The 72,089-nt window shown below is 46.7% G+C and overlaps 5 protein-coding genes across 5 annotated transcripts; 3 read left to right on the top strand and 2 right to left on the bottom strand.

The window, feature by feature from the left end:
* Positions 1-23,612: 23,612 nt before the first annotated feature.
* Positions 23,613-24,467, top strand: LOC142475353 (histone H3). Its single transcript, XM_075581269.1, has one exon. The coding sequence runs from the start codon at positions 23,641-23,643 to the stop codon at positions 24,049-24,051; it is 411 nt and encodes a 136-aa protein (XP_075437384.1). The 5' UTR covers positions 23,613-23,640; the 3' UTR covers positions 24,052-24,467.
* Positions 24,468-24,593: 126 nt separating this feature from the next.
* Positions 24,594-25,478, bottom strand: LOC142475352 (histone H1-like). Its single transcript, XM_075581268.1, has one exon. The coding sequence runs from the start codon at positions 25,442-25,444 to the stop codon at positions 24,788-24,790; it is 657 nt and encodes a 218-aa protein (XP_075437383.1). The 5' UTR covers positions 25,445-25,478; the 3' UTR covers positions 24,594-24,787.
* A 14,251-nt stretch (positions 25,479-39,729) lies between these two features.
* LOC142475351 (histone H4) lies at positions 39,730-40,121 on the top strand. The gene has a single exon (XM_075581267.1). It carries the CDS (start codon positions 39,738-39,740, stop codon positions 40,047-40,049), a length of 312 nt encoding a protein of 103 aa, XP_075437382.1. The 5' UTR covers positions 39,730-39,737; the 3' UTR covers positions 40,050-40,121.
* Positions 40,122-57,884: 17,763 nt separating this feature from the next.
* Positions 57,885-58,390, bottom strand: LOC142475350 (histone H2A type 1-like). The gene has a single exon (XM_075581266.1). It carries the CDS (start codon positions 58,358-58,360, stop codon positions 57,965-57,967), a length of 396 nt encoding a protein of 131 aa, XP_075437381.1. The 5' UTR covers positions 58,361-58,390; the 3' UTR covers positions 57,885-57,964.
* A 5,597-nt stretch (positions 58,391-63,987) lies between these two features.
* LOC142475349 (histone H2B 1.1-like) lies at positions 63,988-64,525 on the top strand. The gene has a single exon (XM_075581265.1). It carries the CDS (start codon positions 64,025-64,027, stop codon positions 64,403-64,405), a length of 381 nt encoding a protein of 126 aa, XP_075437380.1. The 5' UTR covers positions 63,988-64,024; the 3' UTR covers positions 64,406-64,525.
* The last annotated feature ends 7,564 nt before the right edge of the window (positions 64,526-72,089 follow it).

Here is a 72,089-nt window from a genome sequence, read left to right as displayed (position 1 = left end):
AGATCAGTGCCTTCACCTACCTGTTCCAGTTGATGTTTCGTCGTTGCGAGCCTATTTAAAGACTTGTTAAGGTCAGTTGACGCTCCCGTCCCTCAGCCCCGACAGCGCTCCTCTGAGAATGGCAGCCATCTTGGATCGGCTTTCGCTCCACACTGGAGAGGGGGCGGAGCAAGATGGCGACGTAGGAGGAAGTGCCACTTCTCGCGAGAGGCCGGATCGCTAAGAGACTTGCCACACACAAAATAGCGCCGGAACCGGATGGAGAGGATGACTATACGATTACCTTCCGGAAGTCTCCTAAAGGGTACTGGCCGGGACCAGAGGCAGCAGTAAAGCTCGGAAGTAACACCACAAGGCGAAGGCACAGTGGGCTATGCACGACACGGGATGAGGGGGAGTGGGGGAATGGGCAGCAGCAACATGAATATAGGACCTACTGTCTCTATTAGTAAATTAAAAAGCTGGAATGTAAAAGGAAAAGGGAAAGGAGTATGGGAGGAAGGGAACGCTAAGGGGGCTCTCAAAAAATAAAAAATATTTCATAAAAAAAAAAAAATGAGAATCCAATCACGCAGCAATATATCATAGCACCCCTAGCAAGAGAGAGTAGCAGTTGGCTAGACATATACATGAGACATAGTAGGCACACCAGGGCTCCCTGCTCATAGAACCCCCACATTACTATCTCCCATTTACTGGGGCTCACTTCCGAGCTACTCACGCTGAGGGTAGCAGAGAAGGAGGGAGTATATAATTCAGGACACAGGCCCCCCGAGCTTTACATTAGGGCGAAGTTACTAGAGTAGCAGGTAGGGTTTAAATAAGTTTGAGGTTAAAGTTGGTAGTTAATGTTTGAAGTTAAACAAACAGAGTTCAATAGAGTCTCAAGGAACAACTAAAGCGAGGAATAGAGAGTAACACTACATGCAAATTCAGAGGTAGTTGCAAATCTGAAGGGACCGTGACGGATGTGGATCAAGAAGAGTTTAAGATTGGATTATGAGATGAGAACTAGATTTAACCGAAAGTTAGGGGATAGGTTAGACATCACACAGGACCTATTCAGCCACTATCTAACAGCTACAGTAAATATTGTATATTAGGAAATATAGATGAAGAGGGATCCATCGAGGAGCATAGAGAGGGTAGCTTGCATGTAGCAGGTCATGATCATAAGAACAACAGTTGCTAAGATAATTCCAGACGCAGTCGCCGGCTGGAGCTGCAGTCTGGTCGGTTCCGTGGGCCTACAACCTCGACTCGGGGCTTTCACCCCGAAGTCTGAGAAAGTCATTGGAAGGAGTGGGATCGGAGCCACCAGGTCGGAGGGAGGTGTACTGGAAGAGGCTTCAAGGGATCCCCACATCCCAAAGGCATGGGAAGGACAATGGTCATGGGCCATTGATTTCTTTCCCATTTTGTGTATCTTTCCTTATGTGTCCTTTGTCCCTTGTGTGTCCTCCCCCTCCCCCCCTATCTTCTGCCTAGGTGGAGCAACGTTGTGGCCCGAGGCACTGCAGGACATCACAGGACGGCAGGGGCTCCCGGGGGTCGACGCGTCACCTAGCATGGGATCTCGACGGACGAGAGGTGAGAAAAGACACACACCATGACGCTGACGGTTATATCACAACGCTAAAGGGTTAAACTGCCCCCGTAAGAGAAAGGTGGCCCTCACGGATTACAGGAGAAAGGGAGCGGATGTGGTCTTAATACAAGAGACTCATTTTAGCTCCACCAGTTTTCCAAAATACTTCGACAAAAATTTCACGCAGGTATTTCTATCCTCTGCAAAGGAGAAGAAACAGAGAGTTGCAATACTCATACATAATAGAGTAGATATGGTTGTAGACACAATCAAAAAAGACAGAGAAGGGTGGTTCCTCCTGTTGACAGGATCTATACATCAGCAACCCATCACACTAGTGACGATATATGCTCCAAACGGTCATGATACTGATTTTTACGCAGCAGCTTTTAAAGCAATCCTGAAGCACGCCAAGGGCACCCTAATAGTAGGCGGAGACTTTAATGCAGTGCTGAACACAGACCTAGATAGATCAGGGCCCCCCAGGACTGGATCGCAGACAAGCCCAAAAGCTCTAGAAAAGGGTCTACGAGATTTAGAATTGGTAGACATATGGAGGGAATCTCACCCCCTGGACAAAAACTATACATTTTATTCACATCCACATAACTCCTTCAGCAGAATCGATTACTTCTTTGTCATTAGTAGACTGGTCCTGCAGATCTCCCATACTGGGATCCACAATATTTCATGGTCAGATCATGCACCCATTGAGCTAAGGTGCGCACAAATAGGGCTGGACAGGCCGGGAGCAAATTGGAAACTGAATGAATCCCTAATTAAAATACCGGAATTACAAGAGAAGATAGGAAGGGAAATTACACATTTCTTTAGAGAAAATACAGGAAGCATCAGATCTCATATCACCCTTTGGGAGGCACATAAAGCAACACTAAGAGGGGTCCTCACCAGTATAGCGGTCAAAAGAAAGAGAGAGAGAGAAACACTGAAAAACCTGTGGGATCAGCATAAGTGGATCCTGATTCACTTCGGATCCCTTCTTGATTAGGAGCGGAATGAGGCAAGGCTGCCCGCTCTCCCCACTTCTCTTTTATTATGCATGGAACCCTTAGCTGCTCAGATATGAGACAGCAAAGACATCTCAGGTATTGCCACCGGAAGCCAGTCGCATAAGGTGGCACTGTATGCAGATGATGTTTTCCTGACAATAACTAGGCCCCTTACCTCTCTACCAAACTTATTCAAATTACTGGGGAAATTTAACAGGATCTCCGGATTCAAAATTAATCAATCTAAATCTGAGGCCATGAATATAAACTTACCAAAACCGTTGGAGAAGCTGATCACCCTCAACTTCAACTTTAAATGGCAGCAAACGCAAATTAAGTATTTCGGAATAAACGTAACTAAGACAACCAAACTGCTGTATCAGGCCAATTATCCCAAATTGATACACGCCCTGAAAGGGGACGTGAGGCGATGGGCCACTTACTGTATAACATTTCTTGGATAGGGAAGATCCACTGCATTAAGATGAATCTGCTACCTCGCCTCCTATATCTCTACCAAACAATACCGGTGCCACTTCGATTGAGGGACACCCTCGTGCTGCAATCAGAGATAGATAAATGTATCAGGGGAGGGAAGAGAGCGAGGGTGGGCAAGCAGATAATGCGGAAACAATCAGGGGCAGGAGGGCTAGCGGTACCTTGCTTGTTTTCCTATTACAAGGCGGCACAATTATGCCAAATTGTGCAATGGCACACCGACCCGGACTCAAAAAGATGGGTCGAGATAGAAAGGGAGATTTGCTCCCCAATTGAACTGAAAAGTCTAATTTGGCTCCCCAAAAAGGTGCGATCAAACACCAAAATGCCGCTTTCCTCAATGAACAACTCACTCTCGGTGTGAGAGAGCATGAGGATCAAATGCAACTTGGCCCACTAAACATCGGGTATGACCCCCTTATGGGATAATCCTCTATTTGCTCCGGGACTGATCAGTACCGATTTCACAATCTGGAAAGCTAAACACCTTAATAGATTAGTAGGCCTGGAGGGTAGAAGAGGCTTACAAACATTCGATATCCTTAAAACCAATAAAAACATCCCAAATGCTGAATTCTTTAGATAACTCCAGGTCAGAGCATTCTACCAGGCTCAACAACCTATAAACCAATTAACAAACTTTGAAAAGCTCTGTCGACAAGGGACGACTACCAAGGGACTCATATCGCAGTTGTACAAAGAAGTAACGGGTTCGGGCGCTGCAGTGACAGAAAAACTAGGTGATGTGACCAAATGGGAGATGGACTTAGGGGAAGTCTTGGAACTGGAGGAGTGGACGAAAATTTCAGCGGCAGTTTCCAAAAGCTCCATGTGCACGACCCTAAGGGAGAAAGCATATAAAGTTATGTTGAGATGGTACTAGACCCCCACAAAATTGGCTACATTTCTGCCTAGTTACTCCCCATTGTGCCGGTAGACAATGTGGACAGCAAGCAGACTTGTTACACATGCTGTGGTCTTGCCCCAAAATAGCTGTGATCTGGGACTCAATCAAAGATTGGCTGAACTGAATCCTAGACGTAGAGGTCCCTTTAGACCTGGGGCTGTTCCTCCTTAATAGACCGTTAAAAGGCGTACCCAAACATGCTCATAAATTGATAACACATTTCGCAACGGCAGTACGGGGGGAGATCACAGCACGTTGGAAACAAAATGAGATTCCATTGATAGCTAAAATTCAGAACAGAATTTGGACAGTCTGTCAGATGGAGAAGCTGACAACAGGCGAAAACTACCTAAAAGTCTGGATGCCGTGGCTGGCCCAGACGGATATACTGAGGGTGGAAAGGTCCATGATTTGGCAGTGATAGAGAGAAATGCGTTCTCCCCTGGGGTGGTAGCGCAAAAATAGATGGACATGATGATTCAGAGTTATCAGGACTGATCTGAAAGGAGTCCCGCGAGGGAGGTGCAGACCGGGGAGACTCCAATCCCCCCAGTAAGCGATGAGACGGAAGTAATAGAGCTCACAGTGGAACCACGGCAGAAGATACCACCCCCCCCAACCCCCTCCAGACATCCCTACCCCCCTTCTATTAGATTAGCGTTGTATGTCTGTTTGTTTGTCTCCCCAGTACGTCTTGTGATGATATGTGGTTAGTTAGAATGCATGGACACTGGATAATGTTCTGACATTGATGTGGATATTAATGTATTAACAAATCTACGTAAGTACCAGCACTCACTGTCTAATAGCTAAATGATGAAAACAGTTGTAATGCAGAATAAACATTTAATAATAAAATGAACCAGAAATAAATCAAATGTGTTTGCAGAAACCAGTATCACAAATGGGTATGTCACAAAGTGAGGGGTGGGGTGGGGAAAGAAGGAAAAGGGGGAAAAAAAATGAAACACAAGGAATATACACAAAAAAAAACAAAAAAAAAACAACAGAGAACGGAAAGTATGCTAGGGGGGCGACGTTTCGAGGGACTACCTCTTCATTTGGCCCATTCCCCCTGGTCCAAAAGGACCGAGAGGTACTTCCCTAAGCCTCCCTTCCCCTATACCTGGTCAAATCAGACACCACTGAAAATAGCTAGTAAACATATAGTGTAAGCTAAATACAGCTAAACAGCTAATAGCAGGGCAGCAAGAATCCACCATTTTTTTTTTTTTTTTTTTTGTGTATATTCCTTGTGTTTCATTTTTTTTCCCCTTTTCCTTCTTTCCCCCCCCCCACCCCTCACTTTGTGACATACCCATTTGTGATACTGGTTTCTGCAAACACATTTGATTTATTTCTGGTTCATTTTATTATTAAATGTTTATTCTGCATTACAACTGTTTTCATCATTTAGCTATTAGACAGTGAGTGCTGGTACTTACGTAGATTTGTTAGTACTATACAGGGGAATAAGGGTCCCCTTTTGTTCCGTGCACCCTGCAATTGCATATATTTAACACCATCAGAGTGCTGTCTATCGTCCCCTTTTACCCTTGGATATTAATGTATGCACTGCCTGATGTACATGTGAATTACCAATAAAATTCAAGTTGAAAAAAAAAAAATGTAAAATCAATGAATGTATTGATAAATTCCGGGTTAAGCCCATCTGGTTACCCCTGAAACTGTTGGTCCCTGGCAGCTACATAGCACCATAAGCCATTTCCATGGGTTATAACATGTAAAATTTAAAGTGTCCCCTGCTTTTCCACTTTTCATGTTCACTTTATCCCAGACTCATGACACTTTCTGTGTGCAACTCTTATGTGGGAATTTTTGGTAGAAATGCAGTGGTTTTGTTTGCAGGAGTTTGGGGGACAAATATACCTGTAGTCAACTAATTCTCCCCGGTATGCAGGCATGATTTGCCGGTATGCGGGTTGAATTACACCGTGGCTGCCCTGTATCCCCCAGACTCCAGGTTTTCAAGCTCAGATATCCCAACTCTATTTCCCTCATATATATGGGTTTTCCCAAAGTATATCATGTATTTAAATATGGTTTATCATGGTTGTGCATTTTCTGTAAATGTCTATTCAGTCAGTACAGGCTCCATACAAGTTCCGGGAAGTCTGGATAGATATCGGAGTTCAAAGAGGAGACAGGATGTGGAGAGGTGTTGGGGTGTGAAGTGGCTAGAGCATGGTGAAGTACTGTATCCGGAGAACAGAGACCCCCTGTGGGGAGGGCACTCTGATCTGCCAGAGTCAGTTGAGCCGCAGTAGGTGGCAATGGGTTGACTGGGGGAATCCAGAGAATATCAGTGCATTTCCCATTGGTCAAATCATATGCCCCACCCATTGGGCAAGCTCAGCCGGCTTAACTTGCCCCCTCCTCTGACGTCAGCCAAAGAATGAGCCCCTATTCCTAATAGGTAGTGGGAATAAATTCCCACACTCTGATTGGTTGTTCCTCCATGCTGAACATAGAACAGTGGAGGGTATGTAAGGAGGTAGCCGACTGAGATAGCCATACCATCAAGTAGCTTGTGTCGATGAAGCTAGGTCACGCTTTTCAAAGTTGCTCTGTTTAAAATTGCTGAGCAACTGGCTTTGTTTTGAAGCTAGGACAGTCTGCCCTGCAGGGACTAAGTCAGACGTGAAGTCAAAGTTCTGAGAATTGAACATAGCGGTCACGGCTAGGATCTTTAGCCAAAAAGAGGACCAGGAAGCCCGGGTGTATATCTTGGTCAGGGTAAGCCTTCCGAAGCAGGCACCTATTTGAGCCTAGATTTCACTACCCAGACCCCCAGTAAGTGTGTATGTTGTCTGTATTTTGTGTATTCATTGTGTGCATGCGGGTTTACCCGAATAAACTTCATTTTGTTTTATTACCTTGTTTTGCCTAGTGATTGATCCCGGTATAAATATGTGACAAATCCTGGTCTCCCGTGACAAGATGTAAGAAAATAACGTTCCAAAGGGATCTTTAGGGCTACCAGTCGAGCAGAGTGTATCGTTGGACATACAGGTATCAATGCTTTGTAGCACAATGTGGTTCATGGCCCTTCCCGAGAATATTCCACACTAGAAGTGATTATCAACAATCCTCAGACTCTAATTACTCTGATTTTTTAGAACGAGGATACTCACAACATCCCTCACCGATCATGACCAGTATCACGGGAGACCAGCAGTATTATCACACTACCACTGGGATCACTATCACCAGACAGGGCACAATAGTTGAATAAACAAAAAATTATTCTGGCAAGCCAGCAAACACACAAATCACACAATCACAGTATGACACTCACCAAGTGGGGCAATAATCTAGCCTCAGGCAGGTGCAGGAGCCTGCTTCGGAAGGCTTGGCATTAACGGCTTCTTCCCCGGCTTCTCTGTGCTCTTCTGCAAGCAACACTTTTAAAATAGCCCACCAGCCGTGACATCACTGTCTCCGATCCACTCTGCAAAATTGTATGGTACTGTGATCGGCTGTGCTCCTTACATAGGCCTAAGTCTCCTATCTTTTTTGCTGGAGCAGAGACCGCCGGCCAATCAGAGCACAGATTGTGACGGTGCAGCCAATCATAGGATGAGTTCTTGTCCGGTTGCATCAATTAGGGCAGGTGTCCGGCTTATTGACTCTGGACTGCTTCTCGGGGTGTGAGCTGCTGGCGGGTGGGAAATTAGATCTGGCCAATGGAAATCATGCCTACAGGGCTGAGACCCAGTAAAGGATCCCCTGGCCAGCCCAATTTCTCAGTGTCTCGGGGAACAAAGGCTCTGAACTGTCGATTACCAGTTCCTGGACCTGAATTACAGCCCTTACCCACTCACCATTGTCCAGGTACTCAGCTGCTCCCAAGCTCTGTCACGGACAGACATTGCTCTGTATGCAGCCCAGCTAAGTGAATTACTGTGTCTGCATACAGATAAATGCTAGCAACACAAAGGACAATGCTGGATTACTAACTGTGTGGGGAAAACATAAACACAGGGAAAGACAGTGATTTTTTACAATCCCGGCTCCCCAAGACACATAGTTTTCCCCCCTTCTAGATATCACACAGTGATTATCTCTTTTCTGGAAGAGATTTACACAAAACACATTGCACAAAGGCCAAAATGACCCTGACAGAAGTGGCAATTAAACATGGATTTGGGGTAGCCTGCCTGGCTTAACTTTTATTATGTTATGCTGGCTACCCCTACAGTCACAACCGGTCCAACGTGGAAAGAAATTATACCGGATAAGGACACAAATGCAGGTCAGCTAAGAGTCGGATTGTCACAAGATCACAAAGCCTCAGGTTTTACCAATGCTGAATATTTCTGATTTATATTCTCACGGACATAGAGACTAATAAGATGCAAAAATAACTGATTTGTGCCCACAAATCGGGTTATTTTTTTTTAACTTGATTTGGATTTGATGAAGTTATTTCGGAACTTGCTTTGGAAAGCATTATTTGTGCCTACCGGAGTACGCTCTTCTTCGGACATGGTAGGTACACAGGTTAACATACTTACCAACAGTATGACTACAAGCATTGATAATTATGTTATTAGTCAATGAACGTCTACCAGGGGTGCTCGGCAACGGCTTCCCCAGCTGACAGGATATCTCCCCCTGGGCTGGCACCGCTCTGGCTGGGGAGGCAGCAAATGTGCATGGCCCAATCTCCGCCCCTGCATGCTGTTGCCTTTGTACTCTGCCCCTCTCCTCCCCCTCCAGACCCTGCAGTTACTATTTTATTTTGAAATGCTGGCTGAACAAAGGGTTTCTCAGCCCTGCATGCCCAGAGATGTTAAATGCATTTATTTATTCCCTGGGCATGCAAGCTGGAAAAATACAATTACCCAGTCTCCACGACCATGAACCCTGGTTAGGCTGGTTCCACAGGGAGTTTGTAGACAATAGAGGATGGGGATGGGCAGGCCTCCAATCTCACAGGCGTCGGTCCGAAGAGCAAAGTCATTGTCTGCCCAGACAGAGGCCAGAGGGAACACAGAAGAATTCTGCTGCCGGTGCTCAAGGGCCAAAGCGTAGAATGTCTTATTCTTAGAACATAATGGCACACATCTGCAGCATATAACTATCACTCTAAACAAGCGTATTAAGCGGACCCAGTGGAGAAGGCTGGGGCAAGGGGTAAGGTGAGGTGACGCTAAGAGGCGCCAACCATCCAGAGAACAGCCAGGCTGACGCTAAGTCACCCACCGTCTCCTCTGCCAATGATAATATCTGCTGTCACGCTGCTTGATCCGGTGTAGCCAAAGAGATAAAGTTGAAGAACCGTTGAGTGAATGCCTGCAGTGATGTGTGTCCTGGAATCCACGTGCAACCAGCAAAGGTACCGGAACAGCCAAACAAAGAAGCGGTGCACTGAGGTAAGAAGAGAACCACACGCAGTTTTAACAAAAAAACGACTAATTTATTGAAAAAAAGGGAACAAACATCATGAAGCTAGGAACCTCTTACGCGTTTCATCCCGTAAGGGACTTTGTCAAAGAGTGAGTGGTGAACTATCTCATACACCTCTATATACCACCAGCTTGACTGTGATAGGTCAATAATAAATTGATTTAGAACGGCAACTCCTATATGCAGCTGCAGGTTAATTAATGAGACTGCCGTTCCATCTATACAAGCATAGTGGTGTGTAGAAGGGGAGAGAAGGATAACAACATACAAGTGTATACATAGTACATATATAACAACAAATAAACAACTTATTGCAAAACTACTGTAAAATAGTATAAACAGTAGTAGCAAAAGATCATTTAAAACCAACATTCAAGCAACATAGATGAAAACAAGGAATGGATTAGAATATAAAGAAATGATATAATAAAGAAAGATAAAAGACAGGTACAAAATATATATTATATTACAATAAGCAATATTGAAAAGTATATTATAATCACTCAACATAATAAAACAATTATAATAATCATAAATAATAACCTGTCTTATATCAATATAAATGAAAGAAATAAAAATAAGAAATTGTCAAAAATGAAAACCATAATAAAGAAGATAAATATAAAAATAAATATATTAATAATAGAAATATAGCATATCATAAATATACTGATAATACAGTATACATAATATCCCATATGGTGAGCAACAACATATATCTAAATGACATTATAACAATACCAGAGAAGCAAAAAGCAGAAGCAAGCAAAAACTTAAACATATTTCTTTAGTTAGATTAGGAAATGTTTAAGCTCCCAATCGGTATTAATACCGTAGGGATGCAATGTATTCATGATATAGATCCAGTGCCCAGACACAGGCACCTATCTCACCAAGAGATAGTGAGCTGGCACTGAGAACAGGAGGGAGGTAGGCGCTGTTCTCATTGTCTGGTTCATAATTCCCACCTTCCTTGCCTCAGCCTCCCTGTCACAAGCTCAGACCGGATTGGCCAACACAGATGAGCCCTCATTCTGTGATTGGCTCCCCATTCAGCATCAATGCTGGGATTGGTCGTTGCCCCGTTCTCCATGATTTTCCATTGAGAACTGCAACCTAGAAAAGCAGCGAACAATTTGAGTTCCACAAGCCTCTCCTGGGTTGGCGTGAAGATAGACTAAGCGGGGGGCTCTGAGGATGTGCCAGAGACACCTGAAGTCGAGGCTGCTTGTACGCCAAGCTGGAGATTTGAAGTTACCTTTCCACAACTTGCATCCAGCGGTGCTTGGAAACTCATGACCTACGGCAAAAGTGGAATCTGCTCCGTTAAAGTCATGTTGGTGGCGTCGGCCGAAATTAATACCCGTTTATTTGTTTATCTCTGTGTCCTCTCTGGTGCTTGATCCCACAAAAGAGTCCCGGTCTCTTGACAGAACACATTAGAAATAAAGCATTCCATTTACATGGGATGCAAGGTGCAACCAGGCATGCAAAAAAAACCTGTATCTCAGGGGCCTTGGAGCCAGATGAACCCAAGTGACAGGGCGTAACCTTTATTAACCGGTCCCTGGGCCTCATTCCATCACAAGCATAGCTAAGGTCTCTGTACATGCAGGGCTGAGAAACCCTTTGTGCAGCTCGCATGTCGAGAGAACTGGCAAATTCTGCGACTGGAGGTGAAGAGCGGTGCAGGAATACAAGGGGGAGTGACCGTGGGAGAAGATCAGACCAGGGGGCAATCAACCCAAAAAGCAGAACATTTTGTCATCCATCCAAATATCCGGATGCCGAGCCCAGCATGGGACATCTTGTCAGCCATGGAAGCCATTGTTGGGCCCCGTTGGTGGATGCTGCTCCCATTGACCGATTTATATTTCTATCCGCTGCCCTTTAATTTGCAATCACCCACTTCAAGCCCTGATTGGCCATTTCAGACAAGACCATGTGTCCTGAATGGCTCCTGTGCATCATTAATGCTGTGATTGGCCACAGCCCTGTTTGCATGATTTGCTAGGGAAGCGTGAAATCTATGAAATGGGAACCCAATCAGTTTCAGATCTTATTCTGATCCTAACGTGGTGATAGATTAAGATGTGCCCCCTGAGACTGTGCAACAGACACTCGAAAATTAGATTGTAAGCTCCTTGGAGCAGGGACTCCTCTTCCTAAATGTTACATTTGTCTGAAGCACTTATTCCCTTCACCTGTTATTTATATATTATGTGTTATTTATATGATTACCACGTGTATTACTAATGGGAATTGCTATGTACATTAATGGTGCTATACAAATAAAGACATAGGGGGTCATGCACTAAGCTTCGTTAAGTCGTTTTTAGAGCGCAAAGTGCTCTTAGAACGTGATGTTACGCTGAACACGATGCACTAAGCCACGCAAACAGGCACTTTGCGCTCTAAAACTGACTTTTCTCAGGAATATTTCAAAGTCCAACTTTGCTCGTTCGTTACCCTGTTAGCGTTAAATTCTGCCCTTAAGCGGGATGCACAAAGCTACGTAACTTTAGCATACGCGAAAGTTGCGTTCAACAGAACACGTCAGCTCAAGGTAGACGCAAAAAAAGCTGGACTTTGAAAAATTTCTTGCTCTACATTTTTGCATGCGCAACTCCCATACAACAGGCCGGCGGGTGTACCCGGCTGACCCCACGGGGGTCCCCGAGAGAGGTCGGGGGTCGCGCAGGTGTCCCCGGCTGACCCCGCGGGAGTCCCGTGGTACCCGCGGGCCTGCGGTACCAATGTTGTGCCTACAAAAATACTAAACATTATTTCTAACTAAATACACCCCCCTAACACATACAGTACAATAATGTGCAAAATAACTATTATTCAGATATGGATAATAGATTATTTGCCCATTATTAAATACTGCATTAGCATACATAAATAAAGTAAATAAATACAGTTATACTTACCACAACAACAGGTCTGTCTGTCCTCCGTTGAAAGAAAGCATACAGAATATACATAATAAAGACATTCTAATGGCCCCTAACCCCTTAATCACCTTAGCGTTTACTAACCGCTATAATCATTAAGGAGTTAACCCAGCCTGCCCCGATACAAACCCGGGAGGCCTAAGCACCCACCCTGAACTGACTATACCCACCCTGTACCCATTGAGTAGTATAGTGGTACATCATACCCATATAATAATAATATGGGCATGATAAGCCTCTATAGCACTCAACGGGCACCCTAATTACAATACATTAATGCACCAGATACACAATAATAAAACCTAACTCCAAAAAAACATACTTCACTAAATAAAAACAGTAGCCAGCTAATCCAATGAATACAATCAATAACAACATCAACAATGAATTAGTTAAACCATTAACCAATCAAAACAATTAATTTCTAAACCAACTCAAAATGAATAGTAACACTAACCAATCAAGCCAATTAATTACTACAACATTAATGAATGTAAACATTAAAAGACAAAGAAATACATTCAAACAATATCTGAAATAACCATTAAATGCATTAGCTAACATAATACAACATTAACTACAAACGAACATGTTAACTACAAACGCCAATCTGATTGGCTGGCATCATTCCCTTTAAGTGACGTCATGTAAAAAAAAAAAAAAAAATTATAGTCGGAACATGGTTTTAACAGCCAATCAGGTGACTGTTAACCATTTTGAGGCTAAATGTGACATCACAAGCCGTATTTAAGACCGTGACGCCTCATTTGAGCCGAAGAAGACGACGAGACAACAACGGTTGGGATTCACCATGGGGTTTTTTGGACTGACAGATGAAGATAGAAGATGGTGATTAAAGAAAGAAAAAAGAAGATTTGGGTACCTGATCCGAATCTTCATGGCGATGGCATCGGATGCTGTTTGAGGCCTTCAAGGTACGTGAGCTTCCTATTACCCCGGGAGTCGGAGGGGCACCGCTTCTAATGGTAAGTACTATATTGAATGTTTGTAAATGTCTATTATTACAGGTTTCTTCTTTGGATGTGTTTTTTTTATTTTTGGGGGAGGCACATTGACTGATAATATATTAATCTGTACCACTTTAAGGTTCAGATGCATACATTACTATGACAATATTTGGGGGGCATTTGTGGCTTGGTATTGCTGTTGGTTGGGTTGTTTTAATTTCAATTTCTTATGTGGATGTGATTGTTTGTTTGTTTCCTGCTTAATGCTAATAAAATGTTTGCGATTGGTGTTCGTTTGTAGTTAATGTTGTGTTATATTAGCTAACGCATTGTATGGTTATTTCAGATATTGTTTGAATTTATTTCTTTGTCTTTTAATGTTTACATTCATTAATGTTGTATTAATTCATTGGTTTGATTGGTTAGTATTACTATTCATTTTGATTTGGTTTAGGAATTAATTGGTTTCATTGGTTAATGGTTTAATTAATTCATTGTTCGTGTTGTTTATTGCTTGTATTCATTGGCATAGCTGGCTACTGTTTTTATTTACTTTATTTAGGTATACTAATGCAGTGTTTAATAATGGGCAAATAATCTATTATCCATATCTGGATAATAGTTATTTTGCACATAACTGTACTGTATGGGTTTGGGCGGAGAGTCGTGTATTGATGTTTGTTAAATCTTTTTTTTAATATACATGTGTTTCATAGTGTAGATGTGCAGGTGGTCTCCGGAGCTGACCCGCATTGGTTTTATGTCCGGTGACCCCCTGCTTCCCGAGATACAGGCACCTTTATGGGGTGCCGGTATCCCCTGCAGATTCAAGCTTCCACGTCACGTGACCGGGACATTTAAATGCTGCAGGGGATACCAGCACCCCATAACGGGGCCTGTATCTCCTGAAGTAGGGGGTCCTCGGACCTGAAACCAATGCGGTTCAGCTCCGGAGACCCCCTGCTCATGTACACTATTATTAAAATGATTTTAATTAGTGTACAATCACCTGTAACAGCCTTGCATGGAGATGGCAAATCACCATGCAAATGTTACATGCAGCTTTTTTTTCTATCAGCTAGCGTATGGGAAGTTTAAGAATGCTAGCAGGGGGGAAAAAAGCAACACGTACGCTGTGGGTGTTTTGAGCACATACGTTAAAAAATGGGCTCAAGGCCTTAGTGAATCGCGTCCCCGGCCTCACTTTTTTTTTTTTTTTCCAACATTGAGTTTATTGAAAGAGTTTTCAATACATAGAGTATCACAGTACACATCAAATGAGTCTCTCAAACATAACACTCCTGTGCGATACCAAAGTACTCCCGCGAGTACCTATTCAGTCTGGATCGTAACATAACTCCGGTTTTGCATTGTGTGATACAATTAAGGTGCTGCGCTATGGGAGAAATAAAATAAAAGTGAGGCTAGGGGGGGGGGGGGGAGGGAGATGGTGGCCCCGCGAGTGCGGTCCTCTCCGGCTTTTAGGCTAAAAATTGGTACTCAGATCATGATTTACATCATCCCTCAGCTCTCGTTGGCGTATCTCTTTGGTCTTTTATGTCTTATTGCTTCCCTGTGTGTGCCTGGGATGCCTGCTGCAATGTTCCCGTCCTTCAAATGGAAACGCATTTTGAACTATTATTGCCAGATTGTGGTAACCTCAATCCCCGGGATATCGGTCTGTTCCAACCAAGGCGACCAAACTTTTAGATATTTATCACCAGTGTCATTAACTAAACTCGTTCATTTCTCCATCTGGCATATGTACCACATTAGATTTCTAATCCTGGGGATATTTGGGGTTTCGGGTTGTTTCCACATAGCTGCGATCTCGCACTGCGTTGAATTTGCGAAATGTCCAACCAATTTATTACCAGTTTTAGAGAGTCCCGGCCATGGTCTATTCAGGAGGAACAGCCACGGGTGCGGGGGAATTGTGAGATCAAAAATCTTCTGGATCCAATTTCTAATTTCTTCTCAGATGGGTGAGATACGGGGGCAAGACCACAGCATGTGTAACAAGTCGGCCGATGCTCCACACTGTTTTGGACACAGCGGGGAGTATCCTGGCACAAACCTTGATAATTTCAGTTGGGTGAGGTACCATCTCATCATTACTTTATATGTGTTTTCCTTTAAAGTCGTGCAAATAGAGCTTTTGGCTGCCGCCTCAAATATGGCCGTCCAGTCCTCCTCTTCCAGGACTTCACCCGGATCAGTCTCCCACTTAATTCTATATGCCAGTTTTTGCTCTTGTCGTGTGTTCCCAGAACCCACTATTTCTCCATAAATCTGCGATATGAGTCCCCGTGTGTCTGTTTCAGTCAGTCAGAGCTTTTCGAATGTAGTTAATGGTGGGTATGGCGTGTTCTTGTTAAAGTACGCCCTGAGCTGGAAGTACCGGAAAAATTTGGAATGTGGGATGTTTTTCTCAGATCTAATTTGTTCAAATGATTTAATTTTATTTGGTATCCCCTCCAGGTCTCTCAGTCGATTATATCTATTTTGTTTCCAAATTTCTGAGGTGTGTTCTGGTAATCCTGGTGCAAAGTCGGGGTTACCCCATAACGGGGATATCAGCGAGTGTTTGGATGTTAGGGCATATTTAAATTTAGCGGCCCCCCAAATCACCAATGAGTTGATCATCGAGGAAAGCGGCCGGTCAGTCCATTTAACGGCTGTTTTAGGTAACCATAATATATTGTCTAACTCCAATGGGGAGCAGACTGATGTCTCCAGATCTACCCATCTTTTCAATGCTGGTTTGATCTGCCATTGTGTGAGTTGACACAATTGCGCCGCTTTGTAATAAGATACCAGGCAAGGTACCGCTAGTCCCCCTGTCCGAATTGTCTTTCTCATAATTGTCTTGTTTACTCTCGATTTTTTCCCACCCCATACAAAATTGGAGATTTCAGACTGAAGTGAGAGTATTTCCTTCAGTCTCAGTGGCACTGGTAGAGTCTGAAAAAGGTATAGGATACGGGGGAGGAGATTCATCTTTACACTATGTATCCTACAAATCCAGGAGATCTTATATGGCATCCACTTTCTCAGATCATCTTTTAGGGTTCAAATCAGTTTGGGATAATTTGCTTCATAGATGACCTTATATTCTTTAGTGATATGAACTCCTAGATACTTAATATGTTTTGGTTGCCAATTGAAATTGAAGTTCAGACTCAGTAGTTTTTCTGTTGCTTTTGGGAGGCTGATATTCAAGGCCTCTGATTTGGTTTGGTTAATTTTAAATCCAGATATCCTATTAAATTTATCCAACAGGTCAAATAGGTTCGGCAGAGAGGTAAGGGGTCTGGAGACCATCAATAAGATGTCATCAGCATACAGGGCAACCTTGTGGGATTTCGAGTCTATATTGATCCCTGAGATATCCGGGTTGTTGCGGATCTGCGCTGCTAGTGGTTCCATACACAGGGCAAATAAAAGGGGAGATAATGGGCACCCCTGTCGTGTACCACTTTTAATTTGAAATGTATTTGATGGGAATCCCTGGTGTATGACCCTAGCAGCGGGGCCAGAGTACAACGCCATTACAGCGCCACTCACCTTGTCCCCAAAGCCAAACGCCCCAAGCGTCTTTCGTAAATAAGGCCAGTCAATCCTGTCAAAAGCTTTTTCTGCATCCAGACTCAACATCATAGCTGGTATTTTCTTATTATTGGCTATCTCTAGCAGATCAATGATTTGTCGGGTGTTGTCCGCAGCTTGTCTACCTTTAATAAAGCCGACTTGATCTGGATGTATAAGTCTGGGCAGGATGTGACTCAATCTATTGGCTATTAGTTTGGCGTATATTTTAATATCAGTATTAATGAGGGAGATTGGGCGATAACTTTTGCAATCTTGCAGATCCTTTCCATCTTTATAAATCACTGAGATAGACGCTTGGAGCATCTTCTCCGGGAACGGGGCTCCCGCCAATACGGCATTAAACATTCGGAGCAGCCATGGGGATAGGTTCTTAATGAACTTCTGATAATAGAGCCCTGTGTAGCCATCAGGGCCTGGGGCCTTAGATGGCTTGAGGTCAGTTATGACCTGGGTAATTTCGTCCATTGTGAACTCCACTTCCATCACCCCCCTGTCCACCTCATCTAGCCCCGTCAGTTTGGCGCTCGTCAGAAAATCTTCTACGGCCCTTGTGGTTTTGATACTATGTGCCGCTTTCTCTCCATTATATAAATTTTCGTAGAAAGATTTGAATTCTTCCACTATGTTTTTCGGATTTGATGTAGAGGCTCCAGTTTTTAAGCGAATCGCCTGTATGTTATAATTTGAGTGTTTGGTTTGTAATTTGCCCGCTAGCATAGTATCTGGACTGTTTGCCTTTTCATAGTATTTCCTCTTTGACCAACTCAATGATTTGTCTGCCTGCGAGGTCAGCAGAAGGTTTAGTTCAATTTTGGTGTTCTTTATTTCCATTAATATCTGCGGGTCAGGTCGTTTTTTGTGCCTTGTTGTGAGGGCATGTAGTTTATTTTGGAGCGTCACCAATTTGGTGTTTCTCTCGCGCTTTCTGCGCGCTGCTATACCAATTAATGTGCCCCTTATGGTTGCCTTATGGGCTTCCCAGAGGGTAAAGTATGATTTTACTGAACCATGATTAATCTTAAAGAATTGGTTAATTTCCTCGCCTACTGCTCTGCAAACATCTGGGATTTTTACCAGCGATTCATTAAGTTTCCAGTTCGCACCAGGCCTATCAGAACGAATATGATGAGTGCACCGTAGCTCTATAGGTGCATGGTCAGCCCACGAAATATCATGGATCCTCGTAGAGGAGACCAAGGGGACCAGTCTACTAGAGATGAAGAAATAGTCGATTCTGCTATATGCGTCATGGGGATGGGAATAGAAGGTGTAATTTCTCTCTGTGGGATATAACTCCCTCCAGATATCAGTCAGCTGATTTTTCTTAAGTCCCTTCTTTAGTGCTTCTACTGCTTTTCGCTGCCCATATCTGGGTGTGCCCGACCTATCCAGGTTTGGGTTCATCGCGAGATTAAAGTCACCAGCCAGGATAATGTGGCCTTTGGCTATCTGGGCCAATTTTTGGAAGAAGTCTCTGAAAAAGTCATGACTTTGCTCACCAGGAGCATACAGCGTTGCTAGGGTGATCGGTTGTTCGTGGATAATTCCCATAACAATCAAGAATCTGCCTGCCTTATCCCTCCTGAGTGTCTGCATTGTAAAGGGTACACTATTATGAAAGAGGATCCCCACTCCTCTCTTTTTCTCTGTGGCAGACGCTAGGTAGAATTGCTTATAATGGTTATCTAAATATTTAGGGGAGCTGCTAGTACTGAAGTGTGTTTCCTGCAAGAGGAGCACGTCTGCTTTTTTCCTTTTGTAATCTATGAATGCGGCCTTCCTTTTTATGGGGCTGTTAAAGCCATTGACATGGTTAGAGATGATATTTAACGCCATTTAAATCGTATTATGTGTATGCATTTTCCTGGTGTGTAACATTGTTGATACCTCATGATCTGCATGACCTGGGTGGTCCCAGAATGGGCCTGTAGGACCCCGAATGGAGTAGGTGTGGGTGATATTTTATTATGTGTGTTCTGCGCATCGATATGGCGAGGTGGCCTGGAGGGGGAGGGTATGGGGGGAGCGTGGGAGCACGCAGGAAAAATAAACAAAGTGGGAAGAGCCTTGTCTGGAGTGAGCCAGTACCGGCTCTGTGGCCCTACGGACTGGACAGTTGCCTGGCACCACTGGGTTGTGCTACCAGGCCTATATAGATCTGTCCTCTGTAGGGGAGAGCGGTCCTCATGGGCTAGCTCCATGAGGTACCTTTTTTGAGGCGCCGACGAACTAATAGGGTAGTTCGCACCGGCAGGTCAACAAAGTGTAAGAAGTGAGATAGTGTAAGTGTAAAAGTGTAAAACCTCTAAACAGTTCTAAGTAGTTTCAACTAAACCTGACTTAGCTTTAGTTGAGCAGCTGTGGCTGGACGACCGGAGACCCCCGTCGATCGGCCGCCCTCACTGCCTCACCTCCTCCTGCAGTGCTGCATACGCCAATCTCTGCTTCGCCTGTATCCTTTGGCAAGGACAGGGCTGGGTCAGGTTCCACATAACCCTCAAGCAGAGGGGTACCCGAGGCACACATCCCCACGGGCGTCTCCGGGCTCCCAGCCACACCATCTGCTGCAGGGATAAAGATAATGAACATAGAATAACATTAGGCTGTCTCTTAAACTAGACGGCAAACAAATGGGGTATTTTTCACCACGAGCAGGGCAAATGGGAACAACCACCTGTAGCGGGTCCCCTTTTCTTGCAGGACTTTTGTTATAGGGCCTAGGCTCCTGCGTCTGGCAAGGGTAGCTGGCGACAGGTCTTGAAAGACCTGAAGCCTGAAGCCCTCAAACTCCAGGGATCTCGCCTCTCTCGCCATCTGGCAGACAGCATCTTTTATGCGGAAATAGTGGAACCGCACTATTATGTCCCGAGGGGGGTCTCCCGCTTGCGGCCTTGAACGGAGCGCTCGGTGGCAGCGGTCCAAGTGTAAATCCTGCTCCGATTTATCTGGGAGCCAATGCTCCAGCCATTTTTGAACAAAGTCCTCGTGAACTGTAATAGTTTCTGGGATTTCCCTGATGCGGACATTGTTCCTGCGTTCTCGGTTTTCAGAGTCCTCTTGTTTTGTCTGCTATCTCTCGGACCTTTTCTGCCAATTGAGATACCGTTTTATTAGTTTGTACTATGGCCCTCGTGTTGGTATCCATTTTTTTCTCAAGGGTCCCGGTCCTTTCACCCACCGCGTCCAAATCTCTCCGCAGATTCCTGAGTTCTTTGCGGAAAAAGGTCTTCATTTCCCCGCAGAATTCACGGAGATCCTTTCTCCTGACCAGTTCCTGGTCATCTGCTAGTGGGGTTAGTGTCTCGCTGTCGGACTCTGACTGCATAGTCGGTGTGGGTGATACAGAGCCTCCTGCTGCTGACGGTGTGGCTTTGTTGAAATATGTCTTGACCGAGGGGTCTTTTTGCTTTGATTTAGCCTTGGCTGGCATCCCCAGGTATTCCGCCAAATTTATCAGCCTTCTGGAGGTTTTTATGGTGATTTTTATTGTCACTTTGCTATATGATTCTTGCCAGTGTGAAGGGAGCTAATTCCCTAAGCTGCCATTCACCCTGGCTTCCGGGGGCGAGTCCCCCGGCCTCACTTTTTAACGGACATGCATTTTTTTAACATCAGAACGCAAACCCATTGAGCTTAGTGCATAGCCCCCATATAATACAATGAGGCTGGAGCTTTCAGGCTTTTCGTTCTCTCCCTTTATTTACATTTCACAAAACAATCTAAAAGCTGTTTAGATTACAGAAATTCTAAGACATACTAACATATGTTTTAGAAATATAAACTATATTTTAAACATAGGCAGAATTAAGGGATGGTATCCCTATAAACGGGTCTCAGCTGACTCAGGGCAAAGTGCATGCAGACTAATAATAATAACCTCTGTGATCAAGGTATAGGAGCAAATATAAGTGCTGGGGAAATGCAGATAAACCATGTGTAATGGTACATGAAGTGGTATATGTGTACTGATGGCGTTGTGTGGCTAGCTCAGGTCTCCATATATGCCATAAAGTCCCCAAACAAGCCCCAACAGAACCAAAAAGTACATACCAAAGATGATCTTCGTTTCAGTGAGATTCCCCTTTTGCAGCACAGCTCTTTCCTTGTAGTGGGTGCTTCACGTACATAAATGTACATAAAAAAGTATTCCCAAGGGGGGCACAGGCGGAGCACTGCCAAATCAATGAGGGAGAAAAGGGGGCTGCATCCAGTAGTTATTAAAAATGTATTTATTAAGTGGTCAAAGCAAGAACATAAACACTTTTACGCGTTTCGGGAATTGCGTCCCTTTCTCAAAAAGTTTTTTTGAGAAAGGGACGCAATTCCCGAAACGCGTAAAAGTGTTTATGTTCTTGCTTTGACCACTTAATAAATACATTTTTAATAACTACTGGATGCAGCCCCCTTTTCTCCCTCATTGATTTGGCAGTGCTCCCCCTGTGCCCCCCTTGGGACTACTTTTTTATATATTTTAAACATGATGGAAGTTATACGATATATAGCAAGCTGTGCAAAAAAAAATCTGTATAATAAGGCAGAACTATGCTTATAGGAGATCATGTTAATATGGATATTAAGTTAAAGGTGACACTGTATGCTTATATGTGTATTTATTTCCCAGAATCCATAGCTGCAGTGGAAACATGGTATAACACAAGAAAATGGTGATATGCCAGGTTACAGACAATATACGACATACAATTTTTCCTCTACAGAGGAGAGTAGAAAGGTATGCAGATTGATACATTGAATCAAACACTGAATGTTTTCAATTTAGAGAGATACCTTCCCCCTGAGATTATTATTGTAGATTGGTTGCAACATATATCAATGTTACACTAGTTTGTAAGAGTAGCTAATTATAGCAATTGTATAGGAGATAGTTACTTAGTAGGATTGGTTAGTGGAGATTGTGACACATTTGACTAAGTAGTTATTTGCATAGAAAATGATCACACTAGTGTTATTAACTTGGTCGCTTGAGCACCTGTTTAGGTAAAAGTAATCACCATGTTGGTTTAGGCACATAATAATAATAATAATAATAATAATAATAATAATAATAATAATAATAATAATAATAATAATAATACTATTATTATTTGTTAGATTTCCTTCACTGAGGTTGTCACAAACAATGTATTAATTTTATTTTACTTATTTCTGTGGGGCAAAACTATGGTCTCCAAGAAATTAGAGTATTTAATGTATTGATTCCAATACATATGTAATGCATTTTATCTATAAATAATAAAAGAACAAAAACAGCATTGGATACGTTATAGATAATATATTAATTAGAGGAGGTGAACTATTGGAAAAAAACAACTGTTTTTCTCTTCACCACTTAAAATAAAGATTGGTAGGTTCATGTGTAATGTTTGTTCATAGTAATAGTGTAACAAGTATTAAAAGTGAAGGCTTATTAAGAATGGGATATTGAGTGCTGCTTTGGGGAAACTAGCTCTTCAATTTGTAGTTACAATTAACTAACTGACTTATTCAGGATAAATATGAAATCTATAGTTTAAAAAAGAATGAACAGTATGAGAAGATACATTAATTAATAATAAAAAATAAAAAAAAAAACATATTGAAACAATGGAAATATATCCTTATCCATATCTGCCTAAATGGTGAAATAGTTTGACAAGCATTGGAAAATAGATGCAAAAACACAGCAACAATTAATGCATAATTAAATAGTCAGCTTAAATGCTAATATTGTATCTGAAACATAAAAAACAAGTCTTGATATAGTTCAGCTTATGTTTAAATGTATTAGATGGTGTTTATTTACATTGGTAATTTTAATATTTCATATTCAGTAATATAGTTCAATAAATAAGGAATGAGGATAAGTTTAATAGATATCTTTAAATACAGGCCCCAGTTCAGTCTAGTTATATTACTCTAACATCAGATGTTCATCTTTATTTAGAAAATACATAATACATTATGGAATATTTAATTTGTGCTTAAACTATAACACATTGTGTATACACATATACAGACTTGGTATTTTAATTAAAAGCAAACTACTGTGACTGGAGCATTAGAGGGAAGCCAAAGAGCCCGGTTAGGAGCTGATCAGATCACACAGAGCAGTGACAGCGAGAAGACATTGAGGGAAGCCCCATTTATAGCGCAGCACTGCCACCGTGTGGTGCTCTGGGAACTGCAGGCATTAAGGAAACGAGCCGCGCGGTTCCGCCTCTTTGTGTCTCTGTGTTCGGGTTTATAATAATAACACAATGTGAACATTAGAAAAAGAGGAACCAAGAAAGTCCCATTGAAGCAATGATCTGGGAAAGAAAACCCCTCATATTACATTTCACCGATTAAAGATCATTTGAATACTTGGTATAAGTACATGTTCCATGTCAGAGAGCTCTGTGCTGTATCTGTGCAAACACTAATGTTATCACATTAAATCTTTTTAATTGTCCCACTTACAAGCACTAAATATATAATAACTTTATTAGGACGATATCGGTCTGAGGTGGGATTTTTGAACATCGCAACGGCTTTCACAGAACCAATCAGAGCGAAGGGCGGGACCAAAGCAGCCAATCACAGCGATCTGCAGTCCATAAATACGCAGCTGCAGCGGTTTTTTCCTTTATTAGTTCCTGACCGGAGACGCGCACTGACACAGCAGCACAGGATGGCCCGGACCAAGCAGACCGCCCGGAAATCCACGGGAGGGAAGGCTCCCCGTAAGCAGCTAGCGACCAAGGCTGCCAGAAAGAGCGCTCCGGCCACCGGCGGAGTGAAGAAGCCTCACCGCTACCGGCCCGGTACTGTGGCTCTCAGGGAGATCCGCCGCTACCAGAAGTCCACCGAGCTGCTCATCCGCAAGCTGCCCTTCCAGCGCCTGGTCCGGGAGATCGCCCAGGACTTCAAGACTGACCTGCGCTTCCAGAGCTCGGCTGTCATGGCTCTGCAGGAGGCCAGCGAGGCTTATCTGGTGGGGCTCTTCGAGGACACCAACCTGTGCGCTATCCACGCCAAGAGGGTCACCATCATGCCTAAGGACATCCAGCTGGCCCGCAGGATCAGAGGGGAGAGAGCTTAGGCCGGCTGCACCCTGACTTCGTTTACACCCGAAAAACAAAGGCTCTTTTAAGAGCCACCACATTTTCAATGAAATGGCCTGATCAATATTAACACACGGATACTGATCTCAATATAGAGAATGAAAGAAGTGTGTTATCCTTGTACCAACATATGTACTTGATGTGTGACAATATAGATAAACGCACCTTCAATATTTGTGTATTCTTTGTCATGTGATATATAGACTTGCATGCATAGTCACCATTTCATGCTGTATATGGGTGCACGTAAAGACAAACCTGTAAATGTCCCCCCTCCCATGTGCCACTGGTGATCAAACTGAAGTGTTATGGAATAGCATGTGCTTGATGCTTTCAATGTGATGTAAACACTTTTTTTAATAACATGGTGATAAATACGTTTTTCTGATGTAAACTACACTTTTTTTAATTTTATATAAACCGTGTATGTGAATATTATGTAGACACAAAACCATAATGTCACCTAATATGTCAGTTTGTCTGAGAAAATGTATTCGTGAAATAGGTTAGGGACTACAAACTTACACATGCACCTTACAGTGCTCGCAGTATCAATGCATATACACTTATGCTCTGGCAGTGTAACACAAACCCCTGCATGGGATAAATTGGAGAAACATTCCCAGTTACACATTATGTGCACAGCTCTCTAAGTGGGGTTGTGGTGGCTCTTAAAAGAGCCTTTGTGTTTGTAAGAGGCTGAAGTTCTCGGTCTCACTTCTTAGGAGCTGCCGCCCTCTTGGGCTTTGCTGCTTTGGGTTTGGCTGCCTTGGCCTTAGCTGGACTCTTAGCAGCTTTTGGCTTCGCAGCCTTTTTAGCCGCCGGGCTCTTCACAGCCTTCCTGGGCTTGGCAGCTTTAGACTTCTTCGGGCTTTTTGCTGGCTTCTTGGCGGCCGCCGGTTTCTTGACCTTTTTGGGGCTTTTCTTCACTCCCGCCGGAGCCTTTTTGGGTTTCTTGGGGGACTTGGCGGGTTTCTTTGCCACTGGCTTCTTGGGTTTCCCCACATCCTTTTTCTTGGCCGCCTTCTCCTTGCTCTCCAGCTGCTTCTTATTCAGCTTGAACGATCCGGAGGCTCCGCTCCCTTTCAGCTGGATCAGGGTTTCCTTGCTCACCAAGCCCTTGAGAGCCAGCTTCAGGCGGCTGTTATTCTTCTCCACATCGTAGCCTCCTGCAGCCAGAGCCTTCTTCAGAGCGGACAGGGAGACCCCGCTGCGCTCCTTAGAGGCGGACACAGCTCTCACTATCAGATCGGACACGCTGGGACCGGACTTTGCTGGGCGGCTTTTCGAGGCTCCGGCCGCTTTCTTCGGCTGCTTCTTCTTGGCGGCGCTTTCAGCTGGAGGAGGAGGAGCAGGAGCGGTCTCGGCCATTGCAGCTGCAGGTAAAATATCCCAACACACTGACAGAAAGTTATACTGGGGGCGGGGACCTGCCGGGACTTATATAGAGAGCCTGCTGCTCTGTGATTGGTTAGTTATCGGAGTGAGCTTCTTTCTCATTGGGTATAATCACTAAGCCCCGCATTGACTCTCATCCTCCCGGATCACAAACACTGCTCTGACTTTGTGTTTCTGAGGCTGCAAGAAAAGGGCATTTTATCCCCTAATTATTACTCACATCCCCCCTTCTTGCATGCAATTTATAAGGAATTATATTCTCTTCACTGCTGTATCATTTTTCTGCTGGGAAAGTACAAACACAATTAGGAATAATGGGTGAAAGTTCGGCTCTGTAGCCCGGGATTTGCCAGATTTCATTCATATCTGTCTATTTCTGTCACTTTTACTTTGCTCAGACTAAATGTGCCACCTCCATCCTCATACAGTGACACTAAGGACATATTATTCTACAGTATCAGTTTAAAATAATGTGCATATAAATATATAAACATGGTCTGGGGATTCACTATATATGTACAAGTAGCACAATAATTCCTGTGCAGTGTACATTGCTATTTCATGTTGTTCCATTTCCCCGGTACTAAGCTCTGTATTATTCCATTGTCAGTTATGAATATTGGTTATTAAATGGGAGATTCGAAAAGTTTTGTATTCCATCTGTTCTACAAATGAATAGTTTATAATGATATGTATGTAAAATTATGTTTTCTAAAAACAAAATCATAGTAACATACACATCATGTGAATGACAGTAAATATATTTTAATAATGTAATAATCAAACATCTATTTTGTTTAAGCTTTATAATACAATTGGGAAGTGTTAAAAAATATGTTTATTTGTCGGTTACAAAAAATATATATATGTGATATTAATGGAAGATTAGGTTATTTTATTAGTCACCCTGTGTGTTACATAACTATGTAATGTCACTATTAGCACTGTGTATAGGAACTGACATGTTTTGTGACCATTGTCACCAGAGACCAGAACTTTTAACATCTTTACATCAGGATCACTATCACCAGAAAATAATAATAATAATAAAAATAATAGTACGTTCTTGTATAGCGCTGCTAGTTTTATGTAGCACTTTACAGGGACATTTTGCAGACACAGTCCTTGCCCCGTGGAGCTTACAATCTATTTTGTTGGAGCCAGAGACACAGGGATATAAAGTGACTTGCCCAAGGTCACAAGTAGTTGACACTCGGAGTTGAACCAGGCTTCAAACTCACTCTCAGTGCCAGTGTGTTTTACTCAGTGTTTACTCACTGAGCCACTCCTTCTACCGAATGACACACTAGATGAATAAACAAAAGTTTATTCTGGCAAGCCAGAAAACACACAACACACATGTGACGATAGGGGTAGCCAGCCTCACATAATAAGGTAAAGCCTGTCTGGCTTCCCCTAACACAATAGGCTTCCCCTGCAATAGGTCCCTCCGGTCAACCCCAAATATCCCGCTGGGAAGGCGCCACCAGGTCTGCGGGAAACCATTGGCTCTAGCCCAGCGAAAGCCGGACCCCGGACCTTATTTCTAGCCCTTTCCTGCTCACCATTTTTTTTCACCATGCACCTTAATGGTCCCCAGGCCTGAGCCTGGGGTGGGCATGCTTTCCCCCGATGGGGAACAATGACAGCCCTTGTGCTTTCTTCTCCTCCCAGCACAAGACTGACTAAATGTGATACTGTGAGGATTCGCTGTTCTGCTGCTCCTGCCCCTTTAACCCTCACTTGCCCATTGGACTACCATAACACCCAAGAGTGGCAAACTGGGGTGGAACTTACGCACGGTGCACGGTTTCTGTGCAGTCCCCTTCGGTCTCTGGGCATGGAGCGCATTCTTGCTCCTCCTGTTTTGATGCGCAGCGTGCATGCGTGGTACACGGTCTTCCCAGTGGTCTGTGGTCTCCGCCCCTCTGTCCCGCCCCCATACTGGCATCACCCCTATGCAGCACGGTTACGCCCCTCACTCCGCCTCTACCTCAGCGGGTCCTGCCTCTGGTACCCGGCCCTGTCCTGATATCACTGTTATGCGGCGCAGTTGCGCCCCTCCTCTATCTCCACGGGTCTCGCCTCTGGTTTCCGCCCTCATGGCGGTGCGGGTGTCGTGGCGCACGATGACAGCGCGTGACCAGGTCACCTACGGGTTTTGCGGGGGGCATGCACACATTCTGACGCGGTAGCTATTGGCCGTGTAATAGGACACACCTGCATGATCCAGCAGCCTATCCTGTCCGCACGTCTGCTTCCTGGTTGCCTCCCATTGGTGGGAGGTCCTATAAATATGCTCTCAGAGCTCCCAGTCATTGCCGAGCATAACCTCTGTTTGTGTGACGCTGCACTCATCACCTAGTTCCTGTCTGCCTGAACCCTGCTGCCTGACCCTGCATGGATACTACTCTGTGATGCTCTCCTGCACTGACCTTGGCTTTGGCAACGACTACTCTACTCTCTCCTGCACTGACCCTGGATTTGGAACCACGGCGACGCCACTCTCTCCTGCACTGACCCTTGCTTGGCTCCACGACTACTCTACGCTCTAAAACCCTGACCCTGGCTACGTACCCCAACAATCCACTGCTCTATACTCCAAGATTCGCAAGTACCTCACTTACCCTGTCTTCTGTTACCCTGATCCGGCCTGTACGACTGTCCTATACTCTAGATGTGCCTTCGTGGGTGTGGTTGGCATTCTATACAAATCCCTACCTCAGCCCCATGGTCACGCCTCATTTGTAGTGAGCTACGGGTTACAGATATTCCCATTTGGAAGTCTCTGCAAGGGGCGGGCTCATGGACTGTACCCATCTTGGATAGGCTTACACAGGCCATGAGTCACCACCTTACTTCCTTCACTGGGGGGTCACTGGCTCATAGATTAACCTGTTACTGCTCTGAACATAATAGGGACTTGCATAATAGATACACTATGTGGGAAAGAGAGGTATTATGGGACATACCCTGTTACACTGGATAGGGGTAGTTTGGGCAGTTAACACGCAGGTGGCCCAGCCAGTTACACAAGGAGCACTGGCCCTCGTGGGCAACCTCCATCGGCCCTACTTCAACACCCCTCTGTCCCGCCCCCATACTGGCATCACCCCTATGCAGCACGGTTACGCCCCTCACTCCGCCTCTACCTCAGCGGGTCCTGCCTCTGGTACCTGGCCCTGTCCTGATATCACTGTTATGCGGCGCAGTTGCGCCCCTCCTCTATCTCCACGGGTCTCGCCTCTGGTTTCCGCCCTCATGGCGGTGCGGGTGTCGTGGCGCACGATGACAGCGCGTGACCAGGTCACCTACGGGTTTTGCGGGGGGCATGCACACATTCTGACGCGGTAGCTATTGGCCGTGTAATAGGACACACCTGCATGATCCAGCAGCCTATCCTGTCCGCACGTCTGCTTCCTGGTTGCCTCCCATTGGTGGGAGGTCCTATAAATATGCTCTCAGAGCTCCCAGTCATTGCCGAGCATAACCTCTGTTTGTGTGACGCTGCACTCATCACCTAGTTCCTGTCTGCCTGAACCCTGCTGCCTGACCCTGCATGGATACTACTCTGTGATGCTCTCCTGCACTGACCTTCGCTTTGGCAACGACTACTCTACTCTCTCCTGCACTGACCCTGGATTTGGAACCACGGCGACGCCACTCTCTCCTGCACTGACCCTTGCTTGGCTCCACGACTACTCTACGCTCTAAAACCCTGACCCTGGCTACGTACCCCAACAATCCACTGCTCTATACTCCAAGATACGCAAGTACCTCACTTACCCTGTCTTCTGTTACCCTGATCCGGCCTGTACGACTGTCCTATACTCTAGATGTGCCTTCGTGGGTGTGGTTGGCATTCTATACAAATCCCTACCTCAGCCCCATGGTCACGCCTCATTTGTAGTGAGCTATGGGTTACAGATATTCCCATTTGGAAGTCTCTGCAAGGGGCGGGCTCATGGACTGTACCCATCTTGGATAGGCTTACACAGGCCATGAGTCACCACCTTACTTCCTTCACTGGGGGGTCACTGGCTCATAGATTAACCTGTTACTGCTCTGAACATAATAGGGACTTGCATAATAGATACACTATGTGGGAAAGAGAGGTATTATGGGACATACCCTGTTACACTGGATAGGGGTAGTTTGGGCAGTTAACACGCAGGTGGCCCAGCCAGTTACACAAGGAGCACTGGCCCTCGTGGGCAACCTCCATCGGCCCTACTTCAACACCCCAGGTTTTTGACTTCTTCCCCCCTATTTTGGTGGCCTGGGGAGGGTCAGCTACCTTAGATCTTTTGACCGCCAGCACTGGAGTAAGGGTAAGGAAACGCTATTCCAACTGTGGCCGTGTGGCCACTGTCACGATGGACGGAACGTATCAACAATTTTATATTTTAGGGAAATAGATTGAGCACACAAGTTGAGCAAAATAAACTGACATTTATTTCCTTAATAGACAGACACACGACAACCTTAGAATATACTTGACAAAACACTTACTGAGGAAGAGAATGGGATAGAATGTCCAGAAGTAAAACAAAGCACCAGAATATTGTCTTTTAAAATGCTGTCCTTTTGCAAGGGGTGTAAATTGCCAGCCCAATAAGTCTGTGAATATTGCAAAGTTCTTTCTGGTCCATTGGGGTTCGTTAGATAACCCCCAGCACTAACGGAATCCTGAAGAAGAGTTATGTCCTTGGTTCTGATGTAATTAACTTGTTGCGTTAGGGAATCGTTGCTGCTGCTCTTATCCGCTTGTAGAAGCAAAGTGGAAATTTGTTCACATTGTAAAAGGGAAACAAAAGACAACGGGGATAGCTTAGGGAGCATGTATATAGGGTCGGCTAGCATATCTATAACATACCCGCCCAATCCCTTTCGTGGGAACCTCCATCTCACCAATCTCCATCTTGCCCCCAGTTTGCAGAGTGGGCACTACAGGGATTTCCAGTTGATACAGCGCCTGTGCAACTCTGACACCTGGGCTGCTTACCATATGGGTGCTCCCCTTTTTACCTGGTGTCTCCCAGGCTAGGAGTTGGACCCAAGGTGTTAACTAGCCCAGATGACTAACAGGATCTCCTGGTCAGCGAGCATCCCGGCTAATTCACACTTTGCGGCTCTGGGGCTTTCATCCGCAACACTTCCCGAGACCCATAGCCATTTCCCTAAAAGGGGGTCTCTGAAGTTTGCAGAAGGAAGTGCCCCCAGCTCATCGGTGTAAAACATGTGGTTACTGGTTGCATTACAAAGGCAAGTAGAAAAAGCCTCATCCTGCCTGTACATTTAAAACTGCAGCCAGAAAGGCACTTTATTAAAAATATATGTTCTATTTGTCCTAAAGTCATCACAGGAGATATCGGCATTCGGCCGTGCCTGGGATGTCTGCTAGCAAGTAGGCAAGCCAGGTGACAGTGCGAAGGCTCCCCTTAGACCACCAGCGGGGCTAGGTAAGCCCTTTCAGCACAAGGTTGTTCAGTGGGACGGCGGCATTCACTTTCTGTAGCCCATCGCTGGGAGTTCTGGAGAGCCGGATCCTGCCTGATGTCCTTGGAGAAGCAAGGCAGGGAAGCTCAGTGTAGCAGGCCAGGCTCTGCCCAACGCCCTGGCAGTAGCAATGGGAGAAGGCTTAGTGGAGCAGGGTGATATAGATCTGAAGCTCGCAGCTCCCCAGTGAGAGTGAAAGCAAAGCACGTCTCCCCAGTGAGAGTGAAAGCAAAGCACGGCTGACTACCCCAATACCGTGTGCAATGGCCACCTCTGCCAGGCTTATTGTGCCCAATGTATAGGTTTTTTTCTTTGTGTAACCCTTCCAGAAAAGAGCTAATCACTGATGTCTGGAAGTGGAAAACAGTATAAAGTGGGGATAGGGATGTGGTAACTACACATCAACACACACATTTTATCATGCCGTGATGGTCTTCACCTACCGCTGAACCAGTCTTTACTTCAATCCTCTGCAGATGTGGGACCTGTCCTGTCAAGGCCGCCCGCTTCATCCTCCGCTGACCTGGGACCTCTCCTGAAACCTGGTAAGTGAGAAGTAATGTTCCTTGATTGTAAGTGTCAAATCTATGGTGCGTCTTACAATCACTGGCAGCTTACACAAGAGGAAATACAGTAATACAAATAACACATATAGTCCAGGTCCCCTCTGGACTTCCCCCTTGGTCCCCGGCCCCCTTGGTTCCCCATATTAAGAGATACACCATTGCTTATAGTTTATGTTATTGTTTCTTGTTTATTTATTGTAAGGTCCGGGGGAACAGCTCTCTCTAAAGGGGCTCCCCCCGTGACTTTACTCACCCCGCTCCAGCTCTGCCTTCTCGCCGCTGCGGGCGGGATCTCCCTTCTCCTCCGCTTCCTGCAGCAGCTACTGATCTCGCGCATACGCGAGCACGGCAGAGGACTTTTACATCCTCCCTCAGGGGGAGTTCCCTCCCCCAGCTGAGGCCGCGCACGCCTCTCCCGCGTGGCGCACACGCCTGATGCGCGTGCACCGCTCACAAGCTGCACATCTAGCACAGCTGTGGTGAGTTTCTCCCTACCAATCCCTATCTTTCCTGGGACCGCTCCCTCGTTACTCCCCCTCTCCCTATTGGTCCTTCCTCCTACTTATACCTTGCTCAGCCATTCATTCTTTGGCTGAGCATAGCTTTGTATGACCTGTGTTAACCACGATTGTGCCTGCCTCAGTTCCTGTCTCTTTGTCTCCTTAGTGATCCCTTGCGTACTGAACCGGCCTGGCTGTGGATCCGCTCTGGTCTTATACCCTTGGTTTGTATCCTGACCTCCTGGACTCCCCGACCCCTTCACCTCGGTTTGCGGATTCCGACCTACCTCCCGGCTCTGGACCCCAGGCTCTCGGTACCACCTATCTTCTGGAACCTCCCTTCTCGTCTGGCGAGTATCTTACTTTATCTTATACTCCCAGACGGTTCCAGACGCCTATTTTCCACTTTCCAGGTGTGTGTCCGTAGCTGTGGGTGCAGTTTGTTACCCATCTCACCTCAGTTTCTGGGTCCCTCCTTGTCCGTGGTGAGCTCAGCGTAACATTATGCTCAGCCCCACAGACATGGACCCCGAAGAGGTTGAGCAACCAAGCCCCATGCAGCGACTTCTCCAGCTAGAGGCGCAGCTTGCCTCCATGACACAGGAGCTCTCTAGACTCTCCTCATTGCAGCCTTCCCCAGGCTCCTCTGCCATGGCAACTGTGGCGTTTCCCTCCCCCCTTCTTCCCGTGGCTGTGAATCCTCATCTCCCGGCTCCCAACCGCTATGCAGGGGATCCCCACAAGTGCAGAGGGTTTCTTAATCAGTGCGAGATGCAATTTGAATTATCTCCTTTGCGCTTCCCCACTGCTCGTTCAAAGGTGACCTATATTATGTCTCTCTTGAACGGAAAGGCCCTAGCCTGGGCATCCCCCATCTGGGAGCGGGAGCCTACCATGACGCATGACTATTCTCGCTTTCTTCGAGAATTCAGGCAAGTATTCGATACGCCTGGTCGTCAAATTACAGCAGATTCTTCTCTCTTCCATATTTCGCTACACGCAAAGAAAACCCGCACAGCTAGTGTTAGACCACAGTGAGGTGCTGACTGGATGGAGACGTGATTATATCATATGAAAGAAAAAGGACCCAGTCTTTCAGCACTCAGTCACAAGGATTGTAATGTTGTAAATGTAAAAATATGCTTTATTTATAACCATGAGTAAAAAATAGGGTGTTAAAACGTAATTAAATAGTATTAAACAGCACGTGACTCTATCCTTAATAACCCACCTGCAAGTATGTGGGTGGATATAATAAGATCCCTAATGAATGTTGGGGATCAAACGCTACTGATAGTAGCTACCTAATGATATAGGCAAGAGGAGCCTGTGAGAGCCCACTCAAAGACACTTTCCATATAAGTGTATCCAGGCGTGTGCTACACACTCAATTGATACACTGTGGATAAGTACAGTAATACTGTGTGACGAAATGCGAGCTAAGTTAGACCTATATAATGTCTGTCCCTGATTAAGATATGCACTGGTGACTAAATCCATTCATCAGTGCTATCAGAGCCAGGTCTATGATGAAAACCTGTGTGGCCCACACTGTTGATAATAGGTGCACACTTATTAACACATTGGATAGTAGGATACAGAATAGCATGTCAAAACTGGAGCGTTAGATAAGGTCATCTAAACACCTAAACTGCAGATAGTGTATAGGGTGGAAACATCTGTAAGTAGCAGTGGAAACAGTGGTGTTATACAGGTGTTGTTAACCAAGGTACACCTAAACTAATGTCAATAATATCTGCTGTTGCCGCCCAGTATACGTTATAGTGAGAGCAAAATGCAGACACTTAGCACATATGGACAGTTTACCCTTAAGTGAGCGTAGTAAAGTGTTGCACACAGAGGGTAAATGATGGCATGGAGGCAACCTCCACAGTGTCTGCAGTAGTACAGGAGGGTTCACACTACTCTGTGAGTAATGATGTTGTTAGCTGTGACCCCCTGTGGTACTGCTCAGCATATAGTGGGTTAAGGCAAAATAGAATTGCCAAAATACTCAGCTTGTGACTGAGTGGGGTATAGAGGTGGTTAATGCTGTGGTTGAACAGTAAAACCCATAGACGCACCACCCCCACCCTCTCAATAAACAGCTGGTCTGTCTCTGAAGCCAAGTGAAGGGAACACCGGTCTAACTGGTAGAGGGGCCAATGGTTTAATCACTTCTGAGACAGGCAAGACAGGCAAGTCCTCGAACACATCAGTGCTGATATAACCAAGATCAGCGCTGATGTAGGGGACTGTGCGACTACCAGTTAGACCGGTGTTCCCTTCACTTGGCTTCAGAGACAGACACCAATTGACCCTAGACCAGTCATAGTTCAGGGGCAGGAAGAGTTCGAAATCCAGTCTATTGTGGATTCCAGGAGTACAAGGGGTTCGGTACAATACCTGCTTCGCTGGAAGGGCTTTGGCCCAGAGGAAAGATCTTGGGTACCCTACCATCAAATACATGCCCCCAGACTGCTGAGACTCTTTAACTCCAAATTTACCCAAAAGCCATATTGGAGTCGTCCTAAGGCCGCTTCTCAAGGGGGGGGGGTACTTTAAGATCCGCGGGAACACCTCTCTATAAAGGGGCTCCCCCCGTGACTTTTCTCACCCCCACTCCAGCTCTGCCTTCTCGCCACCGCGGGCGGGATCTCCCTTCTCCTCCGCTTCCCGCGGCGGCTTCTGATCTCGCGCATATGCGCGCACGGCAGAGGACTTTTATGTCCTCCCTCAGGGGGAGTTCCCGCCCCCAGCTGAGGCCGCGCACGCCTCTCCCGCGCGGCGCACATGCCTGATGTGTGTGCACCGCTCACAAGCTGCACATCTAGCACAGCTGTGGTGAGTTTCTTCCTACCAATCCCTATCATTCCTGGGACCGCTCCCTCGTTACACCCCCTCTCCCTATTGGTCCTTCCACCTACTTATACCTTGCTCAGCCATTCATTCTTTGGCTGAGTATAGCTTTGTATGACCTGTGTTAACCACGGTCGTGCCTGCCTCAGTTCCTGTCTCTTTGTCTCCTTAGTGATCCCTTGCGTACTGAACCGGCCTGGCTGTGGATCCGCTCTGGTCTTCTACCCTTGGTTTGTATCCTGACCTCCTGGACTCCCCGACCCCTTCACCTCGGTTTGCGGATTCCGACCTACCTCCCGGCTCTGGACCCCAGGCTCTCGGTACCACCTATCTTCTGGAACCTCCCTTCTCGTCTGGCGAGTATCTTACTTTATCTTATACTCCCAGACGGTTCCAGATGCCTATTTTCCACTTTCCAGGCATGTCCCCGTAGCTGTGGGTGCAGTTTGTTACCCATCTCACCTCAGTTTCGGGGTCCCTCCTTGTCCGTGGTGAGCACAGCGTAACATTTATTTAACACAGATATGATCGCACAGATTAATTTACATTAATGTTTTATAAAGTACAAGTAATTTTATTAAAATCTATCCCTATTAAAAATGTATTCTATATTTTATCAGTGAGTAATTATATACATTTTGTTTACCCATTACACCTCTATAAGGGTTCAAAACACAACACAACACACACACCATACAGCAAAGTGGTTAGGGATAAATGCGTGCAACTGCGCGCTGAGAGGCAATTGAACCTGCGGGCTGTAGGGAGCGGGAGCTTGAGCGGGAGGGGGGGTGTGGTTTGAGCGGAGGGCTCTCCGTGCTGACCCTCCTCCCCCTCCTCCCCCTCCCCCTTACCCCTCCCCAGTCGGTCCGTCCCCACACACACACACACACACCATATTTATGTATACACATATATACAAATATATACACATATATACACACATATATACACACATATATACACACATATATACACACATATATACACACATATATACACACATATATACACACATATATACACACATATATACACACATATATACACACATATATACACACATATATACACACACATATACACACACATATACACACACATATACACACACATACACATACACATACACACGCATACACATGCACACACATACATACACACGCGCACACACACTTCCCCCCACCTTTTGGAGGTGGGGAAGCTGCCTCTAACACTCCTGACCCGGCGCTGATAGACTCACCAGCGCACCACGTGACGCGTCACCGCTCGGGATCGCAATTCTCTTGCTTCCCCAGGCGGCTGACGCGTCACAGCGTGTAGTGAGCCTCGCCGGAAAGAGGCAGCGGGGACAGATGGTCAGGAGGTAAGGGGCTGGTGGTCCGCTCGCGCGGCCGTCCGCAGCGGGTCCTCAGCCTTAGGGCCGTTCTATAGTGGTGGGGGTGCGCACGCACACCAGGGAGCGGGGAGTCGACAGACAGCGGCGAAGAAAAATAATCTTTTTACGCTGCTACTGGCGCTGAATGTATGTATGTGTGTGTGTGTGTGTGTGTGTGTGTGTGTGTGTGTGTGTGTGTGTGTGTGTGTGTGTGTATTTGTGTGTGTATTTGTGTGTATATATGTATGCGTGTGTGTGTGTGTGTGCGTGTGTGTGTGTGTGTGTGTGTATTTGTGTGTGTATTTGTGTGTGTGCACAATGTAATACATTTGTGCACGGCTGCACACACTATATAACAGCCCCTAGGCCGTGCTTATAGTGCCTACGACAGCGACACAACATCTCACAAACACAAAAGCTTTGCCGCCGCCGCGTGCGCTTATAGTGGAAACTTGAAGCCGGCAAATTTGATTTTTCAAGGGCCGTCGTGTCACGTGACGGTCCTTGAACCAATTAAATGCCCGGAATCCCGCGCCGTCGCGGCGAAACATAACTTTCCCTCTCACCCTCCCTATCTCCCTGTCTCTCTCCCTCTTCCCCTGTCTCTCTCCCTCTCCCGCTGTCTCTCTCCCCCTGTCTCTCTCCCTCTCCCCCTGTCTCTCTCGCTCTCCCCCTGTCTCTCTCGCTCTCCCCCTGTCTCTCTCGCTCTCCCCCTGTTTCTCTCCCTCTCCCCCGTCTCTCTCCCTCTCTGCCTGTCTCTCTCCCCCTGTCTCTCTCTCCCTGTCTCTCTCCCCTGTCTCCCTGTCTCTCTCCCCCTCTCTATCTCCCCCCTCTCTCTCTGTCTCTGTCTCTGTCCCTCCCTGTCTCTGTCTCTGTCCTTCCCTGTCTCTGTTTCTGCCCCTCCCTGTCTCTGTCTCTGCCCCTCCCTGTCTCTGTCTCTGTCCCTCCCTGTCTCTGTCCCTCCCTGTCTCTGTCCCTCCCTGTCTCTGTCCTCCCTGTCTCTGTCCCTCCCTGTCTCTGTCCCTCCCTGTCTCTGTCCCTCCCTGTCTCTGTCCCTCTCTGTCTCTCCCTCTCTGTCTCTCCCTCTCTGTCTCTCCCTCTCTGTCTCACCCTTTCTGTCTCTCCCTCTCTGTCTCTCCCTCATCTTAACTGCCGTATACCTACACCGAAGTAACCTACCCTGCTTTCTTCCAGATCTGACTCAAGTTTCACGCGGGAGACATCGGAAGACAGGTAGGGAACACCTCCCCTCCAGTATAGTACCTTGAGGGACTGTGGATCAGGTAAGATCCCAGCCGGGATTGCTGCTTTAGAAATTGTGAAGAGGGGGCATCCTGACACTGGTTAAGGGGTACAGAAGTCATTCACATCTGGCTTTTTTTTCCGTTCGATTAGTGAGGCCATCCGACACACACTCACGTAACTAGGACTAATGGTAGTAAAGTATAAGTGTAATACGATAAATAAACTGTTAATGTAAAAAAAAAAAATTGTGTCCCGGTTTTTCATTTTCAAAATCTGGTCACCCTATTCACATATATAGGCAGCGGGGACAGATGGGCAGGAGGTAAGGGGCTTGTGGTCCGCGCGCGCGGCCGTCCGCAGCGGGTCCTCAGCCTTAGGGCCGTTCTATAGTGGTGGGGGTGCGCGCGCACGGCAGTTATAGATGGCTTAGGTGAGTCAGCCCTTCTATACAAGGGCCGCGCGCGCACGCCAGGGAGCGGGGAGCCGACAGACAGCGGCGAAAACGGGAAAAATAATCTTTTACGCTGCTACCGGCGCTGAATGTATGTATATGTGTGTATGTGTGTATATATGTATGTATGTATACTGCACCGACACACTTTATTCGAGCAAATACCCTGTATGTACCTGGCAGATACCTGGAATGCGCCGCTCCTCACCTCTGACAAGCCCCGTTGCGTTTGCCTTCCCAGCCTGGGTTCATGCCTGGCTGACGGGCGGCTGATCTGTTAAATGATAATGATTAGGATTTAATAGGCTGCAATGCTTCGCGTGTCTACCAGATGGCATAAATTCATGAATTGTAATGCAGTATATATATATATACTGTGCAGTATTGCAGCCAGCGGGAATAAAATGCTTCAATCCCTGCCTGAAAATAACCCAATGCACTCGGGCAGAAAACAGTCACAAACCTCAATACACTCGGGTATACCCGAATTCGTGGGACTAGCCTTGCTCGAATAAAGTGTGTCGCCAGTGTATGTGTGTGTGTGTGTGTGTGTGTGTGTGCATATATGTATGCATGTGTATGTATATATGTGTGTGTGTGTGTATGTGTGTATATATGTATGCATGTGTATGTATATGTGTGTTGTGGGTATGCATATGTATGTATATGTGTGTTGTGGGTATGTATGTATGCATGTGTATGTATATGTGTGTGTGTGTGTGTGTGTGTGTGTGTGTATCTGTGTGTGTGCACAAATGTAATACATTTGTGCACGGCTGCACACACTATTTAACAGCCCTTAGGCCGTGCTTATAGTGCCTGCGACAGCGACACAACATCGCACAAACACAAAAGCATTGCCGCCGCAGCGTGCGCTTATAGTGCACACAACACACAACGGCGACAAAGCGACGGAGCAACGTCGCCGTCGCGAAAACTTGAAGCCGGCAAATTTGATTTTTCAGGGGCCGTCGTGTCACGTGACGATCCATGAACCAATTAAATGCCCGGAATCCCGCGCCGTCGCGGCAAAACATAACTTTCACCGGTGGCGACGGGTGACGTCACCGGTCGTGTCGCCGTCACCATCGGCGGCACTATAACTATAGGCACAGCCTTAGACTTGTGTTATGGCTTTATAGTGATTTCATGTAACTTCATTCCCACGTGACTTCAATTTCGAAGCAGCACTGCCACCCTGTGGAGTAACTGTCAGCTTCAGACATTTCTACTGGAGGATTTGTGTTTGCTGAACTTGTTTCCCCGGTCTGCATTTCTTCCCCGTGTCACCTCATGCAGGGTAAATTAGAAATAAAAGCAAATTTATAAAACAGGGGTATTTATATAAAAAAAAATACTGATGAATGTAGTTGATCATACACATCTAAATATTACAAATGAATTACATTTACAGATATATAGATGCAGACACAATATAATTAAATACATGAAATAGATGGCACACAAATGTGTTCGTGTGAGTTGGGCAATACTAGGCAAAGCAAATGTGATCACAGTTTTAATGAGATAAACTTCCAACCAATCCCATTACCACGCAGCCTTTTTTTATAAACAGTAACGGCTTTCACTGAGCCAATCAGACGAAAGACTTTTTCAGCCAATCAAAATCAAGGAACGTCTTCCAGTGCAATTCACTTTCTCCCCTCATGGGGTGTCTGTGGTTTTCACTCAGGTCCGCTCATACTGCATATAAGCAGCAGCTTTACCGCAATTACCTCATTCGCTTCCTGTTTTGACACTGTGCAGAATGACTGGTCGCGGCAAAGGAGGAAAAGGGCTCGGGAAAGGAGGTGCCAAGAGGCACAGGAAGGTTCTTCGTGACAACATCCAAGGCATAACCAAGCCTGCTATCCGCCGCCTGGCTCGCAGAGGAGGAGTGAAGCGCATCTCCGGTCTCATCTATGAAGAGACCCGTGGGGTGCTCAAGGTTTTCCTGGAGAATGTGATCCGGGACGCGGTCACCTACACCGAGCACGCTAAGAGGAAGACAGTCACCGCTATGGACGTGGTGTATGCTCTCAAGCGCCAGGGCCGCACTCTCTATGGATTCGGAGGCTAAACGGTGACACTTCTTACCAACTGATGATACGGAATTCACATTCATTTAACCCAAAGGCTCTTTTAAGGGCCACCCACATTCTCCTGTATAGAGCTCTGGTTACACCGCCATCTTATTCTTACCCGTTTTCATGTTGCTGTCTCTGACGGGACTCAATATTTCATATTGGAAACGGGTTAGAGAAATACAATTCACTACAAAACCACCAGTATGTGATAGCATTTTGTTAGAGCGCTTTATCTACGATTCTTTTCTATGAATTGACATGTACACTCGTGAGTTATATAAACTTTGCTATTCTCCCTTCATGCTATTAACTGCTCATTCATAAAGCAAACCACATATTGGTTTCACTTTTTGATATAACTTCTCTGAATTAGAAGTGCCTGCACTTGACAGATTTAAATACGTGATTTTAATTGCTCGATCCATATACACATTTTTTTACATTACACATTGGTACAATCTGCAAAAGAAAATGTATATGATAAATGCCTTATCTGTATTGATTTTAACCGCTATGAAAACAATTACATTTTTATAGACTTGTATAAAACAATGACAATCTTTGAGCATTCATTCATTATTATTTTGCTGTCTTTTCTGCTCTTAAAACAAAATCCCCAATGCAAATGCTTCATAAAATAGTCACTCCTTTTATATTCCATTAAATAGTCCCATATATTGGGCATCATGTATCAGCTTTTGATAAGAAAAAAATGCAATCGGATTTTCTTTAGCACTTTATGTGACATTTATGATAATTTGTCACAACTGTAAATCTCATAGATATTGATCACGTTTTTTGGTTTTATGATCATAAATACAACCCCGCATTTCATGTGTAAAACACTCGGTTTGGGGATCTCGGAACAATTATACAGAGAAGGTAAAAAGGCGCCAAAGCTTTACTATCTGTCATTCAAACAAAGACCACACGGTGGCAGTATTGTTTTGGAAATGATCTGGATTCTGGAGACCTGGATTTTTCACAATGATCTGAATCAAAGGTTTCACCTCCAGATATTTGTGTTAAATACGTTTTGCGGATTCCCTTTAATATAATTAGTGAATTAAGTTTAAAATCAACAGAACTCTAGCATCACTTCTTAAATCGCACAAATATGTGTACTGATGTGGGGGCTGAAACTGCCAAAGATGCCACATTTCCCACACAATCTATACAGGGAAAACGCAGCAGCACCAAAATAAAGGCAGCAAAACACACACACACGTGTGTAACTCACATTAATAAGAAACACTTGGGGTCTTACTTACTTTGTGAACAATGTTTCTAAATCAATCTGTTCTATTAATTCAATGATCCTTTGTTTTTTTTATTTCAGTCACACTTTATCTCAAAGATTATCACGGAGACCAGAACGTAACCCCGGGATCAAGGCACCAGAACGGACAAAGCGTTTCAATAAAGAGAATTTATTCTGTCCGTATCCAGCACAGCACAAACTCACAAACCCCTTACACTCCCCAAAACAGGGAATACAGGGGATTCTAGGTGCCAGGCGCCACTTCCAAGGCTCCCCAGGGTTTGCTCCCACTCCTGTGGGGTTTGAGACTGCAGAGCTTTCAAACCTGTTTGCTTTCTGAGACTCTGTCCCGCAGCGCGGAACCGTTTTCACATCTCCCGCTGGATGAAGCTCCCAGCGCCGTGTGAAGGTGTCTCTGGCGCAGCCTTGGGGCGCACCGCTTAGTTCCCTGCACGCTGGGATCACACTGACCCTGAGCGCTGCTGGGTTCCCCTTACATACAGTCCCCGCTGCTATAGGAAATCGCTGTAGATGGAGCCGCGACCATCATGTGTGGATACTGCATGGGAGACAACACGTGAGGTCACATCTGCATTGGCCAATCATGGCTGGGCGCGGGGTGGGTGAAAGTTAAAGGGCTTTTGGAGAAATATGAACGTCCCTGTGGGAGCAGCGCCTGTCAGTGGGAGCAGCGCCTGTCAGTGGGAGCATCGCCTGTCAGTGGGAGCGGCGCCTGTATCATGAGCATCAGCGATATCTCGGGATACAGCGCAATGCTGCACTTTTAGGGTGTTTGATCGTCAGCCCGATCTCTTCCCCAGCCACTCTCCCTTTGTTCCTGTCCCTCTCCTCCCCCTCCACTCCAAGCAATAGCAGTTCTCCGGACATGTGGGCTGCTCAGTGGGATTCTCAGCCCAATGTACAGAGACCTTGGCTATGCTTTATATATGCACACACAGTGTATACTTTGGTACAGTTTACAACACGAGAGTAAAGAATTACAGTTACAGGGTATGGAAGGGGTTGCATGGCACATTAAACTGGGGCAGCTCTAGGGTCTGGTGACCAGATGAGCCCCAGGAAAGGACAGGTAGGTGGGAGGGACGGAGTCCAGAATAATACAGGTTAAGCCTGGTCCCAGGGGTGTGTACTGAGGTCTGGGGAACTGTGATTGTTTCCACACACATCAGGCACTCTGATCGGTCACCACCCTATCTCCATGATTTGCTATGGACACAGGAATCTAGAAACGGGGTGGCAGATATCAATTCCACAGATCTTTTCTGGACTGGCATGGAGATGGACTAAATGGTATTCTCTGATGTCATGCCAGAGACACCCAAGACAAGGCTGTGTGCTTTTCTGAAGCAGAAGATTTAAACTTGCCTGCTTGCAACTTGTTTTCAGCACTGCCGGAATTCCTGATCCTCTACAAGAGTGGAAGCTGCTCCGGGTAAGCCATTTCTGTGGCACTGGGCACCTAGGACTGCTAGGATTCCCCCTGTATTCCCTGGTTGGTGCGAGTATAGCTCTGTTAGGAGATTCTGTGCTGTGTCTGATGGCTACTGCTGAAATAAACACCTCTTTATTTGATCGCTGTGTCCTGTCTGGCACGTGATCCAGTGAAAGAGTCCTGGTCTGCTGTGGCAACTATTGCTAGTAAGCAATATGTAACGAGAACTATGCTCCCCTCCTTACTATCCGGCGTGACCTGTTTCATATATTGTTCTCATTCTTGCTCGCCCAATGATCAAAACACATTGTTCCCTCCCTCAGTGCCTTGTTTTGATTGTCCACTTCTCAAGTGTTTCAAGATTTACCTAATTCTTGTTGTAATAGTTTGTGGGTTGCTCCCTTCCCCAGTGTTCCCACTCTGTATTATTTCCCGCTTCTACTGCCATGGCATTCCTAATGCTTGGTTTCAAGTACTAAGCAATGTAGTGTCCCTCAATTATTCCTAATCTATTGTAGTGAGGAGATTGGCCCCTTCCCCTTTGTTTCCTAATCAGATTGTTCCCTTTCAAAGTGTTCATAATCCATTGTTCCCCAGTGATTTCCTAACTCATTGTTTCCATCCACAATGCTTCCAAAATCTGATTGTCCCCTTCCCAGTGCTCTCAAAATTTACAACTCCTCTCGCAAATACTAACGCATGACTGTCCTTATTAAAATGATTCTCCCATGCCGCTCTCACCCCCAACCCACCCCTCCCCTACCCACCTTCCCCTCCTTCTCCAATTCCGCACACACATCGGAAGACAAGGCTAAGGCCTAGCTGTCCAGAAATCTCATCTACCAGGCCTCCCCGGTGTAAGTCATTTCGGATGAAACCATAGAGTCTAAAGGGTCTCCACCCAGCCCGCCTTCACTGGAGACCGTTTTCGGACCAGCCCCCAAGGGTCTTAAACCCCACTAACCGGTCCTTTACTAAAGACCGGTTCAACACCTTTTAGACCCCATTAGGGTCGACTTTCCTTTCTTTTTCTAGCCGCTGTTACTGTCCCAGCGGCCCCTTACCCAACCCTCCCCCTCTGCCCATTTTGGCTGTTTCTCTCCAGCACTAGTCCAAGGACAACACACGCGGTACCCTCTGGGAGGTCATTATGTCTCACCAAAAAGCACTAAAAATTGTCTCCCTAAATGTGAAGGGCCTACACAACAATAGAAAGTGACGCCTGGCCCTCCAGGAGATAAAGAATACAGTGGGAGATGTTGTTTTCCTCCAGGAGACGCACTTCACGTCTCAAGAACCGCCTAAAATATTTCAACACGCGTTCCCATTGAGCTATTTCTCATCATTCAGCAGCAAACGCAGAGGGGTTGCCATTCTGATCCGTCAGGGCACCCCATTTAATTTAACAAAAATTCAGGCAGATCCAGAGGGGAGATTTATTGTGGTCTACGGCTCACTTTCAGGCACGACAATCGCCCTTTTTAACCTATATGCCCCGAACGAGAACCAGACAGAATTTCTGAAGAAGGTTCTGGAAGAAATTGACCCACAGTACCTATCCTCGCTACTTATTGCAGGTGATCTTAATATGGCTCTCAACCCAAAAGAAGACAAATCGAGCCACCCAGGACAACAACACTCCACTCAGTCACAAAGACTGGGGAAAAAATTCAAGGACATTGTTGGGTACTTTTCTCTGGTGGACATTTGGAGAACACAACATCAGGGGCAAAGGGATTATACCTTTTACTCGGCTCCTCACCAGTCTTATTCCCGTATTGACTACTTTCTTGCTACCAAGAACATCCTAGAGGCCACCACAGACTCAGACATCGGCCCAATTACGTGGTCAGATTATGCCCCTATCACCATGACCCTATCCATTCCATTTGGGAAAATTATCTCATATAGCTGGAAACTAAACGATTCCCTACTGAACCACTCCGGGACAGTGCTGGAACTCAAAAAATCCCTCAGGGAATACTTTAGAATAAACAAAGGCTCTATATCTTCACCAGCAAGCCTGTGGGAAGCCCATAAGGCGACAATCCGAGGAAATCTTATCTCGATTGCCTCCCACCGGAAAAAAACTAAACTCAAATTAACTAAAGAGCTTACAGACAAAATAATCAATTTAGAGCAGCAGCATAAAAATAACCCCTCCCGGAGAATTTACAAACAATTGACAACTGCTCGAAACGATTTAAGAATAACCCAATTGGAAAATGTAGAAAAAGCTCTTAGATGGACGGGTCAGAGGTACTATGATAAAGGGAACAAGGCCGATAGACTTCTCGCTAATAAGTTACGAGGAATACAGAAAAAGTCACAAATAACGGCGATCAGGAATAACTCTGGTGAACTCCAATACAACGAGAGAAAAAAATAGCAGAGGAATTCTCCAAATTCTACACCAAATGATATAACTTAAGGACCCACTCTGCTAATTCTAGTATAACGAACTCGGCATTAGCCGCTGATTACCTATCCGATTGCAATCTTCCATCACTAACAGAGGAAGAAAATACTTATCTAAATGCAAAAATTACGCTGGACGAATTAGAAGTGGCCGTTAGGGCCTCAAAGATCTCCAAGGCGCCGGGCCCTGATGGTTTCACAAATACATACTACAAGAAATTTTTCCCCATCTTGTCCAAACACCTATTGAGCTTGTTCAACTCATTCTTAGAAGGGAGTCCTATCCCATTCACAATGTCGTCCGCAAATCTGGCGATAATACTTAAAGAAGGGAAGGACCCCACCCAATGTGGCAGTTACAGACCAATCTCATTGTTGAACAACGACCTTAAACTATATAGTAAAATTTTGGCGAACAGACTTAACCCTATCCTCCCGAGACTAATACACAAGGACCAGGTCGGGTTTGTCCTGGGCCGACAGGCCTCAGACAATACACGTAAAATAATTAACTTAGTAGACCATGCCCACCTTTCAGGCTCAAAGGCGATGCTATTAAGCCTAGACGCAGAGAAGGCATTTGACAGGATTGACTGGCTATTTCTAGACCAAACACTGATAAAATTTGGTTTCGGAGACTCGTTCTTAAAGGGTGTTCAAGCACTTTATCAGAACCCTTCTGCCTCAGTACGACTCTCGGGCGGAGGCCTTGAACGATTCCAAATCAAAAATGGTACCCGACAAGGATGCCCCCTATCCCCCCTCCTCTTCGCCCTCACGATTGAACCACTGGCGTCTAAAATAAGACAAACCCGAACATCCAGGGAATCCCTATCGATAAAGCGCAATACAAAATTTCCCTATTCGCTGATGACATCATTCTTACTTTGACTAAACCCCTAACTTCCCTCCCTAACTTTCAGAAGAAACTGACGGAGTTTGGTAAAGTATCAGGATACAAAATAAACAGCGACAAATCAGAGGCTCTAAATCTTAGTCTCCCAGATCCCGAAGTCAAACTCCTCAAAACTAACTTTAACTACAGATGGTGCCCTTCATACATTAAATATCTGGGAATTAATGTGTCAAGGCACTACCGGGATTTATACTGGGATAACTACCCAAAGTTATGGGACAAGATCAAAAAGGATCTAGATCAGTGGGAAGGTTACCAGATATCGTGGTTCGGTAGAATGATATCTACTAAGATGAATATACTCCCAAGAATGTTATACCTTTTCCAAACACTCCCGACCCACGTTCCGGGCGCTGATCTAAAACATATTCAGAACAGATTGTTCCACTTCATTTGGCAGGGCAAGAGATCCAGAGTCGCCAGATCGGTCCTGCTGGCAGCAAGATCTAGGGGAGGACTGGGAGTATCAGACCTACACAGATATTACTTAGCTGCACAGCTCAAGCAGGTAGTAATGTGGAACTCGGACCCGACCCGTTGTAGTTGGGTAGAGATAGAGACTCGATGTGCCAAAATGCCTTCTCTGCAAGCCTGCCTCTGGAGCCTGGACAGAGGAGAGGGGCATACACACAATCTTAAACTACAGGCCTCACGTTTCAAGTGGGACTTCTGGATAAGATGTAAATACAAATATGGCCTTACCACCAAAAGTTCCCAATTGACCCCCATCTTTAACAATCCGAAGTTCCCCCCCGGGATGTGGATCTAAACTGTTCGATCAATTCAACACATGGGGTATAGAGGCGATTGCGGACCTACTGAGCCTAGGGAGGCTTCTGAGCTACCAAGAATTGAGGACCAAATATAAAATTAGAGAATTGGACACATTTAAATACCTCCAAATCAGAAACTTTATTAGAACAACATGCCCTCTCCCAGAATACCCCACTCTCACAACGTTTGAACAACTTTGCGAGACAAAGACCCACCAGAAAGGTCTAATCTCTGACATATATGGTGCTCTAGAGCGCTCCTCGACCCCCAAAGAGCATGATTATATGCTCAAATGGGCAGCAGACCTGAATATAAATATAGACAGAGAGACTTGGGAAGAAATCTGGCAGGCAGCCTCAGAGACCTCCCTATGCACTACAATAAAGGAAAACATTTATAAAATTATGTTTGGCTGGTATCTTACCCCAGCACGATTAAACCAGATCTACCCTCTGGCATCAGACCTATGTTGGAGAGGCTGTGGTCATAGAGGGGACATGGCCCACATCTGGTGGACCTGTCCAGAAATTGTGAAGTACTGGGCTAAGGTCCAAATTTTGATAAAAGTGGTCACTGACCTGGAATTACCTATCGAACCACTGACCTACCTGTTGGCCGCACCAATGACTGACATAGTCCGGCCAACCAGTAAATTAATATCCTTCATTCTTACCGCGGCAAGATGCTGTATTGCGGCCTCCTGGAGGAAAACAACCACGCCGGCACTGGGAACGTTCAAAAAAAGAGTCGGCGAGGTGATGATCATGGAAAGGCTTACCGCTATCGTGAGACAAAAACTCCCCGCCTACGAGGACATCTGGGAACCGTGGATTTCCTGCAAAAGGTTCAGACAACCAGCTCAAACGTGACAGAGGTCTACCCCCTCCCCAGAAGTGAACTAAAACTACCTGCGAGACCACATCCCCAACAGCCAGATGGGACTCCCAACCCCCTCCGACCCCTCCCCCCTCTCTCCCCCCCCCCTCACCCTTCCAGTCCCCCCCCCCTGCCTTCCCTCTCTGAAGGCACTCCCCCCTCTTTACTGACAACTGAGGTTGTCAATCTGTTTCCCCCCCCCAAAAATTGTCGATTTAAAAATGTTAGGCTATATCGCTTATTGTACCTGCATACATATCTAAATGCCTAATAAAATTATTTGAAAAAAAAAAAATGATTCTCCCATTAACTGTACCTGTTAAACCCTACATAGATTGCTCCATTATTAACTGACACCTCCATTAATTATCCCCACTAAAATTACCACTAACCCTTGATGAACTACCACTGTTCAACCCAACCTCACAAACCATAATCAGTCCATCACCAACTATCCTCTCCTCCGCCTCATCCTATCACAGCCTCACATAATAAAGGGGAAGCTCGGCTCGCTGCCCCAAAACTGTGTGTAATGGCTGCCTCTGTGAGACTCATTTGGCCTGTTTATAATGTATTGAGTGGTAACTTCTTCCAGAAAAGAGCTAATCACTGTGTGATCCCGGGGGATGTGTGTAAAGGTTCTGGTCTCCTGTGACAGGTTTTTTATCTGGTGGATAGTAATGGACATCACTTGGCCCAGTTCTGAATCTCTTGCGGGACTTTCATTTCTGAGTAGTTCGTGATATCAAGACCGCAGGACCGATAGTTCCACACATAATGAGCATAGTCCAGTGCACCTCTCACCGGAGTTATATTGTGCCCAGTTTAGGGCTCTGGACAAAGGATGCGGGGCACCTACATGGAGTTCAACTCCTGGCTAGACCTACACAGCCCACGGTGAGCAGCCAGATGCAGAGTCACCTCGCTCCTAGACAGGATGGACATCGTCATCCGTGAACAGTTTTTGCCCAAATGTGTACCGGAGGTGCGGGAGTGGGTCATAGAGCATAAGCCGAGAATGCACCAGACGACCGCCATGATGGCAGATGATTTTGTGACCATGCGGCCACAGTTGGAGAAGTGGGTCCTGACCCCCGATCCAGTGCCAGCGACAACACCACCTAACGTAGCTGACCCTCCCAAGGCCACTAAGCTGGGATGGAACAAGTGGAGTGCCGGAGGTGCTGCAGCTAAAGCCTGTACAGTTTGCCCATGAGCGCCGGTTCTACCAGTGCAATTGGCTAGGCCATCTGCGGGTGGACTGCCCCAACCCACCCTGCTCCAGTAACCCCAATATGGGGCAATGCTCACAAGCAGCGAGACCAATCCACTACGTGAGATTGGCCCCAAAAGCATAGCAAGTGGAGGCCGTGCAGAGTGTGCAGCAGCAGACCTAGCAGCAGCAGTCAACGATGCAGAAGTGGATCTGGAGGGACATGGAATCGCAGCCATCGGGCTGGAATCCAATGATGTCCGCCAACAATATTTGTGCCCGGTTACCATAGGCCATCTCCGGGTGGCCGGCCTGATGGACACCGGTGTTACGGTAATCTGGTGCAACCTGATATGGTCAGCCCAGAGAAACTTCTCCAAGGCACGGGGATGCCGGTGAGAATGCTGGACAGAGCCCCCAAGTTATTGCAAGTTGTCCGGGTGTTACTTGATCAGGGCACTAGTAGAGGAGTCTGGGATGTCACAGTGTAACCCGGCTTGGACACCAACATCCTGCTGGGCAATGACTTCGGGCACTTTATTTGCTCCTACTCTGAGGAGAATGCACCAGTGGCTGCGGTCACCCGAGCAAAGGTCAGGCAGTTGCCCAGGTGGAAGTGCCTTTGGCATTGCCGCACACCACCCCAATTATCTCTCCCCAGCTTTTGGAGCCAAAGAGAGCTGAAGTCCCGGTGGACACCAAGCATGTAAGCCAGAACAAGCCAGACATTTGTCCCGAACCCTGTCCCAACATTTCCTCTGACTGTTTGACAGGGCCAACCTACCAGAACTGAGCTAGGAGTTCATGGACATTGTGTGATCGGACCCCAAACAGGAGGATATGATACTTGGGAGACCGAGTCTGACTCCAAGGGTGTGTCCCATCGGTTCCATTGGCACCACAGTTTCTCATAACAGGAATCCAAGAGTGCTCTGATCAGATCAGGGACATTAAGGCGACAGATAGTTGTTACTCATGAGTATAGGGCACAGTTGATGCAGATATCCCATGTGATCCTGCTGGTAGGGGCATCAGATAGTCACTCATACTAGAGCCCGGCTACTACAGACTTTCTACTCACCGGCGTCATGACAAGAGGTATTGGTGTTCTGCCATAACTGTAATCCCTGCCACCAAGTGGGCAAGTCGAGTGACCACACAAAGGCTCCCCTGAGACCGCTACCGGTGATCGGTGATCGGTGAGTCCTTCCAGCGTCTAGCTGTAAATATAGTGGATCCGCACATGATCCCAGTTGCTCTGTCCTTGATTGAAGCACGTCAATTGGCAGAGTCTTTGATTGAGATATTCACTAGGGTAGGTTTCCCAAGTGAGATCCTGGCTGATCCGGGGGCACAGTGCATGTCCGAACTGCTCCAATGTCTCTTGGCAATGTGCGATCAAATCTCTCTGTACAACCCCCTACCATCCCCAAACGAATGGATTATGTGAGCGGTTCAATGGGACCTTAATGTCAATGTTGCAAGCATTTGTGGAAGCTGAAAGGGTGAGACTGACAAGCTCACTTACATCACCTGCTATTCGCGTATCTAGAGGTGCCAAAGGAGTTTACCATCCGTTCCCCCTTCAAACTCCTCTATGGGTGCCATGTCCGTGGACCACTCAATCTGTTTCATAAGGGCTGGGAGGGGGAGATACTTATGCTTTGGTGCTACATTACGTGGTGGGGCTCAGGGACCAGATAGAGGAACACATGGGGTTGGCACAGGCTAAACTTGAGGCAGCTCAGATCAGGCAATAGCGCTGGTATGATAGGAGTTTCCGTAGTAGAGAATTAATCCCAGGGCAGCAGGTGCTTGTTCTGAAGCCCACTTGGCAGAACAAGCTACTTGCCGCCTGGGCGGGCCCGTACACGGTTCACCGGCGGGTGCATGAGTGTAATTATGTGGTAAACCAGGATCCAGAGGCAGGTAGGCACATAACATACCATATCAATATGCTAAAGGAGTATCACAAGAGCGGGTCGGAGGTGTTTGCTATTTGTAGCCCGCTTCTGGGTGATCCGGCAAGCCAGGCTCTGCCTGATCTCCTGGGAGAAACCCGGCAGGGAGGCTTAGTGGAGCAGGTGGAGATGGGTCCCCAACTCGCGGTTCCCAAGCTGGTGCGAGAGATGCTAGAGCAGTACCAGGTCATGTTTACAGATAATCAGGGCATTACCCATCTAACCGATCACCCGGTCAACACCGGGGATCATTGGCCACTCCTCAAGAAGTGTAATGGATCTCTGCGGAGGTTAAGTGGAGCATTAAGGGGGAGGTTGAGGAGATGATGGCATTAGGGGTAATTTCTCGTGCTCAGTGTCCTTGGGCTTCCCCGGTATTCGTGGTGCCAAGGAGGGTGGGACCACTTGGTTCTGTGTAAAATAACGTCAGCTTAATACTCAGACCGTGGCAAATGCCTATCCTTTGTCCCACATGGATGAGCTCTTAGATGAGCTCATCGGGGCCAGGTATCTGGCCACCATGAATCTGTACAGATTCCATTGACCCAGCAGGCGTAGGAAAGGTCGGCTTTCAACATCCTTGGCTTGTAAGAATTTTTGGTCATGTCATTTGCGATGAAGAAAACGCCGGCCATGTTCTAGCGCCTTGTCAACCGGTTGCTGGAAGGGATTAAGGGCTATGTTAGGGCTTATCTGGACGACTTAACCATTTGTATTAATGACTGGGACACTCATCTGGTTAATGTAGCAGCAGTCCTAGATAGGATCAGGGAGGCTGGCCTGACACTAAAGCCATCCAAGTGCCAAGTCGGCATGGTGGGGTTATTGTACCGCAGCTACCGGGTAGGCCGGGGACATCTCAAGCCTGAGCTCACGAAAGTTGTGTCAATAGTGGACTGGCCAGTCCCCCACACTATAAAGCAGGTAATCACTTTTATAAGTACCACCTGCTACTATAGAGTGTTTTTGCCCCAGTATAGTGCCCTGGCTCAAGCCATGACTGATTTAACAAAGAAGATGCTGTTGGTGCTAGTTGCCTGGTCTCCTGAGTGTGGGCAGCGTTACAGGCTTTCAAAGATGCTCTAGCCAGTGCTCTGATCCTGGTGGTCCTCGATAACATCAAGCGATTCTTGGTGCAAAGGACGCGTAGGGTGGATTATTCTCTGGCAGAGACATTTTGGCTTCCTTCCCTGTTAGCCCTTCCACCTCCCTCCGTGGCCTTGGCTGTCTGAGCCCTTAGCACTTGCGTGCGTCCCTCCCCTGTTCCGGCTCACAGCGGTGACGTCATTGACTATCGCGAGACCTCTGGTCTGCGTGACTGTCCCAGTGAGTCCTTCGGCGGCACTGAGTTTGGGCGGCTTTCTACCCAAGAGCTGACCCGCGTTTGAGGACAGTTGTGGCGGCTGGTGGCGTGGAGCCACAGGAGTTGTGCTTCCCAGCGGTGCAGAGTCTCTAGGCGGTCCAGCTGTATCATCCTCCCTCCAGGCCCCGGAGTGTTAAGTGTGATTGAGCTACAGGCGTATACATATCAGGAAACAAAAGAAAACAGCGCACAACGCCAAATAGTGAAGCAAATTCAACAATATATTATAGAATTAAAAAGGGGGTAATATATCTGCGTACATGAAAAAAGTTGGTAAAAGACATGTAGTGTGTATCACACTGTTTACCACTCGGCAGCTGTTAGCTGTAGATTCAGGTGCTTGCTTCCCTCTGCTGCTGCAGCTCAGTTGATTCTGGGGCAGGACGTCAGTCTTTTCACTCCCAAGGGGATTTCCCTTCATGCAGCCAGGTTGAGCTGAGCCACCCCTGCGAAAAAATGCTGAGCCACCCCTGCGTTTACAGCTGCAGACGCCATTATCCCCAACACGGTTATGTGGCACTTATTATTTAATGTATAATTATCTCACTGTGGGAGTTGTGGTTTAATTTTTTATAAATTTTTTATCACTAAATTGATGGTATAGTCACTGCACTGTATATATTTATACATTTAAACTTTATAGGTAGTTAGGTAGTAGCGCACAGTTTTGTTTTTTGTGTATACATATCAGCATTGCTGTAAGTAGGGTCTCAATTTTAGCCCCACTGGATGCCATCACTTCATTAGTGGTTTCTGCCCAACTAGCACGTTTGTTGTTTTATATTTACTTTTTAATCATTGTATTAAACTGCTGTCTTATTTTGCATACTATATCAGTGATTTGTTGTTTGTATTTAGTTGCACTATGATCTTTTTTTTTTTCTTTTTTTCTCGTTCATGTTGTCGTCTTACATGTCTGTTTGTCTGAGATTACATTGAGGACACTTCCATGGAACTCATCCCAGCCTTTTGAATCGGACTATATTTGGTCAGATTTTTATTTCCTTTAGGCGCCGGTTTATCTGTTTTTACTGTGTTTTCTGGTTTGTGTCACCTATTTTTCCTGGCTGCCTTCACCTCAATATTTAGGGGTGTATGTATATTTATTAGTTGTCTAATTGTCACTAATTTTTTATTTTCATTGCATTAGCGCTGTTCCCACTGCCCTTCCCCTTAGGCTTTCAAAGATGCTCGAGCCAGTGCTCTGATCCTGGTTGTCCTCGATAACATCAAGCGATTTTTGGTGCAAACCAATGCTTCAACTTATGGCATCAGTGCTGTGCTAAGCCAGGTAGGTGAGGATTGCAGCGAGGATACGTTCACCTACCTAAGCTGCAAGCTGTTGCCTTGGGAGTTCACCTATGCCACAATCGAGAAAGAGGGTCTCAACAATGTGTGGGTTCTCAAGAAGTTATAGGTCATGTTTACGGGAAGCCTTTCACTGTGATCACTGATCGCAACCCCCTTAGCTTGTTGCAGCGGGTGTAAGGTGAAAATGGGAAGTTGGTGTGACCTCCAGGAGTTTAATTTTACCATTCAACACAAAAAAGTGCAATGAGCACAGCAACGCCAATAGTCATTCCCAGCATGATTATCCCAGCCCCGATAAACGGACTTCCAGGGTCTTCAGCCTTGGAGAGACACCTGATGGGGTAGCTTTCCCAGAGCCTTCATCTTAAAGGGGGATATTTGATGGTATGGGGAAGCCTACCTCACATAATAAAGATGAAGCCCGGCTGGATACCCCAAAACTTTGTGTAATAGCAACCTCGGTGAGGCTCGTTTGGCCTGTGTATAATGTATTTTGTGTAACCTCTTCCAGAAAAGAGCTAATCACTGTGTAATCTCTAGAAGGGGGAAAACAGTAGGAATTGGGAACAGGGATTGTATCGGTAAAAAAAAGGCACTTTTGTGCCCTGTAGTAGTACAGTATGTTCCCCATACATTTAGTAAGGCAGCCAGCACTGCCTTTTGTTTTGCTAGCATTTCGGAGAAAAGCTGCTTTGTGACAGAAGGTGGGGTCGGTGTGAGTATGAGGACAATGGTGAGCAGGGAAGGGATGGTAATCAGGTCCGGGGAAATGGTTCTCGTTGGTGCAAATACTTTTTTCACCTGAGAGGCTGAGGTGCCTACCCAGCGGGATGTATGGGGCTGGCTAGTTCAACCGTTGCCGGGTCTGAGTCCCATAGGCACAATTTCCATTGGCTATTTCAAATTTCCCACTCGCTAGACCCTCCCTACTCGAGGGGCGGTCAAGAGTGACTAAGCCGGCCCCCTCCTCTGATTTGTACAGCCGGACAAGACAACGTCCTCCGATTGGCTGGTTGCCCCTGCTCCATGAAAAGTATAGGAGCCCGAGAGCTATGTAAGGGGAGAAGCCGATCAGAGTACCAGACACGTTTTGAAGCTGATCGGACAGGCAACTGGCGGGATTTTAAATAGTGCTATTGGGACAATAGCACTGAGAAGGAGCTGTACAGGGCAAATCTACTGAAGCAGTCCCCTGCACCTAGTTGAGGCTAGATTCTTCTCCCTCAGACCCCAGTTGGCGAAGTGTGTTAAAAAATCTGGTCTCCCGTGACAGGCTTCTTCCCCAAGCTGCGTGGGAAAGATATGGAAGCCTATCAAGCAATGGTTTGGGAGGATGCTGGTGACTACCAGGTGGTAAAAGCACTGCTCTGGCCTCAGTATGAGATCACGCCCGAGACTTACTGGACCCAGTTTCATGCCATGCACAAGGGGTCCAAGGATTTGCACACTGACTCTGTGGCCCGGTCAGCCCATCATGCAAAGAGGTGAGTAACTGTGTGTTCAGTGAGTACCTTCAATGTATTCCTTAACCTAATCGTGAAGGAGCAATTTGTACTCAAACGTTTCCCGGAGGTGAGTGAATGCATTATGGATGGCAAACCATCAATGGCTCAGCAAACTGCAAAGATTACGGATGAGTTCATGGCGGCTCGACTCCTATTCTGGCAACAACCCCAACCGAGTGTTCCAGTTCCTGGCCACCAACCTCCTCGGCACACATAAACCCCAAGGTCCGATGCATCTTTGTGGAGCTGCCCAGTGCCCCCTAGTTCCAGAACCCGACCACCAAGTTTACCCATAAGTGGCAATGCTTTGGTTTCAACAGGGCGTGCCACCCGAGGGTGGATTGCCCCACTGCACTTTGAACCGATCCACCTGCGATGGGAACCACAACCCAGCTCCTCATATAAACGCCAGGGTAAGTCACATTCCCATGCTCGAGCAATAGCAGGTGACCAACCATATCACCCAGGCAACCCAGGTCCCAGTCTCCGAGGCTGCCGAGATTGCTGCCTGTGCTGCAACACAAAGAGGAGCCACCATTGGGCTAGAGCAGATCATTGTGCGGTTGAAATATTTGTGCCCTTATACCATCAGCACTATGATGGTGGCCAGTCAGTTGGACCCTGGCACGGTCATAACTCTTGTCAAACCTGATATGTTTGGGCCAGAGCATCTGCCACCTGTCCGATGGTGCCCCTAAGTCCCTGCAGGTGGCCCGTGTTTTCATCGATTAGGGCATGGCCCAGAGCATCCGTAATGGCAGAGACCTCCCAGGCCATAACACCAACATGTTGTTGGGAACTGATTAGGGCAATTTTATGTGCCACTAATAGGGGTAGAGTGTGTCCGTCGAGTGTGCCCTATTGTGGGAGCGAAACATGTTAGTGTGTTTCTCTGGTTGCCAATAACTATGTTTTTACCACACCCTCTTCATCTGTTCCTGCTCGTGGTGCAACGCTATCCTTGGCTCTTTGCCAAATTTATTTCCCATTGTGGCTGTGACCTGCTGTCAGACTTGAGACCTTGCCACCTCTGACACTATGTTTGTTCAGGGTCCCAAGAATGAAACCATCACTCCCCGGACATTGGAGTTCATCCCTTGGATGTCCTGGAGGAGACCAGTAAAGTAAGCTGGGTGTAACCTGACAAAACTGACAACCCTATCCCTGCCAGTATGACTAGGGCCAATGAGCCAGAGCACAGTCGGCAGTTCCGCAATACCTTGCTGTCAGATCAGAGCTTAGACGGCATGTGGCAGCACGCTGCCCAACCGGTCATTGAGTCCAGATCCGATTGGCTTGTGAGTGCCGCCAGCTCCCATACAGGGAACAGAGCCCTGGGACTCCGGACTGACCATGGACGGGGGTATTAAAACATTTAATACGTAATGTGTTGGGGCTCAGAATAAACTGGTGCACGCTTTGTAGAGAGTATTTTCATTGCTGCTACATTTAGCTACAACTGATTGTGTGTTAAGTGCACATTTTTTTTTTCTATAATGAACAGGGACCTGAGACTCTGGTAAATAATTACATATTTTGCCTAAATTATCCAGTGATGTACGCACATAGATGGGATTGCAATTGAGTAATGGGTTAATATAAACATATTGAAAGTACCTTGTGCAGGAGAAAGGTGAGTTGGCTAGAGTAGCCGTGTGTATTAACCCTGGTTGCATATCACATGCTCACTTGTGTGCAGTCCGTGACAGAGAGTATATGGGCCACATGCTCACAGATGGACCGTACTTGACATTGCTGTTCCTCAGATTTAAAAAAAAAAAGAAAAAAAAATGACACAAGGGACAGGTTCTGTAATTTTTAGTTTATAGCACAGAGTATATTAGTGGTACAAAAAAAAATTCTGATTATTGTTCTTGCTCATAAAGGAATTAATTTGATAAATTGTACCTCCAAAAAACTTGTGCTGTTTATTTCGAAGACCAGATGCTGTAATTATGTGTTCTGCCTTTTGGTTATTGAATCTTTCTATACCATTATGCTATTTTATTTTCTAACATGTCAACATTAATTATATTATGACTTGATTTTGCATGTTCGAGGGCAATCTGTAAACAACGTTGGTTGAATAAAATTATTTTTTTAAATTGTTCTTGCATCAATGTTACTCACTTGTCTTTAATGATACATTATATACATTTTCAGTATAATAAACCTTCATGGCTTGCGAATTTGTGTCCGATATAAAAACAGGTTTTAGCCTTTACAAGCAAGTAATGAAGATACCGATTTCTAATCCAACAGCGCCACCGTGTGGTAAATTGTTTCAAGAATAGACTCCTAATACCAACACGTTGTGCCTTTTGTATAATCACAAACAGAAACAAACACTACTTTATAGTGTATTAGCCATGCTACACTACTTTGTTTTAATTTATTTAGGGATGAACTAGAAACAGTTTTTTTTTGTTTAGCTTTATAGTTATGGTTCCAGCAAACTAAATGCACTTTAATCAGTTCATCAATTTTATGGGATTTTTTCCTTAAAATCATTATGTCGGTAATTAAAGTTCACCCCAAGTTATATATACAGTAGGTGCCTTTATGGTATTAAATATTGATTTGCTTTCTGCAGTGTCGTATCAAACGCAGTACTGTTTCTAATGACAGAACTGACACCTCCACATACATGGACTTAATTATACATTACTTTACAAATGAAGAGAACTATTATCATAAACAATGAAAGTGACTTAGAATGGAGATAGAAATATAATAAAAACATGCCCTGCAGGAAATGTGAAATACTATAACGCTTTTTTGATGCTGTGGGTGGCTCTGAAAAGAGCCTTTGTGTTGGGTATGTGGGGATCTCTGCTCCTGGTCTCGGGGGTGAAGCTCACTTGCTGCTCTTGGCCGGTTTGTGGCTCTCGGTTTTCTTGGGCAGTAGCACGGCCTGGATGTTGGGCAGGACACCCCCCTGAGCGATGGTGACCCCTCCGAGCAGCCTGTTCAGCTCCTCGTCGTTCCGCACAGCGAGCTGCAGGTGCCGGGGGATGATGCGGGACTTCTTATTGTCCCGGGCGGCGTTACCGGCCAACTCCAGGATCTCAGCGGTCAGATACTCCAGCACTGCGGCCAAATAGACCGGGGCTCCGGCCCCCACACGCTGAGCATAATTTCCCTTCCGAAGCAGCCTGTGCACACGGCCGACTGGGAACTGCAGCCCAGCCCGAGATGAGCGCGTCTTGGCCTTAGCGCGAGTTTTCCCGCCTTGTTTGCCTCTTCCAGACATCGTGTATCACTCAGACAGCAGCTCAGGTAACAGGAGAAGTGACAAACCCCGCCCCCTGTGCCCTTATTTATACACTCAGACAGCAGCTGAACTCCTCTGTGATTGGTCAGTTTTGAAAACAGCCAATCAGTTCCATAATCCTGTAACCACCAATCATCTAATTTGAAAGAAAACTGATGATGTCATAAACGGTCACATGATAAAGTCAGCCAATAGACGAACAGAATGCTGGGGCTGCTAGTTTGCATAGGACTCCTATAAATAGAGCTGCTGGGGGTTTAGATGACATTCTCTTTGGGCGGGATTGAGTCAGTCATTTCATTGATTCAGATTGATTGAACTGACCGGAGAGGCTGATGACTCCTCGAGTGGGTCACTTCCAATCACAGCGCCCGCCGCCGACACCACTTTCCGGAGTTTCAGTCGGGGATGTATTGACTGGCCCGTTTGGAGAGAAACCGCTGCCACGTGGGGGAGAGCCGCCGCTGCTGCCACGTGGGGGAGAGCCGCCGCTGCCACGTGGGGGAGAGCCGCCGCTGCCACGTGGGTCATTGCCCATCGCTTTGCTTTATAGCTTTATTGCACTGTATGCTGAGTTCTGTGTGCAGTACTGAGCCCAGAGCTGTGACTTGCTGTGACCCCCGGCCTTGCCCCCCCTCCCCTGCCTAGTGCTGTGCCCCCCCCTGTTTAGTGCAGTGCCCCCCCCTGTTCTCTGTGCCCCCCCGTGCTCTGTGCCCCCCCCAGTGCTCAGTGCCCCCCCCTGTGCGCTGTGCTGCGCCCCCCTGTGCTCTGTGTTGTGCCCCCCCCGCGCTCTGTGCTGTGCCCCCCTGTGCTCTGTGCTGTGCCCCCCTGTGCTCTGTGCTGTGCCCCCCTGTGCTCTCTGCTCCCCCCTGCGCTCTGTGCTGTGCCCCCCCCTGCGCTCTGTGCTGTGCCCCCCCCTGCGCTCTGTGCTGTGCCCCCTCTGTGCTGTGCCCCCCCTGCGCTCTGTGCTGTGCCCCCCCTGCGCTCTGTGCTGTGCCCCCCCTGCGCTCTGTGCTGTGCCCCCCCTGTGCTCTGTGCTGTGCCCCCCCTGCGCTCTGTGCTGTGCCCCCCCTGCGCTCTGTGCTGTGCCCCCCCTGCGCTCTGTGCTGTGCCCCCCCTGAACTTGGTGCCGTGCCCCCCCCTGCGCCGTGTGCTCTTGCTCCCTGCGTTGCGTGCTTTGGGCCGTGTGCTCACCGCCGTGCGTGTGTGTGGCTCTGGTTTGGGCCGTGTGCCCGCCGCCGTGCGGGTGCGTGGCTCTGATTTGGGCTGTGTGCTCGCCGCCGTGCGGGTGCGTGGCTCTGACTTGTGCCGTGTGCTCGCCGCCGTGTGCGTGGCTCTGATTTGTGCAGAGTGCTCGCCGCCGTGCGTGTGGCTCTGATTTGTGCCGTGTGCCCGCCGCCGTGCGGGTGCGTGGCTCTGGTCTGCGCCTTATTATGGCAGAGGCAAATGTGCCACCTATGGAGACTGCAATACATGATGCTGCAGAAGACATGGACTACACTTTAGTGAAGAAGAGAGGGCGAGCAAACTCTGATAGCTCCAATGGTTCTTCCCCTCCATCGGTAGCAAAGACAAAGATGCAGAAGCACAAGAAAGACCAAGGCATCAAAACATCAAACCGCTTCGAGCCACTTGCTAATGCCGATGACTGCTCAGGGCCCAGGTGCAACGATGAAGAGACTGCACTCCCACCCAAAAAGATTCGCATACCACCGGTAATGGTTAGGAATATGAAGACCCACAAGGACCTTGTCGACATCCTCACCGAGCACTGCACTTCCCCGTTTGTAGTTAAACCACGGGCGAACCACGCAAAGATCACTACCACAACTGTGGACGACTACCGGAGCTTAACGGACTGCTTTGCAAAGCAGGGCATAGAATACTACACCTTCCCACTGACGCGCCTAAAGCCCCAGAAATTTGTAATTCGCGGCTTACCAGCAAACGCCTCCGTGGGGGAGATTTCCCACGACCTCGCGGAACATGGACTTCCAGTCAAGAGCGTAGCCCAATTGACATCCCCGGTGGACAAGACCAAGAAGTTCCCTTTGTTTATTGTCACACTGGCAGAAACCCCGGAGAGCCATCCTGCAGATCTTACCAAGATTACCAAGCTCTGTAGCTGTGTGGTAACCACAGAAGCGCCAAAGGGCAGAAAAGGCCCAACCATGTGTTTCAACTGCCAACGGCTCGGGCATACCTCTGCATTCTGCCACCAGAAGCCACGCTGTGTGTGTTGTGGAGAGAACCACAACTCCAAGGAATGCCCACGAGATAGGAAGAAGGAGCCGGCGACATGTGCAAACTGCAAAGGCCCACACCCGGCAAGCTACCGTGGTTGCCCGTACCTCACAAAAGCAAAGCAAGAGGCACGGGAAAAGCGGACACCCCACCTGATGGAGCAGGCACCAAGGAAGACACCCACTACTCAATACCAGCTTCCCCGCCTGGCGCCGGAGAGACAGAGGACCACAGAACACCTGATCCCAGACCAAGGCACGGCATCCACCCAGAGGATGCAAAACCCAGACGGACAGACCTACGCGGAAACTCTCAGGACACCATCCACCAACCCCGTTGAGGCGGCCAACCCGGACCCCGCAGGCGGAACCGCAAGCCCAACAAACTGGCTAGAGATCATCCTTAAAATAGCGAGCGCTATTGCGAGAATGGATATTCACCCCATTGTGACAATGATAGCGAATCTCATCCCGGCCCTTCTCAGGAGCACAGAAACTAACCACCATGGCAGCAACATCTAAACGCAGTTCTGTCATCGTGATGTGGAATGCAAATGGTATCAGCAAGAAGACAGATGAACTCCTTCACCTGATGGAATCGAGGAATGTATGCGCAGCTCTGCTCTCGGAGACCCACCTTCAAGGAAACCAAAAACTAAGCCTGGCAAACCACAGGGTATACCGTACTGACCGGGCATCAGGAGCCAGAGGTGGTGGGACGGCTGTGATTGTTAACACACGGGTCAGCCATAATGAGATTGCACTACCACCCCTCCGGAGTATTGAAGCCACTGGAGTACAGGTAAAGACTGCAACAGGACCACTGCGACTAATTGCCACCTACTGCCCCCCTAAGGTGAAGCTACATTTGGGAGACTTGGAAGCTCTGCTGGACTCCACTGTCCCAACCATCATCGGGGGAGACCTAAATGCCAAACACCGGTGCTGGAACTCAAGGAAAGCAAACTCCAGAGGACAAGCTCTTCTTGCTTACTCAAAGGAGAGTGACTTTGTAGTGGCTGGCCCTACAGAACCCACCCACTACCCAGGCACTGCAAGCCACACACCGGATGTCCTGGACATTGTCTTACTGAAGAACGTGAAACATTCTGTCCAGTTGGAAACCCTGGCGGAACTGACCTCAGACCACAACCCAGTTACCATTACTGTTGGCGACGAGATGGAAACCCACCAGCAAACACCCAGGTACAACTTCACCAGGGCGAACTGGAGCCTGTACAAAGAAGAGTTGAGCAACATCACAAACCCCCGCCCCTTGGACACCAACGGAGACATTGATGATGCTGTTAACACCTTTACTACCGCAGTCCAACATGCAATAGAGCACAGCGTCCCAAAACAGATGCCCAAACGCTGCTCCATCTACGACCTACCGAGCGGGATCAAGCAAGCGATTGCTGAGAAAAACAGGGCCCGACGCCAGTGGCAGAAGTTCCGCACACCTGACCTTCTGGTAAAGTACAACTCACTTGCCAGACTACTGCGACAGCAAATCAGCCAACACCGGGGGGAGAGGTGGGAGGCCGCAGCAGCCAAGCTGAAGGAATCCGACAACTCTGTTTGGAGAATGACCCGACGCCTGACCGGGAAGAAGGAGCCTAATCCACCTATCCAGGGCCAGACCCACCTGGCATGTAGCAACAAGGACAAGGCAGAGGTTCTCGCTGACACACTGGAGACAACTTTTAGGCCTAACCAAGCCAGCAAAATAGCACGGGAAGTTGAGCAAGGAGTTAACAGGCATCTTACCGAGCACCTACCAGAGACCGAAGCGGAAACCCTTGAAGGATGCACCAGGACTGAGATAACGCAACTTGCAGATAAGCTGGCAAATGGCAAAGCACCAGGAAGTGACGGAATTACCAACCTGGCCATCAAGAAGCTTCCGCCGGCAGCCATGGAATGCCTCACAGAAATCTTCAATGCATGCATGCGGCTCCAGCACTTTCCTCAATCCTGGAAGGAAGCCAAGGTCATTGTATTTCCAAAGCCTGGAAAACCACGGAGGGATCCTGCAAACTACCGTCCGATAAGCCTGCTCTCTGGACTGTCGAAACTCCTGGAGAAAGTTATTCTTACGCGCCTCCGCCACTTTGCCTCTGGTAAAAACATTCTACTAAAGGAGCAATTTGGATTCCGGAAGGACCACTCAACCAACCATCAGCTGCTGCGAGTCGTTGACATAATAAGCCATGGGTTCAACATCCACAAATCAACTGGAGTTGTCTTCTTGGACGTGGCCAAAGCGTTTGACAGAGTTTGGCATGAAGGACTACTGCACAAAATGATCAACCTGAAATTCCCAAACTACCTGATTAAGCTGACTGCAAGCTACTTGCGGGAGCGCACATTCCACGTGGCTGTGCGAGAAGAGCTCTCAACAACACGCCCCATCCGCGCTGGCGTGCCACAGGGATCAGTCCTGGGACCTTTCCTTTTCAACCTCTTCATGAATGACATCCCCACAGACCTCCACAAGACTCAACTGGCACTCTACGCAGACGATGTGGCAGTCATCTCCCAGTCCTTCAGAGAGAAAGAAGTAGCTAAGAACATCCAGAAAGCACTAGACATGCTATCAACATGGTACAGCGACTGGCAAGTAGGACTGAACTCCAGCAAGACTACAGCTACACTGTTTACCAAAAAGAGGACCAAGGCACACCCGCCAATCACCCTCAACGGAGAGGCTGTCAAATGGGAGCCAAACAGCTCTTACCTAGGTGTAATCCTAGATAGCAAACTAAGCTGGAGAAACCACATTGAGAAGATTCAACAGAAGGCAACAACCAAGCTGGCAGCACTGTACCCTCTGCTGAAGACAAGGACCATGCCCATCAAGAGCAAAGTCAATGTGATCAAGGCGATCATTAGACCCACAATGACATACGCCTCCCCGGTGTGGAGTGGTTGCCACCAACATCAAAGATCATCTCTCCAAAAATTACAGAACAAGGCGCTGCGGATTGCGTCCAACGCTCCACTTCCTACAAGAATAGCAGACCTTCATAGGGAACTGGGTATCGAGATGTTAGATGAACATCTAAAGAAGCTCAACAAGAAATTCTACAAGGAACTGGACCAGAACTCAAACCTGCTGATCAAGAAGCTTGCTGCGATCTCTGCAAACCCATTTGACCGCTACCCACGACCCATCACAGCGCTGAACCTGTGAAACCAACTCAACTGTGGCAAGTAACACAGATCAAGAAGCTTCCTAAAGAGTGCGACAATACACTCAACAAGAGAACTTGGAGTAATGAGGCTCAAGCCTCGGTATCCAATATCACCACTGACAGATTTAATCTGTCAGTCAGAACAGAACGGTCAGTTAGATGACATTGTTTCTCTGCTGTTTGGAGAAGAAGCATCGCCCGACATGCCTGAACCAGCCAAGTCTGCGCCAGCGGCCAAGAAGGGCTCTAAGAAAGCCGTGACCAAGACCCAGAAGAAGGATGGGAAGAAGCGTAGGAAGAGCAGGAAGGAAAGTTACGCGATCTACGTGTACAAAGTGCTGAAGCAGGTTCACCCTGACACCGGCATCTCCTCCAAGGCCATGGGCATCATGAACTCCTTTGTGAATGATATCTTCGAGCGCATCGCAGGGGAATCGTCCCGTCTGGCTCATTACAACAAGCGCTCGACCATCACTTCCCGGGAGATCCAGACCGCTGTGCGCCTGCTGCTGCCGGGAGAGCTGGCCAAGCACGCCGTGTCCGAGGGCACCAAGGCGGTCACCAAGTATACCAGCGCCAAGTAACCCCGATCTCATCACTGACCCACAAACACAAAGGCTCTTCTAAGAGCCACCCACTTTATCACTATAAGAGATATGCTCATATGTCATCTGTGCTCGGGATAAAAGGGAAGTGTTCTATTATACATTGCAATTTCTCAGTTATTTGCTTTTGTAGCTATTATATATTATAAAGTATCTTATGTGATGTATTTTTAGCTCTTTCTGGCTTCCTACCCAGCCACGTGTTTGCTGCACTTGTGTTGTTTTGTTAGTAAGAGGCGGGAGAACCGCAGACAAAGTGACAATCGCCGAGAATCCCCTTCAGATAATCTGCAGGTCACACACATCCCACAGGGTGGCGCTGCTGTGTTAGTAATGTGGTTCGTGCTCGGGAAGTAGGATTTGGGGTTAATAACCTGCGATTATTTTCACTCATTTACTTTTTTTGAGCCTCACTAAAATACAGATTATATGTGCACGTGTCAGAATAAGTGTGCATGAAATGATGCCCTCACACCCGCATGGTATATAACGCATCTGATCGGGGGAAAATCCTAGTGCAGTTTGGGATTAGTAACAGACCATGCAATCCGTGTTTGCCACATGCGTTAGATACGAGCACATGCATTTGCATTATCAAAATTGGCCTTTTATAGTTTGTCGCACATTTTTTATTCCATTTACATAAATATAACAAGTGATATTTCTCATTGTCCTGTTGGGTTGGACATTAATTTAGAAATCGGTCAAATCTGCATTAAATAGGCTGGGAGGTGTTACATTAAAGGCTTCTATTGTCACCTTGTTCAATCTGTTATCAGGGATTGCACCTTTTTAGTATAAAAACAAGGCTGAGCAACATGTGTTTCCTCAGATTTCAGTAGCAGTTGATGTGGTTTTGTGATAACTTGTCAGAACTCTAAATCGCAAATATTTATCACGTCCTGTTTTTTTGAATCCTAAAACCACACAAAAAAAAAGCAACACAAATATACAGAGAAGGTAAAAAGGGCCAAAGGATTTAATATCTGCCATTCACACACAGACCACACGGTGGCGGTATTGCTTTGGTACTAACGTGTATCCCGGAGACCTGGATTTCTCACGTGATCTGAATCAGGTTTCACCCCCAGATAGTTCTGTGACACACTGCACGTTGTGTGGCTTCCCTTAATAGAATTGGTGTGAATTAAGTCCAAATCAATAGGACTCTGACATTGCTGCATAATTCTTGATACATTTAGGTTTAATCCCTTGAATAGCCCATAATGTAATGAAAAACATTGAGTAAAATCCTGAATTTGCAAAATGATAACTGAGCAAAACACATGTACAGGTGCTGAGACTGCCAGAGATGCCACATTCCCCATAACATCTATAGAGGGAGAAAGGCAGCAAAACACAAATGTATCACTCGCATTAATAAGAAACACTTGGGCTGTTACTTCACTATCCCAACATCACTTGTGACATTTTTACATCTATTCAATTACTGTCTCTATTCTAAATCCAAGCTCCGTAATATTCATTCAAAGATCCCATGTTATTCCAGTCACATTTTTTTGCACAGTTTGGTTGCCTCATTCCTCTGCCCTTAGTTATCATTACACTCAATGGGATCTGCCCAAAGTAATCATGGCCGCCGAGTGCATCATCTATCATCTCTATGGTGACCGAGACTCTTGATAATGGGCATGCGCAGTAAGGTCTCCATTGCAATACATTACTATGCATGTCCCTGACTCCCAGCTTCACTTCCCCGGAACTACATCTCCCGTGATCCCCCGCGCACCGGGCTTTAGTTCGGAGGCTGCACGGTGGGTGAATGTGGTTCATGTAATAAGACGGAGGAGCAAGAGGAGAAGCAGCGGCGGCCATGTACCTAGTGCTGTGCGGAGGGGGTGGGAGGAGGTGGGGTAAGGGCTCTGTGATAGCTTTCTATGTGACCTCATAGTTTAATGTCATCCATCATTGTCAGGAGGATAATGATTTCTCTGCTAATTAGTCTCCACAAATCCCCCACTGTAAGGTGATCCTGGTTAGGCAGCTTATCCCATCATCGTCACTACAGACACATAATGGTGAGATGGAGAAGTGAATGGACTCATTATACAAATCTGTTATCTGAGATGTAGGTTTTGCCTTTTTATTTATATTTATTTTTATTTATATATTACATTTTATTTTGAATTCCTCAATGTTTCCTCTTATGGAGAAACATTGACATAACATCGTATTTGAAACCTCTTAGAAAACTCTTATTTTTATAGCAGCTGTTTATCCTTAATCACAGCAACATTGGGGAGTAGCACAACCATAAACTAGGAACCTGTGGGTGTGCAAAATATCTCCCCCTCCCCACCCCAAAATAGTGGGTTTTAAAAACTCCCAATAACACGTTTCTATTTAATTTTCCATTGTCTAGGAAACGTAACCTTGAGAAACGAGATGCCAACGGTCTACTGTGCATGCAAAGCCCAGGAGAGAAACAGACGCACTCCCAGGAAAAGATCCGGCCCTCATCTCACAGCTGGTCCTGGGGAGGTGAATATTATTTGCAGGTTGTGATATCAGTCACAGGAGACAAGGACACTTAACATCGGGAACACACACACACACACACACACACATTTTGAACGAGGTCGACAGACGGCGCTACCCACAGTTTAGGCACAAATACACCTAAACAGGGAATCCTTTCTCAACTAGGTGCCAGGCGCCGCTTCCAAGTCTGACCCGGGAGGCTTCCACGCTCCGTCCGCTGTGGGTAGCGCAGTAATCCAGGGATGATATTTGCACTATAGCAAGTTCAAATCGCCTGCTCGCCTCCACTTACACGCCTCACTTTGGTTTATCTCCGGCACAAACCTCGGATGGCATAGTAATGAGAAATTGGCAGCTCTTTACAGGGTATATTTCACAGAACATGTATATGCATTTAGCATAGGGACCTGCTTTTGAGACTTACCTTGACGTTGGTTACCAAGCTTGGCATTATTTGATAAAAGGATGTAACCAAAAGTCTCCTTTGTCTTATAGATTTAGTTTTCACTATGTATATTTATTTCCCCATTTATTGCTACCCATTGATTGAAGTGCAGGGAGTAACTTTCTGTCTTTACATAGGTTACCTGTCTTAATAGCAAAGCATGGAAGACGGGGTGCTGACTAATCACCGAGCAGAGGCTCGTCTGATTAGCCAATCCGGGACACAGGAGGTGACTGTGCCCCTAAGACACCCCACAGAGGTGGGTTTGAAGAGGTGTGGGAAATTCAAACTGACAAGTAGAAATTGTACCTACGGGGCTTATACCCAGCAACGGTTCCCCAAGACAACCCAATATATCCCTCAGAGATAGGCGCCTCAGAATCTGGACTGAACAATAGCGCCACTCGGTGAGACATTGTTCCCCAGACCTGAGTCAGCGCTCCTCCCCACTCCTAACAATGGCTGGGGCACTTCCCCACCCACATTCCTGATAGCAGGACCCTATCTCTGTGTGTGCAGGCTCGCTGAGTGATTACCAGCCCTGCACACATGGGCAGCAGCAAAACATACTCATTCTAATCAGGGAGGTACATAAACCCAATCACATTATTCTCTGGGATACTGGGTTAACCCCCTGAGGATCCCTTAAGATAGGTAGGGACAATGGGTTAACCTTTATTAATATGATCCCCATTGGCCCATCTTTTAATCATTGTCTTATAATAGGAAATTAGCAATTACACCAGACAGAATAAGGCACAGGGGAGAGGAATATACACTGGCGATAATTGTGCTATGCTAAAACAATGATGTGGTAAATTATGGTACAATGCACAGTTATGAAAAGTTTGAGCTATCATTACATATCCTTATAGGAAATGTAGGATTATGTTGCAAAGTTACCACACTTCTTCATGCCTCAGAAATCTAAAAAAAAACTATAGGAGGTGCATAGAAACTACAATAATAAGCAGGATAGTGGTATAATTGGAAGTATGTCTCCCTGAATGCCCTTCAACAAACAAATATAAGTCTCACCTAATGCACAATTACAATGTTGTTTTGGTTCAGTCTCCATAATAGGCCATAGGGGACTTTCGATGTCATGTAATATGCCCCACTTGTTGAAGTATCTTGAGCTGTTCTGAGTTCAAAAAGTATTTGTCTGCATTATAACAGTTGTGATCAAGCTCTTGGAATGTCCATACCCCTTGGACGTATTGTCGTCTCTCTGACAGGGTAATGAAGCTTGTATGTAATATAACACATTCATTATAAATGGCATTTATAATTGAAGGTGTGCTGCTGAAGATTACACGGTCTACCGGCAATACTCAACCTCCATTGTGGAAGTCAACAAGCATTACCAGTGCTACTACAAATAGGGGTCAGCAGCTCTCGGCAGACAGGAAACAATTGGTTGCCAAATCGGCATTGCATGGTGTCTGTGAGTATGCCTCAATACAACTGTATCTGTGTATGATGTGCATCTGTAACATAGTTGGCTGACCACTGGGATATGGAAATCTATGCCACACTTTACTTGCTGCATTGCACATAAACCTTATTTACCTCTGTCTGAGAGACGACACCCAGTTGTGGATATTTCAAGAGCTTGATGGGGACGTGTTTTCTGCATATGCATTGTCATGACCCGGATGCAGATCACACCATTTCTAGGGATACTAGGGGGACAAGGTAATAGTACAGGCCTAGCCCAATAGAAATTAAAAGGGGAAAACATAGAACATAAACTCTTACTAGAGTTCATGATGTCGCTTAAGCTTGCTTATCCTGTGGATAAGTTCTTGCAGACTGTGAGGCCTCTGGAACTCAGAAAGGTTTGGGTGAGGACCTCCAGCAGCTGGAGCATGTTGCTTCAAAACAGTCAACAAACGGTTCCACCGGACGCAGAGTTTCTCTGAATCTATGGAAGTCTTTCTGGGCTTATATAGGTTTAGTTCTCATACAAAACCATGGAGAGGGGGCGGCTAGGCCATTCAGCATTGTCTCTTTAATCAGCTGTCCAATCCGGAGAGTGTTTGAAGCTGAGAAGGACCATGCACACACATGATTATGGCCAGTGTTCGACAAATGCAACCCCCGATCGCCCGGAGGAGTGCATTTAACCCCCTGTAGAGTGCCGTTGCTGTGCTGTGGCTCATTTCAGGATGCCGGGACACGATCAAGCGGGTCACCTAGCAACGCGGGACGCCGTAAGGATAGCCCAGCCGAAGACATCCCTTGGAGGCACTGCAGTGACGCTACACCACACACCAACGCAGGCGCATACAGGCACGCCCTCCCCCACTAAGGATCTCCTAGCAACTGCCGGGACCAGAGGCGCAGAGAGGCCTGGAGATTGTGGCTTTAGCTGGATGTGTCTGTGGAGCGGCGCTGTGTGGCTGGAGGAAGTGCTGCTCGTGTTGCTTCTGCTTCCGTGTGTATCGCGGGCGAGGCGGACGGTGGGAGCCCCCCAGGCTGGATTTCCTCACTCTCATGGCAGGTAAGAGAGGGGGGGGGGGAGAGGGAGATGCAGCATACCACTCCAGTGAGCCGGCTTCAGACATAAGAGCATCCCCCCGGTCACTGCTGTATTTCATCTCCTGTCGGCACCGCTGATAAGAGGGAGAGGGAGGAATTTGAGAGGGCGGAAACTCGCTCTCGCGTAGGGGAGGGGTTTGGTGTCTGTGTGTGTGTAAGTGGCAGAGAGAGAGTGTGGTTGTGTGTGAGGAGGGAGATGCAGCATACCAGAGTGGTGTGTGTGTGTGTGTGTGTGTGTGTGTGTGTGTGTGTGTGTGTGTGTGTGTGTGTGTGTGTGTGTTGTGTGTGTGTGTGTGTGTGTGTGTGTGTGTGTGTGTGTGTGTGTAAGTGGGGGAGTGAGTGTGTGTGTGTGGGAGAGTGTGTGTGTGTGTGTGTGTAAGTTGAAGTCTCGCCCTCTGTCTCGCCCTCTGTCTTGCCCTCGCGTGAATAATAGGGGGTGGGGGACAATGATTACATGAATACTAGGGGGTAGGGTATAATGGTTGCACGGTATATGGGTAACAGTTTCACACAGGGATGTGGGGGTTAGTGGATGTCTCTCAGCCTGTGGCAGGTGCTGACATAGTGTGCAGCCAGTTCTGCTGTGGTTTCATCTTCTCCCAGGAGGATCGCTATTTTTTGGTTCTCCTCTATATTATTAAAGTTCTGGATAAGTGCAGTGAGTTTCTCTAGATGGGCACTCCTCATTTCAGAGTATTGTGTGCAACGCAACAGGACGTGTGTTTCATCTTCTACCTCTCCTAGCTCACATCTTTGGCACAGTCTCATCTCCCGCGGCTTCCAGTTCTGTCTGTGTCTGCCTGTTTCTATTTCTAGGCTGTGGGCACTTATTCTGTACTGGCCCAGGGTCTGTCTCTGCTTTGGGTCTTTTACCTTCAGTAGGTAGGGTGCCAGAGTGTATTCTCTCTGTAGGCTGTGGTAGGTTTCCAGCTTCTTTGAGCGCTGGATTTCATTGTCCCACCTAGTCACATACCGCTTCTTCATTTCGTTGGCGATTGAGTTGATTTATTTTTTCGGCAGGTTGTTGATCTGTGTGGGGTTTTGTCCTTGGAGTGAGAGGACAAGTTATTTGATGGCACAGAGTTTAGTGAGGAGGTCCTGGCTTCTCATTGCTCTGTAGCAGTAAGACTGTGGATGGCTGGTGTTTAGGTGGGCCCAGCATGTCAGTGCTCTCTTCTGTCCAGTGAGCAGTAGAGGAAAGCGGCCCAGCTCAGCCCGGCATGCATTGTTTGATGTACTCCTGTGTACTTGGAGAAGGTGTTTTGCAGAATTCCAGATGCAGTATTTCTGTTGGGCTGGTATCCCATTTTGTGGAGTCTGGGTATGTTACAGGGCCGCACCCCTCGCTGCCATACAGAAGGATGGGTGTGATGATGCTGTTGAATATTTTCATCCAGATTCGTATTGGTGGTTTGAGGTGGTACATCTGTTTCCCTATTGTGTAGAATGCTCTGCGGGCCTTCTCCTTCAGTGTATTTATGGGCAGGCTGAATTTCCCTGATGAGCTGATTGTTAGACCTAGGTATGTGTAACTCGCTGTCTGTTCCAGTGCATTGTCGTCCAGTGTGAATTGCGATATGGTTGGATGTTTTTTATATTTTTTCTGGAATACCATTATTCTGTTTTTTTCTAGGTTCACAGAGTGCCCAGGCCTGGCTGAATTTTTCTAGTATTGCCAGTTTCTGTTGGAGGCCTTGTTCTGTTGGAGACAGCAGGAGCAGGTCGTCTGTGTATAGAAGAGACTTAATCTCAGTTCCAGCCAAGTTGAGCCCAGGTGCTGATGAGGATACTAGGGCTGCTGTAAGCTCATTGATGTAAATGTTAAAAAGTGTGGGACTCAGACTGCAGCCCTGTCTAACTCCACGGCCTTGATGGAAGAAGTCTGTCCTTTAGTTATTAACTTTCACGCAGCCTTTGTTTTCAGAGTACATACTTTTGATTGTGTCGTATGTTCTCCCCCCTATTCCGCTGTCTAGTATTTTCAGCAATAGGCCTGGCTGCCAGATGGAGTCAAAGGCTTTTTTGAAGTCCACAAATCAAGCAAAGATTTTGCCCTTGTTGGTGTTGTGGACGTGCTTATTAATCAGGCTGTGTAGGGTATAGATGTGATCCGTGGTGCGGTGATTTGGCAGGAAGCCTGTCTGGCTCTTACTCAGTACACTGCTCTGTCAG

The sequence above is a fragment of the Ascaphus truei genome, unplaced genomic scaffold, assembly GCF_040206685.1.
Source record: "Ascaphus truei isolate aAscTru1 unplaced genomic scaffold, aAscTru1.hap1 HAP1_SCAFFOLD_1182, whole genome shotgun sequence".
Taxonomy (NCBI): domain Eukaryota; kingdom Metazoa; phylum Chordata; class Amphibia; order Anura; family Ascaphidae; genus Ascaphus; species Ascaphus truei.
This window is presented reverse-complemented; position numbering and strand designations above follow the sequence as displayed.

Coding starts and splice junctions, on each gene's coding strand:
- LOC142475350 (XM_075581266.1), bottom strand. CDS start 58,360: ATGTCTGGAAGAGGCAAACAAGGCGGGAAAACTCGCGCTAAGGCCAAG.
- LOC142475353 (XM_075581269.1), top strand. CDS start 23,641: ATGGCCCGGACCAAGCAGACCGCCCGGAAATCCACGGGAGGGAAGGCT.
- LOC142475351 (XM_075581267.1), top strand. CDS start 39,738: ATGACTGGTCGCGGCAAAGGAGGAAAAGGGCTCGGGAAAGGAGGTGCC.
- LOC142475352 (XM_075581268.1), bottom strand. CDS start 25,444: ATGGCCGAGACCGCTCCTGCTCCTCCTCCTCCAGCTGAAAGCGCCGCC.
- LOC142475349 (XM_075581265.1), top strand. CDS start 64,025: ATGCCTGAACCAGCCAAGTCTGCGCCAGCGGCCAAGAAGGGCTCTAAG.